This window comes from Benincasa hispida, chromosome 11 (assembly GCF_009727055.1).
Source record: "Benincasa hispida cultivar B227 chromosome 11, ASM972705v1, whole genome shotgun sequence".
Lineage (NCBI taxonomy): Eukaryota > Viridiplantae > Streptophyta > Magnoliopsida > Cucurbitales > Cucurbitaceae > Benincasa > Benincasa hispida.
Window position 1 is genome coordinate 13,899,473 of NC_052359.1, and position 72,089 is coordinate 13,971,561.

General features: G+C 31.9%; 4 protein-coding genes and 1 long non-coding RNA gene across 5 annotated transcripts; all 5 read right to left on the reverse strand.

Moving 5' to 3' along the window:
- Positions 1-23,879: 23,879 nt before the first annotated feature.
- Positions 23,880-28,099, reverse strand: LOC120090247 (uncharacterized mitochondrial protein AtMg00820-like). The gene is made up of 4 exons (XM_039047805.1): positions 26,273-28,099; positions 24,977-25,129; positions 24,507-24,567; positions 23,880-24,270 (listed from the first exon to the last, which is right to left on the reverse strand). Exons 1-4 carry the CDS (start codon positions 26,279-26,281, stop codon positions 24,266-24,268), a joined length of 228 nt encoding a protein of 75 aa, XP_038903733.1. The 5' UTR covers positions 26,282-28,099; the 3' UTR covers positions 23,880-24,265.
- Positions 28,100-28,296: 197 nt separating this feature from the next.
- On the reverse strand, positions 28,297-30,429 carry LOC120090246 (CASP-like protein 2D1). The gene is made up of 3 exons (XM_039047803.1): positions 30,062-30,429; positions 29,874-29,985; positions 28,297-28,728 (listed from the first exon to the last, which is right to left on the reverse strand). Exons 1-3 carry the CDS (start codon positions 30,220-30,222, stop codon positions 28,477-28,479), a joined length of 525 nt encoding a protein of 174 aa, XP_038903731.1. The 5' UTR covers positions 30,223-30,429; the 3' UTR covers positions 28,297-28,476.
- Positions 30,430-32,538: 2,109 nt separating this feature from the next.
- On the reverse strand, positions 32,539-36,851 carry LOC120091516 (probable beta-1,3-galactosyltransferase 3). Its single transcript, XM_039049594.1, has 11 exons — positions 36,106-36,851; positions 35,392-35,491; positions 35,181-35,245; positions 34,889-35,100; positions 34,731-34,794; positions 34,438-34,510; positions 34,183-34,303; positions 33,730-33,817; positions 33,520-33,645; positions 33,314-33,423; positions 32,539-33,050 (listed from the first exon to the last, which is right to left on the reverse strand). Exons 1-11 carry the CDS (start codon positions 36,219-36,221, stop codon positions 32,902-32,904), a joined length of 1,224 nt encoding a protein of 407 aa, XP_038905522.1. The 5' UTR covers positions 36,222-36,851; the 3' UTR covers positions 32,539-32,901.
- Positions 36,852-51,056: 14,205 nt separating this feature from the next.
- Positions 51,057-54,827, reverse strand: LOC120091168. Its single transcript, XM_039049059.1, has 3 exons — positions 54,142-54,827; positions 53,345-53,473; positions 51,057-52,933 (listed from the first exon to the last, which is right to left on the reverse strand). The coding sequence occupies exons 1-3, from the start codon at positions 54,574-54,576 to the stop codon at positions 51,374-51,376; spliced, it is 2,124 nt and encodes a 707-aa protein (XP_038904987.1). The 5' UTR covers positions 54,577-54,827; the 3' UTR covers positions 51,057-51,373.
- A 13,685-nt stretch (positions 54,828-68,512) lies between these two features.
- Positions 68,513-71,093, reverse strand: LOC120091775. Its single transcript, XR_005485828.1, has 3 exons — positions 70,906-71,093; positions 70,232-70,311; positions 68,513-70,105 (listed from the first exon to the last, which is right to left on the reverse strand). It is a non-coding gene; the product is annotated as an uncharacterized LOC120091775 (long non-coding RNA).
- Between the last annotated feature and the right edge of the window lie 996 nt (positions 71,094-72,089).

Consider the following 72,089-nt stretch of genomic DNA (forward strand, 5'->3'; position numbering starts at 1 on the left):
AAGAAATGAAAATAATGAGGTCACAAGATATAAAGCAAGACTAGTTTCATAAGGTTTTTCAAAAAAGAAAAACCTGATATTGATTTTGAGGAGACGTATTCTCTGGTGGTCGATGCAATTACATTAGGATATTTAATTGACTTGATGTGTATAAAAGTCTAGATATGCATCTTATGGATGTAGTCACAACATATTTATATGGATCTCTTGATAATGATAATTATATGAGAATCTCATAAGGATTTAAGGTACCTGAAACATATACATCAAATTTTCAGGAATAGTATTCAATAAAGTTACAGAGATCATTATTTGAAACAATTAGGATGGATGTGGTACAATCGCCTAAGTGGATATTTATTGAAAGAAAAATATCAAAATAATCAAATATGTCCGTGTGTTTTTATAAAAAAAAAAAAAAATCACAATCAAGATTTGCTATTATAACTGCATATGTTAATGACTTGAATATAATTGGAAATCCTGAAGAGCTTTCAAACGCAATAAAATATCTTCATAAAGAATTTGATATGAAAGATCTCAGAAAAACAAAATGTTGCCTTGGTTTGCAAATTGAGCATTTAACAGATGGAATATTTATTCACCAGTCAACTTCTACAAGAAAAATTTTGAAAAGAATTTATAGGACAAAACACATCCATTAAATATTCCAATGGAAGTCCGTTCATTGGATATAAAGAAAGATATATTTCGACTTCGAGAAGATAATGAAGAACTTCTTGGTCCTGAAGTACCATATCTTGGTGCAATTGGTACACTTATGTATCTTGCTAATAATAAGACCAGATATTGCATTTTCAGTAAATTTATTAGCTAGATATAGTTCTTCTCCTACAAAAAGATATTGGAATGGAATTAAGCATATACTTTGTTATCTCTGAGGAATAATCGATATGGGTTTGTTTTATTCAAATAAATCAAATTTTGATCAAGTTGGTTATGCAGATTATGGATAGTTATTTGATCCACCAAAGCTAGATCTCAAACAGATTATCTATTCACATGTGGAGGAACTGTTATATCATGGCAATCGGTGAAACAGACTACAATGGCCACTTCCTCAAATCATGCTGAAATTCTTGCAATTCACGAGGCTAGCCGAGAATGTGTATGGCTAAGGTCAATGACTCAACACATTCGTGAAACGTGTGACTTGTCTTCTAATAAAAATCTTCCAACAATATTATACGAAGACAACACAGCTTGTATAGCCCAACTCAAAGAAGGATATATTAAAGGAGATAAAACAAAGCATATTTAATCGAAACTTTTCTACGCTCATGATCTTGAAGAAAATGGCAACATCACCGTATAACAAATTTATTCAAAGGATATCCTGGTAGACTTATTTACAAAGGCATTACCATTCCCAACTTTTGAAACATTAGTGCACAATATTGGAATGCAGTGACTCAAAGATCTTAAGTGATGTTTTCATGAGGGGGAGTAAATATATTGTATTTTTTTAGGAGTATGTATTATATGAAATATGTACTCTTTTTCCTTCACTAGGATTTTTCTCATTGGGTTTTTCCTATTAAAGATTTAACGAGGCATATTTCATATATATATATATATATATATATGGACATCTAAGGGGGAGTATTATGAATATTATGATAGAAAATAGATGTCCATTGCTTAGTATCCCAAATGCTATATATATTCATGTTGTCCATGTGCTATGTAGTTATTCATGCTTAGTCTCCATGTAAGTCCACATCCTACTTGCCACTTTGTTTATAAATAGTGGCATTTGATGAATCTTAAGAATACACCTACATTGGTGAGAATTCCACTTCCACCAATTTTCATATTATCAAATTTCATGATTTTGGTTATTTTATGTGTTAGTTATTTTATTTTATAATTTTAGTTTTCCATATCCGTATTCCTGTTGAGCTCCTCAATTTTCATTACAATTAACACTTTATCTAATTTATAAAAATTGATGGTAACTAAAGTGAAATTGTAAAATAATCCTTTATTATATTAATCACTATTTAAAAAAATAATTAAAACTATAAAATTTCCTTTGGACTGCACGTGTTTCTTAACTAGTTACTTAAACACAAACAAAGTTGGTGGCTTTTGTTGCCAATATGCTTTAATTACCTACATAAAGTTTCTTTATATAAATGAAGCTTAAAGAAAGAAAGAAAAAAAAAAAAAGCAATCCAATAAACAAAACCATTATGGTACTAGAATATTCAAGTACATTGTTCTTTACCACTTTTAAATGGTGTAGCCACCGCCATATGTTTGAACTTAAAAGAAACTCCTTTTAAATTAAACATATATACATTTTTCATCTTTCTAATCAAATTGCTGCTAGCAATTTTCAGACCTATTTAAGGTACATTTAATTTCAATGTTTCAATTTCTTGTATAGATTTAGCTTTCATGCTTCTCAATTAATTTTTCTTCTAATTAGTAGCATTAATATTCAATTATACTTATATACAATTAGTTTTTATTAGTCTTATATTTTATGTTTTAGTTTCTTTACATATATATCGATGGGTAATCATCTTCATTGAAGAAAAGTAATAGTATTTTTTTTTTAGAATAGGTGATATTATTATATAACAACAAGAGGAATCCTACAGCCCGGGATCAAGGCATCAAAGCAACAAAGCACAAGTAAAGACAGGGCAACAAAACCACAAACAAAGACAACAAGATAAGACCATAACACAGTCAAAACATAAACTTATATATCCCAAACAATCAAGGAGAAAGCCAGAGAAAAGAAATCAAAACCCCACAATTAGGGACAATAGCAAAACAAAAAGCAACAAGTTCAAAAAGAAGAAAAACATCCGTAAACTCACTAGATAAGACCAAGAAGATCAACTCGCTAGGAAGTCGCTCGAACACGAATTGTAGAAACCATAAAGTGAAACAGAAAATAATAATATTTCTTATGCATATATTTCACAAGTAAATTTAGAAGGTGTTATGCAGCCATTATTGTCTAGTCAATTAATAAATTTTAAAATTGCTTATTTATAAATTATTTTTTATTGAATTTTAAGTGCAGCTCCCTGAACAAATTTTTTCCCATCTACCATAAAAATTGGGACCTCCAGTGGTTTGGCGGTTAGGGCTATTAAAAAAACTCAATAACCATAAAATCTAATCAATCAAACCCAAAAATCATTTTGGATTAGATTATGTTTAAATAAATAAAAATTTTATGTTTTTGTTGATTCATGGGTTCATCTAAATCAATCTAAACCAACTTGAACTTACATTAAATTTAAAAACAATTCTTTTTACTTATGATATAATTATATATACATACATTTGTTTCAGTTTAATTTAATTTTAAATTTTTTTGAATAATTTATTCTCCAACAACTCTTAAAAATATTTTTTGGATAATTTATTCTCCAACAACTCTTAAAAATATTGTTTCAAATTAAAAAAAAAAAAAAAAGAAAGAAAAACTCCTAAGATTAATCATTTAATACCTTGGAAAGAAAATTTGCAGAATATAAATTAAAAGTGAAATATTAATCTTACTTTAATATGTGAAAGTGATTAAATAAAATATTTACATATTGATATTTTACTTATTTTTAGAATAAAATTTAAATTGACGACACAAGTAACTAGAACCAACCCAACTCAAGTATTTCATGATTGGCCAAGTTGGGTTCATTAGTTAATCAAATCAGAGTTATTTAGGTTTGAAGAGTGTTTCGTGATTGGGTTTGGGTTCATTAGTTAACTAGAGTTATTTGGGTTTGAAGAGTTTTACCATCCGAAAAATTGGGTTAGATCTAAAGAATGTTTCCATGGATTTGAAGAATCTTACAATCCGAAAAATTGGGTTAGATCTAAAGAATGCTTCCATATAATCCAACCCAACCTTTTTCAACTTAACCTGACCCACGAATATCACCTCTCGTGGTGATGACTTGGGATGATAAAACTGGGACCTAGACATTCATCATTGTATTCTTTGCATGTTCGAATTTTCCATCCTAACATTTAACATATTTCTACTTTCAAAGCATATATGTAAAAGAATTATAAAAAGTTCAAAAGTAATATTACAATGTTGAAAAACATCTCGGTAGGTTTCTCATCAAAAGGCAAAGTTCAAAGTCATTCTTCCTAAAAATATGAAAAATATATAAAACACATCTGCATCGTACCATTCTAAATATAAAATCTTTTGTATATATATATGACCTTTTTTATTGAATTTTAAGGTGACAACCAAAACTAGGTTATAGAACATTAAATTTTTTTAAAAAAAACTAAATTGAAAAAGAAAATGATTAATGATAAATATGGTACATATTAATAGTAAAAAGAAAAGAAAAATAGAGGGATGGTTGAGGTTAATAGGGAGAGTTGTTTAGGGCTGTCTCCTACCTTTATTTCGCTGTCAGTCTCCCTCACATAAAAACAATAAAAACCTCTCTATCCTCCCTTTAACCTCCTCGCCGGCTTTCCTCAACTACCTCCGCCGCCGCCGTTTCCCCTCCACCCATCTCTCCGCCATTTCCATACCTGTTTATTGACATTATTATAATTGTTGTTGTTTTCCTTAACTTTCTTCTGGGTTTTTCTTTTTTCTTTCTTAATGGCTAAATCTTTACTTCTTGTTAGAAGGAGAGAGACAAGAGGAAAGAAATTAGCTGATGCCCCACCAAACAGAAATTACCCACAATTAGAATAATCTCTAATCTTGTTCTAATAATTATGTGTAAATAAACATAAATTTTACTATCCAATTTACCAGGCTGCTGAGGGAAGGGGGGTTTTCCCCTTTTTTTTTTTTTTTGGGGGGGGGGTGTTTTGCTATTATGACACGACACCGCCGTTGGGACGACGGGGAACGGCGGCGGAGGCGGCGGCGGCGGTGGTGGAGAAAGCGGGCTTAAGAAAGGGCCATGGACGGCGTCTGAAGATGCTATTTTAATGGAGTATGTAAGGAAAAATGGGGAAGGGAATTGGAATGCGGTTCAAAGAAATTCAGGGCTTAACCGTTGTGGGAAAAGTTGCCGGCTCCGTTGGGCTAACCATTTGCGGCCAAACTTGAAGAAAGGCGCTTTCTCCCCTGAAGAGGAAAGACTCATTCTTCAACTTCATGCTAAATATGGTAACAAATGGGCTCGCATGGCTGCTCAGGTTATCTCTTCCTTATTCCTTTCTTCTTACGTTTTTCTTTTTCCTGAATTTTCGAGATAAGAAAGATTTCATCTTGTTTTAATTTTGTGGGGTATAGTTACCCGGAAGAACAGATAACGAGATAAAGAACTATTGGAATACTAGGGTAAAGAGGCGACAACGACAAGGTTTGCCATTATATCCTCATGACATAAAGCCAATGTCAGTGCACTCGCAGCCGACGACACCAACGAGTCCTCTTCCTACGACAGGGCCAACAACCCCGACATCGACCCCAACGACACCGACCGGTGGTGGTGGCTCCTCCATCTTCCAATTCCATAGTCCAACCACAATGCACTCTCACTCTCCTTTATCTTCACCACACCAACATGAACCACACAATTTCACATCTTTCCCTCTCATTCCTCCAAATTCCTTCACATTCCATCGTCCACCGCCGATCCTCGCTGCCCCGGTCAGATTCAAGCATTTTCGAACAAACAACAACAACCACCACCACACCGCGGTTGATTTTTCTCATCATCATCCTACTCTTATGGTCCATTCTCCGCCGCCACAGCAGCAGCAGCTCTCTCGAGTGGATTCCTTCCAGTTTCCGGCCATGACTTTGGCGACTACTTCTTCTTCTTCCTCGCCCCACATTCTTCATACCGCCCACTCGGGAATGGTTATGAGTAATTGCGTAGGCGGTTTAAAACAGGACCTCCCTTCATCAACCCAGTTTCACCAAATTAATGTTCCTCATACCGGGCTGACTTTTAACGATGAGAAAATCAGCTCCGGCATGAGTTTCTCCAGCGTCGGCCTGCTGGAGGATCTCTTGGATGAANAGCTCAAGTTTTGGCTTGCGATGCTAACTCCAATAGCCCGAAACTAACTTCTCCTTCTTCTTTGGTTTCCCCCGAAGAACAGCGGCTCTTTGATGGTTTCCATAAGTTGGCCCAAGACTCCAACACTTGCTTGTTTTTGAGTAACCTCTCCAACTTTCTAATTTATCTTGAACTTTATGTTAATGAACTTCATGCTTAAATATTGTCCACATAAGATAACATGCATGCATATTTATTAGATCAATTAACTTATTATATATACTATCATAGTTTATATTATATATTTAGATTAAATTAGAAGTTTAGTCGATTCAAAGTATTTAATAGAGTTATTTAACTTTTAATTTGATAACTAATAGGTCCAAATCTGAAATTTTAAAAATATCACATAATTAATGAAACCATAAAGTTTCCATTTTCTATCTATTAGGTTCATGAAACGAACACGTAGTATCGGGAGCTAAAAGAAATCAAACTTAAACTATTGCCCTCAATTTAACTGTATTCATATAATTTCAACATTTTGTATTTTTCTAGTCCTTTCTGACTTCTCTCATTTAGTTTTTTATGCTTTCCTCTAGTCTTGATAGTACTTGAATCTGCTACATGAGCTTTTCTTCAGTTCTCTTTTATACTATTCCTTTATTATAATGAAATTACTTCGGTCCAAAATATGATAAGGATACTGAGAATGTGTCGATCTAATCGATATATTTCAGTCCACTTACTGATGTCTTTAACCATAAGTATCTTTTCCTAAAAGAAGAAGTTGTTCTTTTTACTTTTTGTGCCCTAATGACCATTATGTAAGATCATGAAAGTGTTATTAATATATTGGAAAAATAGATTATAATAATTGGCAATTAATTAATTGGCAGGCACAAAAGCAAAGGAAGAAGGAGGAGGAGGAGAAGGGCATGGGAGTTGTGGAAGTGAAGATTGGTCAAAACTACTAAATGCAGCCATGCCTTCAAACATGCAACTTCCACAATGGTACACAGACAACAAAGAAGAACAGCAACAAATTTCATCATATGGAGGACAAACAAATTCATCAATTTTACCAATTGAACATCATCATAATGACAATGTTGTTGTTGGTGGCCTTGATGTTCAACATATTGCTGCTCTTTTCCCTGTCACTTCTACTGAACCACAAGACCAATCTACAAGAACCAACAACAATACTTCTTGCCCTTGGGACAACTTGCCTGGAATTTGCTAATTAATTAATTAAACAACCCAAACTTTATATATATCAAAACACAACCAACTTCATTCATCTCTGTATTCCAATTTCAATTTGAATCAACATTTATAAATAGATAAGTTACCCTAAATAATATCTATATTTATCTATCTATATATATATTATATATATATAAAAGAAAAAAGATAAGTCTTCAAATTTTCTAAATGTGGGTTCAAAATTGATGGGGTTTTGTTATATTTAATTTTTCTTATTATTTCAGAAGATTATATATTGATTTAAAGAGGGATTCATACATTTAATTATATTTTGTAAACGTGTATATTGGCAAACTTGGTTTCCAATAATTGCCCATGTGTTTCACTATATATCTATCGTAATTATGTATTGTGATTTCTCTGCTATTTTGTATATACTAATTTTAGAGGAAAAAATGTAGGTGGGTTACAAATAATGTGAAATCTCTACACAAGCTTTTATATATATATATTGGACTTTGTAACTTTTTGGATTTGGTATACAGCAAGTAACGAGGATATTTGAATAGTGGCCAAACATTTGTGCTGTTAAATTTTTTTTTTTCAAGTGGCATAAAATTTAATGACGTAGAAAATTTGTAGTACTGCATATACTAGTAAGAAAACTACGATTATATACATTTTACGTGTATGATTTCGTACACAAACTTTCTAATGTATATGGTGATAATTATATGTTAGAATTAATATCAATTCAGAAAAATGAAAGTGGTCATAACACAAGTAATCTCTTTCTCAAATTCATCTTTCAAATTATCTCCAACCTTCAAAAGTTTTTTCCGGCAACGAAACAATCTAATTTTTAGAAAATTTAGACATTAGTTTGGAATTGGTTTTGGGTGGTTAGGGTGTGTTGAGTGGAAATATTAGTGTATACACATGGTATAACCAGAAAAAAAAATTAAAAAACATAGAAAAAAAATCTAGCTAGAAATCTAAATATAGCCAAATATTTTAACTATTTTTCGTCAAGGTTTTTCGTTTTAGATATTTGTTACCATTTCCAAGAAAAAGACCAACAAACAATTAAGAGCGTATTTAGATTGACTTTCAAAGTATTTAAATAAGTTTCTATAAGTATATAAAAAAAAAAAGTGTTTATAAACACTTATAGAAAGTCAATCTGAATAGGACCTAGGTCCAAAACCTAATTTTAATTTAAAATGAGAATCTAGAGTGCATGGCTAAATTTAGAGCCCGTTTTGATTAAGAAAAAAAGTGTTTTTTAAAAAACTCATTTTCATTTGAACACTTTTGATAAAAATTGATTAAAATAAAGTTGAAAAGCTATTTTGAGTAGTGGTCAAACCCTCCAATTTCTTCTAAAATCATTTATTTTTTTTAATTAAACACTTAAAAATATAATCGAAACACACCCTTAAACTGCATTTTTTAATAGCAATAGATTCGTCTCGACCAATTAACCTAACACTTCTTTTAATGATATTTGGAGCAATGTTGCGCCATGTAACTATAAGGGCAAAATGGTAATTTTGGCCTAGCTGTACTTACGAGTAATTTGTGAAGAGTCATCGCACTGTTGACTGATTATATCCAATTGATACAAAAATATATATGTAGTGCGAGAGTGCAGTTGTTGGGCTTTAGTTGAATGCCCGACAGTTAATGGATGTTGAATAATTTAATTAAATAAGTTTAATTAATTATTCAAGTATGATTGAAGCTTCAAGCTACAGGTCCATGAGATTCCTTATGTAGCTCAATAGAGAGTTAATGAGAATCAATTTTGGATTAATTTGAATTATTCAAATTAATTGAGGGAATTAATTATATGAGATATAATTAATTTAATTATATATTGATAAAACTACTATAATGTATTTGATACATTATAATATAAAGTTTATTTAGGAGGAAATAAATATTTGAATATGATTCAAATATTAATCATATGAATTTGATCCATATAATTTAATTTAATATAAATGGGATTTATATTAAATATTATTGATGAGAGAAGTAAAACTATAGGTTACATTGTATTATTTAATTCAATATTAAACCATATGTTATATGTTTTATGTCATGTAACCTATAGTTATACATACATATATAAAGCACAGATACAGATACGGCTACACGATACAAATACGATCGGATACGGCGATTCGTCAATTTCTAAAAAACTAAGATACGGATACGTCTAAGGATACGTCATTTTTTATATTTTTTTTAATATATATATTTCTAAAAAATGAGGATACTGATACGTTGAAGATACATTTTTTTTCTTTAAGAAAATATATGATATAGATAAATTTAGCCTACAAGTTAATAACAATAGCACAAGATAGAATACAAACGCTGAAATACAATACAAAAAAAGCAACATCTAAGATATTGAAGTACAATAGTTAATAAAATGCAATAGAAAAGTGACTCATATTACAAAGAAGAAGAAGATTAAAGGGAGAAATATGAAGATAAACGAAGAATTTCTTCATTGAATTATTGAAGATATACAAATAGTTTATATTTTGGTGGACTTTGTGGGGACTCAAATGTGAAGATGGAGATTATATGATTCTAGTCTAGGGTTTAGTCCGTTATTTTTTATTTTTTTTTTCTCTTTTAGTTTTGGATGAGTAGTGAGCTTTTTAAATAGGTTGCCTAATTTTAGATTGGGAGAAATTACATGAGTTACTTGTCTTTTTTTCCTTTAAAAAAAAGTACGCATAAAAATAGATTCATCAAATCGAGTGTCAGATACGTATCTAGAAAGTATCTGAAAATATAGATACGTCAAATCGCATGTCAGATACGTATCTGGGAAGTATCTGGAAGTATCGGTATCCGATACGTGTCTGATACTGATTCTTTGCCTCATATGAAGTATTTGTGCTTCATAGCTCTCAACTCAGTACGGGTGAGTATGATGGTTATGGGTTTTTTCTTGTAGTTCTTCCCAAATTTTGTGTAACAGATACAGTGCTCCCTATGTGTTAAAAAATGGGGAAAAAATCTCCCAAAAAGAACAAACACCCTCTCAATTCCTCTCCATCTCTTTCCCTCTCCCAAAATTCCAAGAGCCCACACAACGCCTTGGTTTTTCATCCCAGAGAATATAGAGGAAACACTTTTGGTGGTGGCCATTTAGATTTGTTCGTGATATTTTGGCAAAGGAGATACACGAGAAGAAAAGATTCTTTAAAGGTAAGGGTTTTTTTCAAACCTTAATTTAATTTTCTTTTATGGCATGCTGTAAAATTGTTGATTGTATGCATAATTTTCTGTTTATTCTGTAAAATTCTTTATTTTGTAAAAATTGGATTTTGGGACCATCGCCGCTTCCGCATTAGATCTTCACCGGTTCTTTCAATTGGTATCAGAACAGTGTTTTTTGTCCCAATTTTTTCAATTTTTTTCATAATTAATTTTAAAAAATTAGTGGATTTTGCAATCTGTATTTAATTTATGATTGATGAATGTATAGAATGAATGATTTGTGATTATGAAATGTTTTTGGGTTTGGACTCTTGTTTTACAACTTTTAATTTTTACAAATATTATTTGTAAGGGCACGTGTTTTGGGCATAATACTTGTTATAAAGTGTGTATTTATTCTGTATTGAGTCGTTCGTGGTCGTTCCGGTGGATTTCTAGAGAAAATGAGGCAAAAAACGGAGGAATTTCAAAGGAGATCGCAACTGTACAGTAGCGTCACAACATTGTGCCCTAGTGTTGCAACATCGCGATTAGGCAAACTGTGTGTTTTATCCGTAGCATTGCAACGCTAGGCCATAATATTGCAAAGCTGCGAGACGAAAAGAACAAATTGATTCATGCCTGATTCGATTCGTGGCTTGGCTGGCTCGTGTCCGGTTCGATTGGTTCAAGCGGTTCGTGGTCGGTTCGTGGTCAATTCGGGTGCTAGCGGTCTGGTTCATGCGATTCAAGACCCAATTAGCTTGTTTTGAACCGGTTGACCATTAATTATGTAATAGTTAGCTGTTTTAATTAATTAAATTAATATAATTGTTATATTAATTTAATTAATAGTTTAGGAATCCAATCTCGGTCTAATAATTGTTTTAAATTATGCATATGATGTATGATTTATTTTTAATTTTATATATGTCATAATTCCATATAGTAAAAATCTCACCATAGATTATGCATTAATCATGCATCATTTATATTATAAATGTTATAATATATAATTGCATGATTTAATTTTATAACATGCCCATGCATTATATAATATAAGTGTTACAGTATATGTTTGCATGCATTAATAACATAGTCATGCATCATTTATATTATAACACTTATAATATAAATGAAGCTAGAATTGCATTTATAACATTTATATTATAAGTGTTATAATATATAGTTGAATGTATATATAGATATATGTTATTAATTATGTCATCAATTTAATTATATAGGTATTATATGGTTAGTAATGAAATGGAATTGCATGAAGCATGACACTACTTCATATAATTTATAATTGTTATAATTTTACTAAGTGTGTCAATGAAGCAATTGTATGGTTTTAATTATTTCATTTATTTTATAAAAGTTATAATTAAATGAAGCTAGAAATTAAAATCAATAATTCAGGATTACATACAAACCTTAGGTTAAAATCATTTTTTAAAATCGTTTTAAAATATGATCCGAATAGACCTAAGATCACATTTCTAATAAGATTAGAAATTAAGTTTAATCTTTTAATCAATTTAATAGGATTAAATTGGTTCTTGCTTAAAAGATTAAATTTGTAGCAAACATATCTATAAGGGACCTTTTGTTTAAGGCTAATTCTGCCTAGGCTAGGGTATTTAAGTTGACGTAAACGTAACACCCCTACCTAGGAACTTACTTGGAAAGGTGAATTAGATAGATTTTCTACAAATATGTAATGGTTGATTGAGATTTATTAAAGTGTTTAATAAACATTAATCAAAGTTATAACCATCCAAAGAAACTTTTATTTTTGGGCAAGTTAAACAATCACTTAGTTAAAATCAGTAGCCGGATTTTCCTAAGTTAAATAACCATAGGAAAAACACTCAGTGGGAGAAAAATTGGTATATCATACTTCATTTTACATTTTCACGTTTCTCCCTAAAATTTCACACTGTGAGATCTATACTCGACCTCGAGGCACCTTTGCTTGTGTCCCCCTATGGATGGTGTTTGTATAGGTCAATAACAAGGTGAATGGAGAGAGTGTTTATAGTAAGTGGGAGCAGGACGTGTGTCAACACATCCCACAGTCTCTCTCATTAGTTTGTAGTAAAGTTTCATGCTCAGTCTCGAGGCACCTTTGCTTGTGTCCCCCTACGGATGCCATTTGCATGATTCTTTAATTCAAACTCCATAAATGGATAGGGTTTCTTTAGTTTTTGCCCCAATCGATTTTTCCCTACGGTTGGCTCATTAGGGCGGAACTTAAGAACCTAAAATGAGGGGTTACACTTACAAGAAAATGTTCAACAAGTTTAACAATTTCTGGACGAACAATGGTGATTGATAGTTATAGTAACAAGGAGTTGTTTTATCTATTTGTTGAGATAGTCTCATTTCAGTGAAGGGGAACCTAATCACTGTCCTATCTCACTGAAACATCATTGCAAAATAGATGTTATTTAGGGTGCGTTAGATTATTTTGCTAAATTTGATTGGTTTTTTCAAATGGGTTAATGCATAAAGTACTAACATAAATAAATTGTATGGTTTCATCAAATTACATTATGACTTCCATGACATTAAACTTACTTGTTGCCAACAAACTTATCGGCGAAAATTATACTACGTGGATAAACACAATCAACACATTTTGAATCATTGACTACTGACTCTTGGTCTTGAACAAAGGGCCCCACCCTTTCATTTGCTCGAGAGGGACTTGGTTTGATGATCAGATCACAAACAATTGTTCATTAGAGGATCAGTAGGACTTAAGAAACAAGAGATAATCTCGGGGGTAAAATAGTCATTTGACCCAGCCGTTGTTACGAACAACTTGTGAAGGGTTAACGTACTAATCATGGTTATATCGAGTAGACACAATATATCTTCAGTGAGGGGAGTGCAACTACTGAGCTTTAGTGGAGTGACCCGATAGTTAACAAGTGGGGGTTAATTCGGTGTAAAGAGTATTAACCAACTAATCTCAGATCGTTGGAGCCCATGATCTGTAGGTCCATTATGTCCCCTATTAGCTCACAAATGGTATAGCCTTAGATAGCATGATAAGTTAATTTGAATTGTTCAAAATTGATTTAAGGGAATTAGTAATTATATATGATATAATTATACGTTTAATTATGAAATTAAATAAAATTGGAGAATGAATTATCCATTCTATGAATGGAAATTCATGGTAGTTGAATTTATGATAAATTAATTTAATATGTGATATTAAATTAATAAAATTAATAAAATTATTTAATTAATTATTAATTTTATTAAAAAATTAATTTTTGTAAAATTAATAAAAAAAATTCAGTTTTAATTAAAGAATTAAAATTGAAAATCGGTTTTATTTTTTAAAATTAGTTTCAAAATGTAAAAACAGAAAAATAATTTGAAAAATGGAAAAAACCCAAAAGTGGGATTTTCTCACTTTGAACACCAAGCTTCTTAGTCACTCTTCCACTCTCAATTAACAGCTCAAATTCAAGGAGGAGTTGGTTCTTCTTCAGGATTTGAGATTGTATGAAGCTCCTGAATATAAACACTAAGTTTTGAATGGAATTGGGCATGCAAAACTGTTGAATTGGCTGAAATTCTCAGGTTGAAGAAGAGGTATTCAACAGTGTAAAAACCAGTGACTTTTCTCCATAATTCCCTAAATTTCAGCTTATTTTGAGTTCCACAACTCAATCTAAGGCTCATAGAGGACAGTAGGGAAATTCTAGTGATAGTTCACGACCAGAAGAAGGGAGAATTGCAACTGAATTTCGAGTTTGAAGTAGATCTTCAAAGGTAAGTTTGAAACTGTGTTGTTATTTGATGAACATGCTTACTTTTTAGTCAAAATTGATGAATTAAAATATTTTATGATCTTTTTTTCTTTCATTGTATGTTCTTCTTAACTAAAATGTACTACATAAATTGTTGATTGTCATTTTAATGAGACATATTTTCTAACATTAGGAGGAGGAATTAAGAAGTTGGAAAAAGAAACTACATGGAATGCATCGTTATTGTCTCATTTAGATCCCCATACAGATCAATATGAACTTGAAATTCAGAAAATAACTCATTTGCAAAATAGCTGAAATCAATTACCAAATGCATTTATAGATGCAAAGAAAGTAATAAGTCACATATACCAGCTGCAAATGTTACATCAAAAATTGATGTCCCAAGTTGTCGTTAATGAGTCTAGAATAAACCAGAAGCGTGGTAGACTAGTGGGATCCAAAGATAAAAATCCTCGGAAACGAAAAAAAAATTAATAGTGAAAAAGACTTGGTTGAGGATGTAAATACCCATGAAAAAATCCTCGACATGAATAGTTAGGAAGGTGAAATACCTAAAGATAATAATGAGATTTCAATAAACTATGTCATGACAGGAAAAAGATGGAATCGAACTAATGAAATTATTAACAACATTTTTGCGTATAATGTTGCTCTTGATATTATATTTAAAAATGAGGATCCTGAACCAAAATCTGTTGAAGAATGCCAACATAGAAAAGATTGGCTTCAATGGAAAAAAGTAATCGAGGCAGAATTAATCTCACTTTCAAAACGTAAGGTTTTTGGACCAGTAGTTCGAACACTAGAAGGTGTTAAACCTGTAGAATACAAATGGGTATTTGTGAGGAAAAGAAAGGAAAATAATGAGGTCACAAAATATAAACCAAGACTAGTTGCACAAGGTTTTTCACAAAGACCTGGTATTGATTTCAAGGAGACTTATTCTCCGATGGTGGATGCAATTACATTAAGATATTTAATTGGCTTAACTATGTATAAAAGTTTGGATATGTATCTTATGGATGTAGTCACAGCATATTTATATGGATCTCTTGATAATTATATTTATATGAGAATCCCATAAGTATTTAAGGTACCTGAAACATATACATCAAATTTTCGAGAATGGTATTCAATAAAGTTACAGAAATCACTATATGGATTGAAACGATCAAGACGGATGTGGTACAATCGTCCGAGTGGTTATTTATTGAAAGAAGAATATCAAAATAAGCCAATATGTTCGTGTGTTTTTATAAAGAAAATACAATCAAGATTTGCTATTATAACTGTGTATGTTGATGACTTGAATATAATTGGAACTCTTGAAAAGCTTTCAAAGGCAATAGAATATCTTAAGAAAGAATTTGAGATGAAAGATTTCGGAAAAATAAAATTTTATATCAGTTTGCAAATTGAGCATTTAGCAAATGGAATATTTATTCATCAATCAACTTATAGAAGAAAAATTTTGAAAAGATGTTATATGAACAAAGCACATCCATTTAATATTCCAATGGAAGTCTGTTCATTGGATATAAAGAAAGATATATTTCGACCTCAAGAAGATAATGAAGAACTTATTGGTCCTGAAGTACCATATCTTAGTGCTATTGGTGCACTTATGTATCTTGCTAATAATACAAGACCAGATATTGCATTTTCAGTAAATTTATTAGGTAGATATAGTTCTCCTACAAAAAGACTCAGAACTAAATCAAGCGTTACTCTGTTATCTCCTAGGAACAATCGATATGGGTTTGTTTTACTCAAATAAATCAAATTTTGATCTAGTTGGTTATGCAGATTCTGGATATTTATCTGATCCACATAAAACTAGATCTCAAACAGGTTATCTGTTCACATGTGGAGGAACTGCTATATCATGGCGATCGGTGAAGCAAACTATAACGGCCACTTCCTCAAATCATGTTAAAATTCTTGTAATTCATGAGGCTAGTCGAAAATGTGTATGGCTAAGGTCAATAGCTCAGCACATTCATGAAACGTGTGGCTTGTCTTCTAATAAAATTTTCCAACAATATCATACGAAGACAACATAGTTTGCATAGCCCAAATCAAAGGAGGATATATTAAAGGAGATAGAACACAGCATATTTCACCGAAGCTTTTCTACATTTATGATCTTGAAGAAAATGGCAACATCACTGTACAACAAATTTATTCGAAGGATAATCTAGCAGACTTATTTACAAAGGCATTACCAACCGCAACTTTTGAAAAATTGGTGCACAACATTGGAATGCGGCGACTCAGAGATCTTAAGTAATGTTTTCATGAGAGGAGTAAATATATTGTATTGGAGTATATATTACATGAAATATGTAATTTTTTTCTTTCATTAGAATTTTTTTTCATTGGGTTTTTCCTAGTAAGGTTTTAACTAGGCATATTTCATATATATATATATATATATAGGCATCTAAGGGGAGTATTATGAATATTATGATAATAAATAGATGTTCATTGCTTTGTGTCCCAAAAACCATGTGTCACCATTTATGTTGTTCATGTGTCTTGTAATTATTCATACTTCGTGTCCATTTAAGTCCACATCTTGCTTGTCATTTTGCCTATAAATTGCATTTGGTGGATCTAAAATTACACACACATTTTGGGCAAATTCCATACAAATTAAAAAGTGGAGAAATTTGAGAATTTTCTCGTTTCTTATTTTCTTATTTTGTTTTATTTTATTTATTTATATATTATGTTTTATTTATTTAATATTATATTATATTTTATTACTAATTGTATTCTCGTTGTGCTGCACAAATTCACAACAATTTACACTTACACCTTTGTATGAAATTTATAAATTTATTTCAGATTTTCAAATTTTTTTTTTAAAAAAGTCATAAGTGCAGCAGTTTTGAAAAGGATTCTCCAACTTTATGCTCGATTCTCAAAGATTTTATTCTAAAAGGATCTTGAATAAACTCTAGTTTGGAAGCTATAAAAAGGACATGAAATCAAGGACTCATGACACGAAAAATTTAACATTTTCTCTACTTAGCATATAGTTTTCTATTTTTTCCAGCTTTTGCCATTCTTTAATTTTTGTAACTCTCTCGAGTCCTTTCTACTTCTAATTTTTAATCCACTCTTATCCAACGATTTAGACGTTAAGATCCAACTATCTTCGAAAGAGGAAGTAGGGTTGATTCTTGAAAGTTGTAATAACCTCTCGGGTTGAGTTCTTTGTTTTATTTTGTATTTTTAGTTTCTATGATTTACAATTCCAACATTGTTTGATTCATTTAATTTGTATTCACTTTTTATAATTCATTATGGGTCAAGTCTCATTTATATTCAAATTTCACTTCTTTTTTTTTTATGTTTTTCATCTTATCTGTCGTTTTGATTTTATTTTCTTTTAACTTGATTTAAATTCTTCTTTGGGATTCAAATATGTAAATATCGGGAGGAGAACAAATCTTTCATGTCCAAAAAATAATTTTACTTATTTCCATAATATAATTTTTTATTATTATTAGTCTAGATTGATCATCTAAGTTAGTATATAAAAATTGAGTCCAGTAGCGAAAAGCTTAAGTAAAACTTGGTTGATCAATTTAGACTCAATTTCTCTTTCAATGGATCCTCATCTCAAACTTGCTGCTGAACTAGGAGATTTGTTGGATGACCCTTCTATTTATTGATGCCTCATTGGTCAGCTTTTGTATTTGATTATTTTGCTACCAAATATCACATTTTCAATTCACAAATTAACTTAATTTGTTACTCATCCTTAACAGCCTCATTTGAATGTTGTACATTATTTTATTGTGGTATTTGAAAGGTTCATCTGGCCTGAAGTACGCATCTTCTAAAGGACTTACAGAATTCGTTCAATGATCGAACCCTTATCTTTTGTGACAACTAGTCCACCATTCATGTAGCTAATCCTATTTTTCATCAATGGGTTCGCTTCTTAATAGATATATTAAGTTTCTTTCAGTACACTCTGATGTCTTTACAAAGGCCTTACCCTTGCCTTCTTTGTCTGCTTTGATGTCCAAGATGGCTAATCTTGAGGGAGGTGGATTAAATAATAGATTGAATTTGTTAGTTTGTTACTAAAGTCCTTGATTCTTGTACCTTATTTGGCTATTTATATGAGCCTTGATATCAATAGAAGATGCACAATATTACTCCCACTCTACTCCACTTTAATCATTCGCTTTTTTGCTTCTCTAGTTCATATTAATGGCAAATTAAAGGAAAATTTAGATAGAGAGATTGAAAATCTTAAGCTAAAGTGAGCTTAGTTTAGTGGTATTAGCATGTATTCCGATCCTAGAGGTCGGAGGTTCAATCTTATACTAAAAAATAATATATATATTGAAAATATTTAAAATGTAATTTTAACAAAAATTTATAACTTGACAGGTCATAAAATTTGTAATAGAACTAAAAAGTAAAAAGTAATGGTGGTTCTTAGTGGGGTAGAAGAGATAATTGTTATTTTGTTGATTATAATCTATGAGCCAAAGGTACAACTTCCATCATATGCGTTTAATCATGAAATTTAATTTTTTGTTAATCGGTCCAAGTAAGATAATGTTAAATTATTAAATAGAGACAGTGTAAATAGGTCACATTAATGGTAATATTAAATTTACATTAAATATAACAATATATTCTTTCCTTTGAGTTCAGATATTTAAATCGCCTATGTCACATTTGTTGGGTTAAAAAAATAACAATAATCGGCTATTGAGGAGAAAATTTCTCCCTCCGTTTTACCATTTCCATTTTTCAATTCAGTTAAATACTTTTTGTATGTTTTGCTTTTATCATTTTAATTAAGTTTCTACAATTAAATTCTTGCTAATCTTTTTTAATCTATTATTATATATATAAATAAGTTACACTATAGAAATATAGAAATATATAAATATAAATAGTTATGATGTTTTAAATTTTAAAAGTATATAACAATAGGTAATTTTTTTAATACAATAACGATGGGTAATTTGATGATTATCTGTTGATCTAAATTTCAAATTCATTATATACTCCTCCATTTTAAATTGTAAATCAATTAAAACACACACATATATACATATATATTTCTCATTTTGAGAAAATAAAAATGCTCAATTTAGGTATGGAAAGGAAATTTTGGACAATCTTGACTTTTTAATAATGCCTAAATTACTCTTAATCTTTAATTTCATTTATATTTTATTCATTACCCTTAAATTGTTCTCTTACCTAAGGACTTCTCCTAGTCTTCTAAATTTCCACTTTTCTCCCACATAATTCTCTCTAATTAATGAGATTTCTAGACTGATCCAATTGCATTAATATTGAATGACCCCTTCTATATAACTAATGAAAATTAACATTTTACTTTTGTAATAGAGCACTTAACGACTTAATACTTGGTATCGTGTTAGAAACGTCTCACTTATCAAAAACGGTCATTGTCGTAATCCAGTGTCAAAAAACCCTTTATTATGATATCGGGACGTGTAGAACTTGTGACAGATTTAAATCAAACAGAATCCAGAAAGACACTCATTTTTTTCTTACCTTTGATCGTTCTATCTGAATATTTCTTCCTCTCCAGATTCTCCAACCTTCTTCTCCCAGTTAATATTGATGAACTAAATTGTTATTTCCATGAAATTTTAGGGATAAAAATTTGTTTCCATGTTTTTTACTATTGCTTTAACATGTAGTTAACCATTTTTGTCCCTTTAACAATTTTAACCTCTATTGTAAAAAAATTTTAAAAAAATCAAAATTAAATGTTGATTTTTATTATTTAACGATTTAAACTTTATAAACTTGTGAAAAAAATTCATACTATATATTTAGCATTAATCCACGCCCAAAATACCTTGTATCAAAAACAATGCAGTCTAATAGAAAGGAAGATAACAAAATCTAGATATAAAAAACATAGAAGTGTAATTTAGGTAGATAGACATTAAAGCTATGCTCACTTTGGCAGTAGGGAACGTTTTAATAGAGAATAGAGGAATTCAAATCACATATCTTTTGATAGTTGAGATGTCAGTTGAGTTATATGCTTACTTTGACAACTACAGAGTGTTTTAATATCCGAATATTTGTGAGATTTGTGAATCTTTAGCCATAAATATACATGTATATTTTGGGCTGTCACTCCAAGTTCCCTTGCATTTGTGTTTGGCGGTTGTAAGTTTCATTATAAAATGGAAGTTTTTTTAGGTATATAATATATATACCATGCCAATCCCTGGCGAAGGGCATGATGGTGCGTGGTGGGTGGTCAAAAAGGAATGGGGTAAAGATGCATGTGGATCATGCACATGTCGTCAGAGTCATTAAAAAATAATGATAATAAAATAACTCCAATAATTAAGCCTTGTTTAGTAATCATTTTATTTTTTTTTTTATTTTTTAAAATTAAGTCTATGAATACTACTTCTACTTCCAAATTTCTCTCTTAGTTATCTATTTTCCACCAATGATTTAAAAAAACCAAACCAAATTTTAAGAACCAAAAAAAATAGTTTTCAAAAAGTTGTTTTTGTTTTTGAAATTTCAACTATTGTACTTAAGAAAAATGTAAATCATGATAAGAAACGTGGATGATATAAGCTTAATTTTTAAAAACAAAAATGGTTACCAAACGGGACCTAAATTATTATTCTTTTCACATCACCATTAAACTCATTTTTTTCCAACCATATATTGAAAGTAATTTTCGTCATCTTAGCCCAATCTAATTTTTCTCAATATTTTATTATTCAATCAAATGATACAATAAATGGTAGAAAACAAACCAATAGAGAAATTACAAGACTACCCATAATATGGAAAAGACAAGGGAAATTGTCCAAAATAATCCCTTTTAGTTTTCACATTTAAAAAATAACATGCTTTCTAAAATCTCATAGAATTGATTTTTTTTTTTTTTTTTTTTTTTGCCTTCTCGGACGAGATTGGACCCAAGATTGTCTTTGAAACGTAATGAATTCAAATTATCCAACTGTGTAAAAGGACGAAAATACCTCTGCTTTTGAAAACCCCTTTCATATACATGGAAAACCTTTAGACGATTCAACTCCTCAACTCGCCTAAGATATCTTAGCTTTCTCTATGAAAATTTCCTTCTCCACGGTTATTTGCATCCTTAAGCTTATTTATTTTAGATATATTTCCTTCTTTAAGTATATTGTTTCATTTTTAATTAGAGCTTTGCTAGGGTTTTTGAATGTATCTAAAGTATATGGATCAAGACTCCTAACCCTTTTATATACACTGAGATTTGGGTTGAAGATTATGTGTGTTGCAATATTTGTTCCTTTTTTGTGTATGTAGTCTGTTATTGATGATTTTTTGGAATTTTTCCATGCTATTTCGATTGAATTTGTTTAAATCTTCGTCGAGATTGGATGAAGTAGGCCCAAGATTGTTTGGATGTGTACCAAGATTGGGTTTAATACCTTTGAGTTTTGGGAATTTTGTATACGATCTTGGAGTAAATATAGCCTAAATTCATCCCCAAGATTTTATACAGAATGGGACCAAAACCCTAATCTCATGGCACATCAGTGTAAATGGCCCAAGTTCTTCATTATTAGGGTACGATCTCGGACGAGTTTTTCACCGAGTTCTTCAACGAGATTTAAGCCAGATTCCAGATTTATGTGTATTGTTTTGTTGTTTTGCCTACTTGATTGTTGAGTTGAATTTATGGCTTGTGGTCTATATGGCAGATGGCATTGGTGACTAAGATCTATACTTCTGACCATTTTTCAGAAAATCTAACTTGTTGTTCTCATCTGGCGAAAAAAGTCTCCAATATTAAGCAGAAGTTAACACCTAGGCAGTTATATTGTTTAGGCAACCTTTTTTTTACCACTTTTTGGATGTGAAGTTAGTTTTTAATGGGCCTCTGTGTCATTATATTCTTCTACGAGAGGTACAAGAGGATAGGGAAGACGTTATTAGTTTTAAGTTACTAGGGAAAAAGGTTTCTTTTGGTCGAGACGAATTTGATATTGTGACAAGTTTGAGATATAGTCCTAGGCAGATAGAGCTCTTAGGCTCAGGAAGTTGTATATAGGAGATAGGTCCAACATGAATGGGACTAAGTTGATAATGATTTCCCGAATTATCAATTTGAAAGCAATGAGGATGCGGTGAAGATGACTATTTTTTTATTACATCAAGTTGGTCATGATGGGAAACGAATGGAGGCAATATATGAACTGGACCATGATACTTTAGCACATTCTGTTTGTAAATCTCGAAGGGCAATTGGCCCAAAATGCCCTGAGATTTACCTTCTGTTTTCATTCTTGAGGTCCTTATTATCCCAAGTTCAGCCCGAGAGTTCAACCTTAGAACATTCTATTTGTAAATCTCAAGAGGCAGTTGGCCCGAGATGCCCTAAGATTTACATTATGTTTTTATTCTCGGTGTTAATGTGGCTCGAGATTTACCAAGAGTGACAAAAAAAAATGCACATCACATACATAAATAAATGATCCAAACCATTCATAGTCCAAACATATTTGAATATAGAAATTTACATAGTCCAAATGAAAAATAACAAAAAAAAAATTATTCTAATCGTTCTCTACAATCCGAGCTCGACATGTCTTTCGATTGTACCCAACGTTGCGACCTCGAGTACAAACACCTTATGACCAATTCAAACTCAACAGAATTTATCCCACTAATTCTATATATTTCTCATAAAAACTTCTCATATTTTATTCCGATGTCGACAATCAACCCTTTCAACTGTCCCCCATGTATTCTTTCTCATCCTCCTTCCATTCACCCCAAAATAAACAAATATACGAGGAATCCTTAAAAAAAATCATATACAAGTTCAACAAACTTAATAAATTCAATCAAAATCTCAGGGATATTGCATAATCTTGGTGAAACTATATAAATATCTCACCCAGGATTTCAAACCCTACGCTAAATCTCGATGGAATTCTACTCAATCGCGGCCAAGAATATTGAATTTCCATCGAGAATGCATAAACAGCCACAAAAACATAAGTTATTGGCCTCAACAGCATACAAATGACAACTACAACAAATTTACAAAAGACAATATCACTAGATTTACCTTGCTTTTCTTGAATATATATGCAAAAAGATGAGATCTGAAGGTTTTGAGAACTGCCAAACACTAGGAAAAATTTTGGATCATGTTTAAGAAACTTGTTAAGCAAGTCAACCATCTCTTTCCCAAAAAATGAGTTATTATAATAATTGTACTATTTTTATATTACTGAGGGCATATTCGTAAAATTTCTTTCCCATCAATCGAATTTGATATTCAAAAGTTAAAACAATTAACACAATCTCGGGCCCGATCTCGCCCGAGAAGGCCCAAGAAAAACCAATTCTACGAGATTTTAGAAAGTGTGCTATTTTTGAAATGAAGCGAGTTATTTTGGATAATTTTCCAAAAGACAAAACTACCCTTAATACTCTCCCTCAAGATGGCGAGTGAATATAAATCACACCCATCTTGAACAATAAGGAACAAAAACTTTGGATGAAAGAGCTTTGGTGAAAATGTCTGCAAGTTGCTGATAAGACCGGATAGAAAGGAGCTTCACAATTCTTTTAACATTTTCTCGAACAAAATGGTAATCTAACTCGATGTGTTTCATTCTTTCACGAAACATAGGGTTAGTAGTAATATGAAAAGCATCATGATTATTACAAAAAATGAGAGCAGTTGAAGTAAAATGAACTTATAACTCATTAAGTAATTGTGAGATCCAAATAATTTCACAAGTAGTAACAGCAAGAGCTCTGTATTTAGGTTCAGCTGAGGATCTAGACAGTCGACTACTCCTTAGCCTTCTAAGAAATAAAGGAATCACCTATGAACACACAAAAGCTTGTTGTGGACTTACGAGCATCCATACAAGATGCCCAATCAGAATCTGAGTAAACCTTAAGCTGAAAATCAATACAAGGGTGAAGAAGAATCCCCTGACCTGGAGAGCCCTTCAAATATCGAATAAGATGATGGGCGGCATCAAGATGACATTGTCAAGCTGAGAAACATATTGACTGAACTTATGAGCAACAAAAACAATATCAGGTATGGAGATAATGAGATATAAAAGTTTGTCAATCAAACAACGATAAACAGTTGGATCTTGTAACAAAGGACCATCACCAAGAGGCAAGTGCAAATTAGGATCCATGAGGCAATTTAAAGATTGACCAGCCAAAAGACCAGTGTTTTCAAGAATCTATAGAACATAATATCGTTGAGAAATAAATATACCTTGAGCAGAACGAATCAGTTCAAGTCCCAAGAAGTAACGACGATCCCTCAAAGCCTTCAACTTAAAAGCATTATTCAAATGAACTTTAATGTCATTAATAATGTCAACAGGAGCACCCATTAATATAATATCATCAAGGTAAATAAGCAGAGTCGTAAAAGAGGCACCAGTTCCTCGAAAAAAGAAAGAATAATTGGATTTTGATTGTTTAAAACCAAGAAAGAACAAGGCATTTGAGAGCTTTGTCAAACCATTAGCAAGAAGCCTATTTGAGACCATATATAGACTTATGTAACTGACAAACTAAGCGCTCCCCTTGAATTGCAACAATATTATGTTTATATCAAAGGGGCAAGTCTATATAAACCTCTTCTAGAAGATCACCATCCAAGAATGCATTATTCACATCAAGTTGTGCTAAAGGCCAAATATAAGAAACTGCAAGAGTGAGTAAGACTTTGACACTAACCATTTTGGCGATTGGTGAAAAAGTCTCAATGTAATCAAGGCCTTCTTGTTGAGTGTATCCTTTTGCAATCAAGCTAGCTTTGTAACGCTCAATGGTGCCATCAAAATGATATTTAACTTTAATATATCCACTTGTATCCAATGGAGTGTTGACCTGAGGCAGGAGGAACAACTGTCCATGTATGATTATTCTCCATAACAGTTAATTCACATTTCATAGTTTGTTGCCAATGAGGGAGGTGACAACCTGATGGAAAAACTAAGGCTCATAAGAAGCAGAAATCTATAGAACAAAATTTTGATAGTCATTAGACAAGTGAGTATAAGATAAACAACTGTGTAAAGGATACTTTGTAGAAGTGACAACACTTGAGATCATGACATCTTGGGATAGTAACATGTTAAAATAATAATCCCTAAGTAAGAGGGATGTTTTGTAATCCGAGAAGATTTTCTAACATCTACCTGTTCTATAGCCCGAGAAGATTCAAAAATAGGCAACCCAATATCATTCGACATAATACCATCAGTACTAGAGCTTACTACATCATTATCATGAACAACATCCAAGGAAGGAATAAAATGAGAATGATCATCCACTATGGTGAAAAAATATCAATGGCCATCATGAGAAAGATGTTGATAAGATCCCTATATATCACAGTGCATTAGTTCAAAAATATCAGAAGCAACAAAATATTAGAAGCAACATAATTGTGTGATACAAAAGATAGTTTCTTTTGTTTGGTTAAAGGGTACAAAACAAGGAGAATAAAAATTCTTGGGATCAATATGAATCACATCCTTAAGAGCGGTCATATGTTTAACAGAAGGATTGCCAAGATGACAATTTCAAGTATCAAAAGTAACAACAGGACAAGTAACATACGAAATAGAATCAACATCTACTAACGGAAGTTGGAATGTCCAAAAAATACAATCCATGAGCAACATTAGCCCTGCTAATCATTGTCGAAGAAGATTTGTCCTGAATTACACAAAAATCACCAACAAACTTGGCTGTAAGACGTAGCTAATGGGTTAAAGCACCGATGGATATTGAAGGTAAAAGTGGGAATGTATAAAACATTAATCAGTATAATGTGTTCATTGAGACATATATCACCTACAAATTCAATATTAACTCAAGAACAATTAGGCAATGAAACAGACATCTCTAAAATAGCCGTTAAATCATGGAAATATTTGTGAGATCGAAAAATATGGCTTGAGACATCCAAGTCTAAAATTCAATTGTCAGTCATAGATTGAAAAAAAGAAATAGACAAGCATATACCTGCAACATGAAGAGTGCTCTGACTAGTTTCTGAGGAGGCTGCTTTAGTCAAACGAGTCTATAACATAGCTAAGAGGTTTTGACACTGCTCAGTACTGAAAGAAGTCATAGGATCAACTGAAACAGAAGAACAAATTATGGTTGCTGATGAAATGGAGGATTTTGTCGCTTTAGAAGATGATGAAGGAGTAGAATGTTGATTACTACATTCACGATAACCAAACGGATATCATGGGGTTTATAACGCTTGTCTGTGATATGCCTTGGAATGTTACAATATGTGCATATTGAACTATCTTGACGTCTATTATGTCTAGTGGAGTTTTGTGGCTTCGAATACTGAGTATTTGGGGAAGATGATGTATTCTTAACAACAAAGGCCGCAGGAATTTGAGACATATGGAAGGAGATAGAAACAGAGCGTTGTTCAACTTCTTGAGTAACAAACAACTTGAGCAAAAAAGTCATTCAATCCCATGAGGAAGCACATCACTTATTTAGTTTGATAAAAATCAGTCAGATTTTTCACTCCTCCACAAGTGTGCCACAGGTGCACAAGGGGTGATAAGAGGCCAATTCATGCCATAAGGTCTTCAACCAAGTGAAACAAGTCTTTGTAGATTGTTGGTCCTGTGTCAAATCGGAGAGATCTCGACATAATTGAAAAATTCCTGGTCGTTTCTTCCTCTGGTAACGTTCTTAAAGTTCCTCCTAAATGTCTTTGGCATTGTTAAAATACAAAAGACTTGCATATATTTCTTTAAAAATCGAATTGAGAATCCACGCTATAACAACATGGTTCCATATAATCCAAGAATGATATTGAGAAGAATCGTGATCTAGTTTGGAAATAGTTCCATCAACGAAGCCAATTTTGTTCTTCACTGTGGAGCAATAATCATTGATCGACTCCACGAAACATAGTTGTTGTCAGTGAGTAGATCTGAAACCAAAATGAAACTTGTGTTGTTTGTGTGGTGAAGGTGGTAGGGATCCAAATAATTGTTGATAGTCGGTTGAGAAGGGGCAGATGCGAACGAAATCGGATTCAATAGTTCGTCGTCTGCCATTAACCATATGGCAAAACAGCCTCACCTGAAGAAAAAAAACTTTGCCTGAAGCGAAAAAAAAAAAAAGAAAGAAAGAAAGAAAAGAAAAGAAAAGAAAACAAAGAATGTAAGATTGAACACAAAACGACCGAGGTTGACTTTGCTAGAACAACGGTGTTCGCGAGAGAGTCGACGTGAATCGAGGGATGAAACAGCGTTAGAAACTGAAGCTAACGCTGATACCAACAAGTTTCAGGCTAAAATGCTTCGAGTTCTGTGAAGAATGCGATCTGAAGAAGTTCTGCAGAAGTCGAAGTAGAGACGAAGGAATTCCTGTCAGCGGCAGAGACTACAGTAAAGACGTCGACAACAGTGGCGATGGAAACGGAAGCAGCGTGGCGACGACAGGATTAGACAGAGCCACACTTTAATACCATTTTAGCCAATCTGATTTTCCTCAATATTTTATTATTCAATCGATTGATACAATAAATGGTAGAAAACAAACCAATAGGGAAATTACAAGACTACCCTTAACATGAAAAAGACAAGACTACCCTTTTAAGCCAGAGATTAAGGTCACTTTTCTTCGAGAAAAAACGAAATAAAACCATGATAATTTGAAAAATGAACTCATTTGATTATATTTGGTGTTGTTTTTATTTAGTTGTGTTTCATACCCCTACTGACATCTAGGGCCTACTTCCAAATCTATAATAAAAAAAATGTAAATGAATTGACAAAGAAAGGGTGTTCATCCCAATTATATTTGGAAATTATGCCGATACTGTTGCCGTTATTATTATTTTTACAACATGAGAATTATGAATTTGTCACATCTACTGCTATCATTGTCCTTTAAGGTTAAAGAGTAATAGTGACGGTATTAGTAAATATGACAGTTTCATAATTCTAAATAAACGTGATCAAAAGAAATTCAATTACATTTGTGATTGTGGCCCATTACAATTGATCTATCACCATTCCAATAATACCAAATTTTATTAGGGATTGATAAATGTGACCTAAATGGTAAAATTTGAATAGTAAAGAGAAAATTAAATAACAACACAACAACAAAAATACATTGGTAAATCCTATAAAGTCCATAGAAGGCCCTCAAATACAGGAAAATTATTGGGGAAATGAAGGCATCTAATTGGTTTGTTGAGAAGAAATTAGAGGAGGATGAAAGACACTAAAAGCTCTAAAAGCAGAGATGATAGCCAGGATAAAGAAGCAAGCAAATCCTAAAGCTTGAAAAATGAGAGCCATTTTCATGTTGTTGCAGAACTTGCCATATGAGCTACATGCTTCACTCCATGAAACTTCTCTATCTCCATTGTAAGCTAAGTATAATATCTCCCCTACCGCCGCACCCGATGTCACCATCAAATAAGCCACAATCTAAACCACCACGATGCATTTTAAGCAACATTCATCTTTTTTAGCTTAGTAAATCACAAGCAAATAAGTTTAAAATATTTTTAAAAAGGAAAGGTGAATGAACGTGACGATCAAAGCTATAAAGATTGACGTAAATGGATATACAATTACCGTTGAGAGTCGCACAATAAATTTTTTGGACCTATGAATGGATATACGATTAACAAAACATTATTTGAATTATTGTTGAGAATTGGTAGGATAGAAAAACAATTTATCTTCTTTTAATATGGTGTAAGAACTTATGAATGGTTTTACAGTAAAGAAAAAAGTTTTAAAATGAATTGAATTATTTGTTGAGAATCACATTGAAAAAAAATAAAAAAAACAATCCGATACATAACTACTAGGAAGAACCCTATCTTCTTTTACTTTTAATATAGTAAAGAAGAAGAAAAAAATGAATTGAATTGAATTATTAAAAAATATATATATTATTTAGCTGAATTATTGTTGAGAATCTCAAGTGGTAAATAATTTAATATATGATTATTAAGAACATGAACAATACTTAGGTGTAGCGATAATATGCTCTCTATCTTTATAGCAACATAAAAAAGATAATTTTTTAATTTATTTAAAAAAGAGACTTATCATGTGACACTTTTTAATTGAGTGTAATGGTAGGTGTAGCTTGTGCTACACCTAAATTTTTTCTCTAAGAATACTATTTTTTTAATAATAATTGAACACTATTTTATCATGCGATTCGATATCCAACCTATAACTTATGAAAAGAAAAATAATGTTAATCATTATTGAATTAGGTTCATTTTGGCATCAAACTAAACTTAACTCAGGGTCCGAAGTTGAATACCCGGCCCATGAAGCTGTACTTAAAAAAAAAAAAAAAAAGGTTCACTTTACAAAGAACGCTACTTCTCTTAAACCTATGAATGGATGTACGAAAAGTAAAATCTTAATTGAATTAATTGTTGAGAATCAGACGTGAGAAGATAGGAAACGAGCAATTCTATCTTCTTTGAATGGAAAAAGTAAATAAATATTTCGAAAAAAAAAAAAAAAAAAAAAGTGACCTGCAAGAGATACCATTCAATTGAGATGTAAGACATGTTCTAGTAATTATTGAAAGGAAATTCAAAAACCTGATCGGAAACGAAGAAGACCCAAGCCTTTACTAAGAACCACCGGAAGCAAGAAACAACGGCAGCGAGAAAAGCGTAGGTGGCGGCGATGGCGGATATGCAAACCAAGTACCTGAAACAGACAAGAAATTAAACGAAGAAACAACAACCCCATTAAGAAGATTTGAAGAAATTTCTTGGTTAATTACTTGAGGCCACTCAGATTATGAAACTCTAAGTTGCCATAATCTGGGTTATCTTGTCGGTTGGTGACAGTGAGCCACAGAGCTGCGATGCTCAAAGGAACAGAGCATAGTCTCAAAGAGAAATCAACAAGTTTGATGGGTGAAGAATTGTTGGGTTCTGCCATTTCTAGTGATCTGCTGAAAATTTTTAAGCTAAATTTTGATGGTTTTGTTGAAGAAGGGGATGAGAAAGTGGGGAGATGAAGCCAAGTGTGAAATGAAAGTTGAGAAATTATTATTTTTCAACTTTTTTTATTTCCTTTTATGGAGTGAGGAGTGGATTAGTGGATTAGTGGAGTAGTGGGCTCTTCTTTTTCTTTTGCCTTTTTCTGTATTGGAATGATAGATTTGTGTTTGGTTTTGGGATTATCTTTGAATGAAATGGGGTGTTGGTGTTGTCTTTTGATGAGGCTTCAACTTCAAGCCAACCTCTTTTTTCTTTTATTTTTAGAAATGAGTTACAAGTCGGGAAAATTATTTCAAATGTTAAAACTATTGAAAATATTTATAAAATATAACAAAATTTTAGAACTATCAATGATAGACGCTGATAGATACAGATAGAAGTTTATCAATATCTATCAACGTCTATCATGGATAATTCTAAAATTTTGTTATATCTCGTAAATATTTTGGTTTATTTTTCTATATTTAAAAACATACCTAATTATAATTTTTTTTATGTGTTTTCTATTGTGTTTCACACGATTTTTGTTTATTAATTTTATGTTTTTTTTTTTAAGTTTGATGTGTAGGTGTTAGAGCTTATGTCTAGTGGACTTTTAAGCAAATTCATAAAGCATCGTGTCAAATATATAATTAATAAGTCTAGAAGGCCATATAAAATGAGTTTAGGTGTAGCTTGCTCCTCCTTCCTCTACACACCAAAAATTAATTTTTTTTAAATAAATGAGTTGCCACATGGCATTGTTTAATTCGATGCGGCCTAGATACACAAGTTTTGTCCTATATAAATATGATTGTGAATTAGGGGGAAAAAGAGGCTTAAAGATTTATAGAACACACTAGGATAAATAATTTTAGTATGTTTGGAGAGAATATGTCAAATTTCACGCTAGATAAACTATAAGAACTTCAATGTTTAGCGCAATCAAGACCATAATCTTCTAGAGCATCCACACAATTGAAACCCTAGATTGAATTAAAAAATGCTTGACCTGCAACAAGCTAGTAGAGCTCTATCAAATCAAGTGGATTCGGATGGAGAGTAACATATCTAGTCAACTAAATTAATAGGAGTGGTATAATTTTGTTAGAAACTAAGTGTGTTCCACAAAATGATTTGTGGTTGTGCTTTATCTAGTTTTGTTCGGGACCTTGATAAGTGCAAGTTCTCATAGGCAAATGGATGAGGAGAGGTTCAAGGTGGTGTTTTGTTTAAGTGGGAGCAGATTGTTAAGTGTAAATGAAATTCTTAGATTATTTAAGGAAGGGAAAGATTCATGATATATAAGTAAAGACAATTATCTTCATTAGTACAAAACCTTTTAGAAATTTTAAAAACAAGGTTATGAGAGTTTACGCTGAAAGTAGACAATATCTTATCACAGGTGAAGGTTCTGCTGCCCTCTATCAACTATGAATCTAGTTTTAGTACTCAAGAAGTCAATAGTTTGTATTGGGCTATTTGAGATTAAAAGATTAGGTTATGGTACTTGGAAGCAACTTATTATTAAAATTTGTATGTATTTTTTAGAAGTTTTTTTTTTTTGTCACAAATCATTTGGTAGAGTTGTTAAAATATCAACAATATCTATTTGTAATTTTATAATGTCTTCCTATTTGATTGATTATTACTTCTTTTTCATTGATAACTTGGAAAGGAATAAACCCATAATTATATTATTAAGAGAAAAAAAAACAATTTAGGCAATAATTAAAAGTCAATGTCTAAGTCAATAGTACATGACATATAAAGAGATGTATTAGTTTGTTCAATGTCCTCAAAATGACAAAGGGGTTAGTAGAAATTTAGAATTTCCCCAAAAAAGAACAAGAAATAGCAATTTCATCAAATGTTAAATAGAAATTTTGATTTTGGAAGTTTATTTCCCTCATCCTAAAACAAAAGTTTTTCTTGACATGCATCTAATTATTTAAAATATTTTCCATCAAGTTCATTTAATAATTCAATTACTTCTATACAACTCACATGCACCTTATCTCCCTCTTTCTCCATTGAAAATGATAAGAGAATAATAAAGATATTTTATTAAAGTAAATAGACTAAATTGTTGATTATTTTAGTCTTGTAATTTTGTTTTTAAACTTTAAATCAACAATCAATTAATTTAATTTGTGATATTTTTGTGTCATCACTCTAAACATGCTTTCAATCATTCGAAATGAATTTATAATCTTTTAAACTAAGTTTCACGACTAAAATTTGGAATTGAGATACCAAAATTGGAATAGGTATGTATAAAAGCTTGAAAAGCAATATAGAATTTACACCCTAAAATAAAGTAGAAAAATTACAATAGCTGAAGTAAATATACTATAAAATGGTTCATGTGAAAAAAAATAGCAGCACTTCTTATGGAGATTGATTAGCCACATAGATTAAGGCATCAGAAAAGCCTCTCCCCCCTATGAGCTGAAAGAATGGTATTTTACAATTACTATCTATTTACTCTCATATTAAAAAAAAATCCCAACAAAATTTTCTTAAATTCAACTTAATCCATCTTTAAATCCACACTTTGTTTATATTTCTCTTGAGAACCCCATGAAATTATCTTCGTGTTTCCTTCTAAGCTTGTTCAAAAAAGTTACGTTGCTTATCAGAAAACTGCACTCAGCAAGGCATTCTCCCCCTCACCGCAGCGGCGGTGAACCTCCTTCATTCGCTCTGCTGATTTGCATATCCCACTGCAACTCCAGTCGAACGACGCGATGCAAATGTTTCCTGCTTGAGCCTTCCACTCACAATCTGTTTTAAACAACTGACATCATAAAAATTCCACGACAATTCCCGGAATAGAGATTATCACATCGACGTTATGTCAAGCCATACAGAAGGGAAGCATGTGACAACTAAATGAACTAAAGAACTCGCTTTTCTGATGCAAATGAACAAGTCCCAAGCCTGTGATGCTCAACGATGTAAAAATATAGTAGACCCTTCATCTCTCTGTTCCTAAGAGCGAAAAAAAACCGAAAACTAAATAACGGAAGGAAAGTAATGAATTGTACCAGGTGGGGTGCCACAACATAATCTCCGGTCATCAATATGCTCCACGTCCAATCCAATAAACCAAGAACCCAACGAAACATCCTCGTTCGCGTACTTGTGAAGTATATGCCTATACAATGATTGTTCTGAGATCCGGCTCTTTTATCTAATTCATAACATGAAGAGAAAAATGGAGCATCTGTCTTTGTAAAACAAGAAAACATACTGGTTGATTGATATGTAAGTTGCTAAATCCTTTGAAATGGCATAAAGTTGCCCTGTCGCATGACGGAAGTACTTGTTTCCTTCCTCTCCAAATTTCCAGTACTCGGGTTCGTGGTATCTGACTCCTCTGATGATGATATAAACCAGGATGAGGCATTTAATTGACACAAAATAGCAACTTACATTGGAAACCTCAGAACAATCAACTTACTTTTGTGCGAGCACAGGACCAGATTTCATGCATCCCATGTACACCCGGGACTTTGACCGATGTCTAGCTAAAGTTGATCCAAGTGTTGCTGCAGACAAATGTAAAAAATTGAGTGAGGAAAAGGGAGATGAATAGATACACTTGATCTTGGGTATATGAACATAAATCTCATAAAGATGGCAATCGTAGCAAAATCTTGTTTTCTTTCTGATCAAAACCAAGCTTCAGTTTTATTACAACTTCATGAAGGGAAACACTTGCCACAGACCACCAATAATTGTCATCTTTAGAAAGTACATTTGAAAAGTATATACAAACAAACTCATAGTTTTTGTTGGTTCTTTCTTTCCAGGTCTTTTATGGGTTGGGTATGGCCGGGTGGGTAGTGAATTAGAAAGGAAAAGGAACAAAAGACGCCGTAAGCTTCAATGTATATCTACATCTGCATATTACCTATGTTGACATGCACATCATCGTCAACCTTGACATAAAAATCAGCGTCCCACAATGCAACAGCCGTAGCAAAGTAAGCTTTCGTCTTGGCTGACAATTCAAGGTAACCTTCGACGTGATCCTTCCCCAAAAATAACAAATAAAACATGTCAGCTTCCATTCCTCAAACAAAATATCACAAAACAGGATTTTATTTATAGCCAATATATACGAAGAAGTAAAATGAAGGCACTATAAGAATGAGGAAGCCAGTACCAGCCTCATAAAATCACCGTGCCTTTTGTCCTCGGCTTCAATAGCTCTATCGAGAATACCACCCGGTGTAGTACTATCAACAAACAAAAAAAATGGCATGTGTTTTGTAATCCTAATCTATGCTTTAAAATTACTTTTAAAATTGTGACTAATTTGATTATAAGTTTCCCAGCATTAGAAAATAAGTCAATCAACTTCAGCCCAACCGCCATTTTCTTTCTCAATAAGATCAAGTTACCAAAAGGTAAAGATTTCACTCTAAATAACTTCAAATTTTTATAGAGTCTAAGCACCTGTGACCAATTACAAAGCGGACAACGATGCCTTTTTCTTCTTCAAGCATTTTTCTTTTATCACCTATTTGTAAACAGAACCAAAGTGAAAAAAATTTAGAACATAGATCAAGGATCAAAGGAAAAGATCTGAAAATGTAGGTGATAGATAGCCAAACCTTGAGGCATCCAAGTAGCACGAACGGAGTCCCGACGCTTCCGACTACTAAATGCAGTATTGATACCTACGACCATTACATATTTCCTTTTATGAACTGATTCAGAAAGTTTAACATTTTCCATCAATGGAGAACCGTTAAGAATAGAATCCTGTGCAGCTCTTGCAGCAGCTAATTCCATCTCCAAACTTGAAATTGTTTTATCCAAAGTCCTGCATTTCGTACCAGTAACAAATTAGCTGATTTTCAACTAAAACCAATAACCAAGTGACAAGTTACGATATTAGCTTACTGTATAGCGTTATGAGTCTTGGAAACTTCTCCCAGAATGTCTTTCGACTCATTGTTTCCATCTTTCTGAAGAAGGAAGCTAACTTATCAAACAGCAGTAAACTAAGAGGACTTTTCATAATGCTAAAAGAACAGTTATCAAAAAACTTTTCTTTGCCCTATTCTAAAAAGGTTAAAAATGTATTAATCCAATTTAGGTGACGATAACTCACAGTTGATGAGTTACAACCCTCAGATACCATCTTTAACCTCTCTTCTTCAGACTCTGTTGAACCTCCTGGCATATTTTCAACTTCAGGCACAGCCCACATTCTGTGTCCCCAAAATAAATCTAATTAGTTTCCACAATATTTTCCTTTAGAAATCTTCAATCCAAAATACAACTTGCTCTGTATATAAAATAGACGAACGGCTAAATCTCAGTAGATCGTAGCTATAAAGCCAATCTACCCTAAACCGATTTCGGTCCACAATCTACAAACAAATGATTCTATCCATCACTCAGCAAGAGTTACATTACAAGACAGCCCCGGCGACCACCACCACGAGAGCTTCGCCGTGGTTTGGGCAGTCCAATACATACACAAACATAATTGAATAAAAATAGAAAGGAAAAACAGATAAAATGATTCATGCCCATTGTAAAAAGTAAGGTCTAAAACATCAGCACAGATTCAACAACATTAATTCCAGTAATGATTTTAAAACAATAAAGCAAATGGAAAAGGGGGAAAAGACCAGCAGATCCAATTACAAAAGCAATCATTGCCATCCAGTTACTTTTCAGATCATCACAGAAAAAACACTCTTTTTTCCTTTTCAAGATGTCTCAGTACAAAAGAAATAAAAACCACTCCACCCCATCAAACAAAATGAATTAAACAAGAACAAGAATCAAGTGGCAATGGAATTGAGAGAAATGAGACCTATCAGAGAAGAGCATTCCAGCACAAAAGCATCCAATACAAAACAGAAAAGTCCATTTACGAGAAACAGAGCTCCTCGTACTTGGCTCAAATCCTCCTCTGCTCTTCCACGACATAATCTTCTTCTTTTTCTTCCCCCTTTCTTCTTCTTCTTCTTCAAACCACAGAGAGCTAAAATCAAGCCACCATTACCAAAACCCAAATCAACCCAGCAGTCCAAATCCAAGTCAAATTACAAAACAACCAAATCCACTGAGGAAATCGAAACCCAAATAGCAGAATTCCCAAAGGCAAAACTCAAAAGTAACCTAAAAAGCGAGATGAGAAAGAGGGTCGTGTTGAAAAAACTTGTATCTCATCAGAAAAACCTGAATGGGAAATGGGTTTGAACTTTAGAGAAGAAGTGGATCTTGAATAGCTAGTAGTGGTTAGAGCGTCGGTGGAGAGCTCGCTCAAAAGTGACTGATTGAGGTTTGAGAAGACCCTACAGCGTACTACTACAGCTCCATTTGGAATTTTTTTACCCTTTTTCTTTGTTTTGGGGTTGTTGGATTACTTGAGAAATCTTAAGAAAATGGGTAAAAACATATAATCAAAGAATGGAAATCTCTTTTGCTATCAATCAAGTTTGGTACTTGAATATAAAGGGAAGAAATTGGATTTAAGAAAAAGGGGTTTAATTTTTAGGACAGATATGGAAGTAATTGTAGGACAGGAAAGAGTAGGATTCTTCCTTTGTTGTTTTTTTATTGTTCATCTTTTTCTACCTGTTGTCGCTCCAACTCAATGCTGTGTTCTTTGAATATCGCATTACCGACAGTCTTGCACATGGAGCACGTGCAAACACAATACATGATGATAGTTTTTTCTTTTTTCTTTTTTCTTTTCTTTTGAAAGGATGATGATTAATTCTGATATAGATAATAAATAGAGAAAAATATATTTTTGTACCTAGGGTTTTTTATCTAGTTTCTATTTAGTTCCTAAATTTCAAAATGTTACACATTTAGTATTTAAGTTTTGAGTTTGATTTTAATTTAGTCCATATGTTTCAAAGTGCTATAATTTTATGCTTGACATTTGAATTTTGCTTCAATTTAGCCCCTATATCTTGAGGTGTACACTTTTAACCTCAATTTTTCATTAAATATCCACTTTCCATCTTTTTGAGTTAATTTCTGTTAATAAATTAAAAATCTTAAAAGAATTATAATTAATTAAGTTTTACTATTTTTATCACTTTATAAATTAATTTCAATTTTTCATTTCTAATTATTTTTAATTAATTAATAGAAATTGACGTCAATGATTGAAAGTAAGTATTTAATGAAAATTTGAGGTTAAAAATGTAAAGTCTTGAAATTCATGAACCAAATTGAAACAAAATTGAAATCTCAATGGTAAAATTATAATATTTTGAAACTTATGGATTAAATTGAAACAAAATTCAAAACATAAGAATTAAATGGGTAACATTTTAAAACCTATGGATCAAATAGAAACTAAAATCAAAACCTAGAGACCAAAAAGATATTATTTTCTAATAAATATCTTGATTCCAAACATTTAAAACAATTAATATATGTGTTTAGATACGTATAATAATTAATGGTTGAAAGTAAAATATTTGTGTTTAAATTGATATATGTAAGAACTAAATCAAATAGTTATTTAATGTAAGAGAAGAATTAATGATTATTTAATCTATTGTTAAATTGATTATTATTTAATTACTTAAAATAAAAATTAATAAATATTTATAGGGTAATTATTTTAAATGGTAAAACTACTGAAAATATTTTAATTACAGCAAAATGTCACTATCTATCAATGAAATATCGTGATAGACATCTATCACTGACACTGATAGATGTGTGGTATATCGGGATCTATCACTGATAGATAGTGAAATTGTGTTTTATTTGTAAATAAGTTGACTCATTTTTCTTTATTTGAAAATAGTCTTATTTTTTACTAAACATTAATAAACATAGTTAAATAAATATAAATTAATTAGAATATGAATAATTAATAATAATTTTTTATATTAAATAGTTAAGATAATATAAATTGTTAATCGTAAATGGTATTAGTTGAAATTTATTAAATATAAATAATGTATTTATATTTAATAATTAATTAAAATTAAGAGTAACACTTCATTGATATTAATTAATTAAGTAAGTTATATTTTTACCATTTGTCTCCCAAATATAAAAGTTTCACATGTATGGAAAGTATTAGAAAGCATATGCCATATGAGATTCAACGTTTTTGGATAATAATATCTTGTATTTTAAAGTGAAATATTGTTAAACAAACAAAGATATTAAATGTTAATTTGAAATTTTATGGCAAAACATGATAACCAAACAGGTTCTTAGGATCCTAAGGGGTTAAAATTAAAATATTTCAAATAATTTTTTTTTGTTTTGATTTTAATTTTAAAAAAAAAATAGTTCAACAATGTGATAGAGATCTGGTTATGTCTTATCTATTGAGTCACGTTTAAAATAAATTTATAAATGATAATTTTAGTATGAAATTCCATAGGGAAGAGTAAGTCCTATTAAATTAGGGTATACAAGTTTTTTTTTGGTTATATTGGATAAATATGGAGTTCCAATTCAAAACTAAATGACAATGAGAAGAGTAATTTATGTATCTTATAAAAAATTTGAGGTCTCTATCTTTCTAATGTGGGATACTCAACATTTTTTTATTAAATCTTCATTTATGCTTCATAAGTTCTAATCATATCAAATAAACACGAAAACAATCCAAACATGGCTCAATAGATAAGATACCCATTACTTTCCTAAGGTCAATGATTTGGTTATCGTCCCCATTGTTGTTGAACTAAATAAATGATAAAAAAAAAAAATCACATCATATCCTTAATTTTTGAAAGTGATATCAATTAAAACTTTAAAATAGGTAAAGGAAGAATAACTTCATTGGCATGTAGTATGTGTTAGCTATCAATTATAAATTGGCATGAGATTCTAACTAAATTTGAAGACCAAAAACTCATAAATCCCAAATAATGTTGTATCTATTATGAATATTATAATAGAAAATAGATGTCCATTACTTAGTGTTCCAAAGGTCATGTGTTACTATTCATGTTGTCCATGTGCCTTGTAGTTATTCATATTTGGTGTTCGTGTAAGTCTATATCCTACTTATCATTTTGTCTATAAATAGTGGCATTTGGTGGATCTTAAAAATCACACATATATTGGTGAGAATTCCACATCCACTAATTTTCGTATTATCTAATTTCATGATTTTGGTTATTTTATCTTTTAGTTATTTTATTTTATAATTTTAGTTTTTATTTATTTATTATTATTATATAAAAATATTATTATATTATATTTTTCATATCCGTATTCTCGTTGTGCTCCTCAATTTCATAACATGTTATTAGCACGAGCTCCTGTCGTTTTCCCCGCCAAAGATAGGTCTTAAAGATATGTCGAGATTTCCTTCTTCGTTATAATTAATAAATTTAATATTATTTTGCATATTCAATATCTATTAAATTTCTAACATGAGTAGAATATTTTATGATAGTGCTGCTATGACAAAACTCATAAAATTAGAATTTGCTGCCCTTGATATTAATAGCAAATATTATTTGTTATGGGTACTTGATGCTGAAATCCACCTGGATATTATGAATCTTGGGGAGACTATTAAAGAAGAAAATACGACATCCAGTCAGGACAAAGCAAAAGCTATGATTTTCCTTCGTCGTCATATCCACGAAGGATTGAAAATGGAGTATCTTACAATAAAAGATCCTTGTATCTTGTGGAAAAATTTGAAAGAGATGTATGATCATCAAAACACAGTTATTCTTCCTAAAGTTCATTATGAGTGGATGCACTTGAGGCTACAATATTTCAAATCAGTAAGTAATTACAACTCCCATTATTTAAAATCAGTTCAAAATTGTTGTTATGCGGAGAGAAAATTATTGATATCGATATGTTAGAGAAAACATTTTCTATATTTCATGTCTCAAATATGGTCCTACAACAGCAATATCGAGAGAAAGGTTTTAAACAGTATTTTGAATTAGTTTCATGTCTTCTAGTGACCAAACAAAATAACAACTTATTGATGAAAAATCATAAAACTCGACCAACCAAAATAATACCATTCCCTGAAGTGAATGCTGTGAATTTTAATAATAATCGTGGTCGAGATCATGGTCGCGGTCGAGGTCGTGACCGTGGTAGAGGAAGAAATAATTATTATTTTCATGGTGATCATTCTAGTCATTTAAATTTCAAAAGAACCACATAAAATGATGATCACAAAGGAAAAGCTCCACAAGATAAAAGTTCAAAGAGTGTTGAAAATAAATGTTTCCGATGCGAAATAACTAGGCATTGATCACGTACCTGTTGTATGTCAAAACATTTAGTTGACCTTTAACAAGTCTCCCTGAAGGAAAAAGAGAAAAACGTGGAAGCAAATTTTGCATACCAGGATAATGAAAAATTGACCCATTTCATGTGACAAATTTGGATGTGGTAGACCTCTTTGAATCTCCTAAAGAGAAGATTGGCGTAGTTGATGGAACATCAAGTGTTTCTTTTGATTTTGAGAATATTTATACTTAATGTTATTGTTTTCTTTTATCTATCTTCATGTTTTTTTTAGTAACTTAGTATATTTTAAGTGTTGTTTTTCTTATTGTAATTATTTTCTTTTAATGAAGAAACATTGATCATTTTCATATGTTGGGTGTTTCAAAAAGAGCAAAGAAGATCTATGTCTGACAGACAGTGCAACTACACACATAATACTTACAAATAAAAATATTTTTCCAAATTGACAATGCTGAAAGCAAAAGTAAATACAATATCAGGTTCTGCAAACTTGATCGAAGGTTTTGGAAAAGCAAATACTAGAGGAACAAAATTTACAATTGACATTGCATTGTTCTCTAGTCAATCAAAGAGAAATCTTCTAAGTTTTAAAGATATACATTGCAATGATTATCATATTGAGACTGATAGTAAGAATAATGTGGAATATCTATATATCATATCCACTGTCTCAAATAAAAAATATATATTGGAAGAGTTGCCTGCTTTATCTTTTGGATTGTATTATACTCATATACGAGTAATTGAAACATATGCAACAATGAACCTGAAGTTCATGATGAAGGAAATCAAACACGAGGATTTCCATGATTAGCGGAAAGATCATTCCAAATTACAATCATATATGAACTTTACAATTACAATCTCAAATAGAAACATACGGTTATGCATTTAAATACAGAAATTACAGCATGTTCTATAAATTATCAAGGAAAAGAGTAACGCACTTTTGTCTACTCATCACAATGCTCCTTGATCATGAACGCTCGATCACAGCAATACCCGAACGCTCGTCCAACACGACTGCTACACTACACGATCATCGCGCACTCGAATATGGCGATTGTCTCGATCACAAACACCTCAACAACATGAACGGCCTCCACAGAACCTCGATAGTGTCAAGTTGAGTATGACACCACCAAGAAGGCTACCTTGGTATTCTTGGTGCGAGAATCCAGAGGGTGGGCTCTGTATGGACTTGGTTTGAGGCAGAAAGCAAGAGGAAACACAATCGCGTAAATGATTGAACAAGTGAGAGATGGAAAGAACCTATCGTATAGGTCAATGCCCAATCGTTTAAGAAAAGCTAAGCGATCGTCTAACAAAAGCTATGTGATCGTTTAGCTCATCGCTTAGCTGAGTGTCTATCGCCTACAAACACTCCACGATCATTTAGCTAACTCCAAGTTGTCGCTTAGTAAATCCACTTTACTTGACAATTTCCATGAGAATATTTTCGAGAGAGGAAATCTCAAATCAACAATTTTCAACCTTACTAAAATTAGGAAAACATTTTTTCTTTTATCTCACGGTTACCATGAAACCACCAATTGTTGGGGTTGATGCCCTAAAGTCTCGTGTCCTGTAGTTTGTAAATAGTTCGTACGAATGCTTGTGTTGTATAATATATGATATTTACTTCACATCTTGTATTTTGCTCAGTTGCTTGTTTTATTTGCTTTACCACAAACCAATAAACTTCAAATCCCTAGTTATTTGTATGTAACTCAAGTATGTATGTGGTGACATACAATTGGATCATGTCTTGAGTGATAACCAAAATGGTCTATAATATATGGATAAAGAAGAGAAACCTTATCCTGGTAACGCTACGGATGCGGCCTACTCTGTGGAATGGCCACAAGTGTTGTGACTTGTCACAGATGGTCTGATCCTGATCATTCGTGTGGGGGACATGCGAACGGGGGCGTCCTATACAAAGAGTTTGTATAAGACCTAACCACGAAGTGTTAACGTTTCGTTATATAACACCTTTCATGACAGAGACTTCACTTCACTAGGATGACCATAGATAACATGACTTCAATCCTGAGTGAGTTAGGAACTCCTCCCATTGAGAGTGATCCTTTGATTTGTATGGGTGCGAGTGGCCAGGTCGCCGATTCAAACCTACCATTTTGGGGATTCGTCTGATTTGGGAGTTGAGAACTCAACTACACAAGATGGAATTTACTCCTTCCTCGAGGCAGGGGATAAGTAAGATAGATAGCTCCCTTAAGGGCTAATTCTAGGGCTTGTGAACGTGGCGTGGCGCAACACACCTTTTCTTGGTTCGAGAGGTATTCACACATAGTTGGACTATGTTGTATTGTTCATTAGAGGAATCAGTGGTACTTAAGGATTGTGATGTAACAACAGATGCAAAACGGTAATTTGGTCCAGCTGCACTTACGAGCATCTGTGAAGGGTCATCATACTCATGATTAGTTATATTTAAGGACGCAAAAATATATATGTGGTAAAAAAGTTCAACTGTTGATCTTTGGTGGAATATTCTTACAGTTAACGGATGGTGGATTCTCATGGCTAAAGAGTTTTAGTCAGCTATTCACGGACTGTTGGAGCTTCGAGCTACATGTCCATTAGGCCCCTGAGTAGCTTGGATAAAGTCGAGAATCAGTGTTTGGGTTAATTTGAAATGTTCAAATTGACAAGATGAAGTTCGATTATATATGATATAATTGGACTGGTTAATTATATATGATATAATTGGCCTAAATGAAGATGTTATGAGATACATTATTTTGAAGGAAATTAGATATAAATATGATTTATATCAAGTAGAGGAGAAATTACTATAGTAGATATGTGATATCAAACTATAGGTTAAAAATATAATATGATTATATTTATTAATATTTTAATTAGTTAATTATATGATAATTAACCCAAAATCACGTTCGAACGTGCATTAGTAGGAACTGCGTCGGCTATTATAACCAATTAATTAAAATGAAATTTGTTTCATTTTGAATCGTTAAGTGGTTCGGAAAGAGATCGAAGGAGCGTGTTGGTGTGAAAACGTAATCGATCGTTTAAAATTGAGAACCTATACGATAGTCGCTCAGCGCCTAAACATCGTCTACCTAGCACCTAAACGATCAAACACTAAGTCCTAAACAATCAGTTAGCTTTCCTAAACGATCGTATAATGTGTTGTATTTGCTAAATGATCGCCTACTATTTTCTAAATGATCGTTCAATAAAATCTACACGATCGTGTAGTTTCTCCTAAACGATAAGCACCTTGCTATACGATAGCTTCTTATTCCCTCCCACTTGCTTATCGCTTATACGATCTGTCCTCCTTCCTCTACCAAACTCACCAAAGACCACGCTTTGAGTTCTCACTCCGAGAATACCTGGGGCTCTTTTCTGGTGGTGTCGTCCTCATTGCGTTCGTGAGTTTGCGGTTGTTCGTGCTGCTGCAGTCGACGCATCTGTTGGGCGTTGGTTGATCGGGTAGAGGTTTCCACTGTGCTGAGTTCCAAAGTTTGAAGACCGTCTTCAACTAGTATGGTAACTCTCTCCCTTGTAATTTCTTGTTCAAAGCATGCCAACAATTACTGTTTGTTTGCATAACTGTGCATTTGAATGTATTTGATGTATTTCGGTCACTATGAAATTGGAGCGACCCGAACGCGCTCATGGAACTCTTCGGTAAGAGATCCTTCACCAATAACCTCTCACTCAATTGGTTATTAGAGAAAAAGAGTTAATTATCCAATAATTTAATATTATTATAAATATAAATGATAACTAACTTACTATACTATATTTATAACCTATAGTTTTAATATTTCATCTCATGAAATATATAAACCATAGCTCTTTTTCTATTTCATGGTACTTAATGTAAATCTCATTTATATTAATCCTCCACTAGATGTATCTCATACATCATACCGATTATATCATATATAATCGAATTACCTCTTGTCAATTTGAATATTTCAAATCAACATCAAGAACTGATCCTCAACTGAATCCATTAAGCTACCAAGGGGACCTTATGGACCTGTAGCTCGAAGCTCCAACGGTACGTGAATAAATGACTAAACTCTTTAGTCACAAAATCTACCATCCGTTAACTGTCAGGTACTCTACTAAAGACCGACAGTTGAACTCTCCTTAGCACAGATATATTATGTGTCCATCTTAACCAATCAACAGTGCGACAATCCTTCACAGATTGCTCGTCAGTATAGCTCGACCAATAACCATTATGCCCCTGTAGTTACATCTAACTTCTTTAGAACCACTGATCCCTTTAATGAACATAAGTCATAGTACTACTATGACTGAGTTATCTTTTCCAAAGAGAAGTTGTGGCCACTATATTCAAGCCCTGAAATCAACCCTTAAGGGAGCAATCTCTCTACTTACCCCTGCTTCGAGGAAAGAGTGAATTCCATCTTATGTATTGAGTTCCCAGTTCCTAAATCAGACAAGTTCCCAAAAAGATAGACATGTTGAGTTGGCAATCTGGCCACTCTCACCCATACTAATCAAAGGATCGCCCTTAAAGGCAGGAGTTCCCAAAACACTCAGGATTAAGGTCATGTCACCTATGATCGTTTAGGTGAGATGTAAGTCTCTAGTATCAACGACGTTATATACAGAGTCTAGTTATCTCGTGGTCTGATCTTATACAAACTCTTTGTATAGGACACTTTTGTCACACGTCTCCACATGAATGGTCAGGATCTACCATCTGTAGTAGTTTACAACACTTGCAAACCTCTACAAAGTGGGTCGTATCCGTAGTGTCACAAGGATCAGGCATCTCACCTTAATCCTTATACTACCGGCCTATTTTGGTTATCACTTAAGGCATGATCCACTTGTATATCACATATATATATGCTTAAGTTTACATAAGATAACCATGGAGCTTTGTTTATTGGATATGAGTAAATGCAAGAATGAAATAACAGTTATTTTATTCATAAAACAATGTGTATCATTACAAACAACGAGACTACAGGAGAATTAGGACACGAATCCCAACACATGAATCCATACATATTTACAATTTGGCATGACCAATTGGGTCATCTAGGATCTATAATGATGAGGAGAGTTATTAAGAATTCAAATGGACACCCATTGAAGAACCAGAAGATTCTTCAATCTAATGAATTATCATGTGATGTATGCTCTCAAGGAAAATTGATAATTAGACCTCACCAGCTAAAGTGGGGATTGAATCACCTACATATTTAGAACGAATTCATGGTGATATATGTGGACCCATTAACCCATCAAGTGGACCATTTAGATATTTTATGGTATTAATAGATGTATCCAGCAAATGGTCACACGTGTGCTTATAATCAAGTCGAAATCTTGCAGTTGCAAGATTACTTACTCAAATATTTAAGTTAAGAGCATAATTTCCTGATTATACAATTAAGACCATTCGTCTTGATAAATATACATTGTTCAAAATAGGAAAGAGAAAATGGTTTTAAATGAGGCACACGTTTTTAAGAAAAATATATGAAATCATAATATTTTTCAAATACCCACGACTTTCCATATTCTTCGATTTCTCTCTCAAAACTCTCTATTTCAGCTCATTTTGGCCAAATCCCTCTATCTTAGATCTTCGATTTTTTCGGGCCAACCTTCTCAGATCCTCACCGACGACCACACTGCCAAGCAGAGACAACAAACACGCTAGTGCCAAGAAAGTGGATGACAAACGACGCGCAAGAGGAGGATGACAAACAATACGCGAGGGGAGGACAATGAACAACGGACAGTGAGCGACTTAAATTGACAACAAATGGCGGCACGAAGCGGCCAACGGTTTGTATGGCAGTACGACTCAAACGACAAACAGTGGCCTGATTCGGACGACTCAGATTTTCAACAAATGGCAGTGTGAGAGGAGAACGACAGCTAGCATGGCGGATGGTCGAGCCAAGGATGACTGGCACGACAGCAGACGGTCAAATCAAGGAGCACGAACGACAACAAAGACTTTAAGAGGAAGAGGACATAAAGATGGGGAGGGTTATGCACACAATCCGAAGATAACTTTTTCTCTTTTATTTTTTTCTAAACCTTAAACATACATAAATACGTACATACATACATATATAACTCTCATTTTAAGGTTTTAACCTATCGTTCTCCATCTTCTAGTCCTCTCTGTCTCTACCATTCCCTTCTTTCTGCAGAACTTCAACTTTTGTTTGTCGTTCCAACTTCCCACCGTTTGTCCGCTCTATTCGTTCGTTGTTCGTTCGATGCGTTAGCCTTTGTCTTTGTTCTAGACCTCTGATGCGTCAACTGAAGTTCTCAACCTTTGCCTACACTCTATCGTTCCCGTGTGTATGCCACTGGTCCATCGTTCGTCTACCGTTTTGACTTCCCATGTGTTTGTCATTCGTCCGCCGTTCATCTGTTAAAGTTCAAGTGTGTCAGCCTTCATCTTCGTTCCAGACCTCCGGTACATCAGTTGAAGTTCTCAACCTTTGCCTGCACTCTGTCGTTCCCATGTGTCTGCCATTGGTCTATCGTCTCGACTTCCCATGTGTTTGTCATTCGTCTGTCGTTCATCTGCTATCATTCAAGGTTTGTGATTTCAAATATCAAACCACCATTTGTCTGCCTTCCTCTCTGACATTTTTTTTAAAATTTCAGATCTCCCATTCTTGCTTCTCAAATTTTAGATTTCCAACGATCGGTTTCGAGGTTTGTACAAATGTAAATTCAATTGTTGTAGTTCTATAATGGATTTGTGGAACTTTTTTTTTTTAGTTTTTATGCAGGTGGCTATTTTATGTGTTTGGTTCGTTGGTGGTTTATTCATTACATTACTTTGTGGATTTTTCTAGTACTTGTGTTGGTGGCTATTTAAGATTTTTGTACTTGCTTTATTGATTGGAGATATGCACTGAATAATATAAAGGATCTTAGATTTGTTTTTCTAGTTGGTGATGGTTCTATTTTGAGTCTTTGACTATAGTTTCTTTATTTTTATAGACTATGGACAACAGTAGTGGACATCTTAGTAAAACTAGTCCTAGTCCCAATCCTAAGCCCTAGTCCTATTCTTCCTCCTTCCATTAATAACACAATTGAAATTGGGAATTCAAGTAAACCACCACTACCTACTAAGAAGAGACCTAGATCTACTAAAACAACCTCCACTATATGGGATCACTTCACAAAGTTGGCAAAGAATAGTACTAGGTGCACGTGCAATTATTGTGGCAAAAAGTATTGTTGCGATACTACTTCTTGTAGGACTAGCATATTATGGAAACACTTAAAACATCAGTGTAAGAAGTATCCATATAAAGAAAAAGAAAAAGACAAACTATTTTGACTCTTCAACCTTCTAATGATGAAAAATGTGGTGGTAATTTTGTGACTACATTTTTTAGTCAACAAGCATGAAAAAGAAGCATGTGCTAAGATGCTATTTGTTGATGAATTGTCATTCAAATTTATAGAGAATGGGGGTTTAGACATTTTTGCAGTGTATCTTGTCCTAAGTTTGACCCTCCTTCAAGAGTAACAATTGCTAAAGAGATCCATCAACTTTATCTTGAGGAAAAAAAAAGTTGAAAACATTTAATTCTCAAAGGGTTTGTCTTAGAACTGACATATGAACTTCGTTGCAAAATGTTAACTACATGATACTCACTGCACATATCATTGAATGAGTTTTGTATAAAGTTTTTTTGAACTTTTGTCAAGTTGCTAACCATAAGGGTAAGACGATTGGCAAGGTCATTGAGTGTTATTTGTTGTAATGGGAGATTGTTAAAGTCTTTTCCATAAAACTGTTGATAATGCAAGTTCAAATGATGGGGCTCTTTCATATATTAAGAAAAGACTTAGAAGCTGGAAAACCCTAGTCTTGGAAGGTGAATCAATACACTTTAGATGTTGTGCTCACATAATTAACTTGATTGTGAATGATGGATTGAAAGAAATGCATGACTTCATCGCTAGTATTTGTAATGCTGTAAGGTATGTTAGATCCTCTTCTAAGAAATTGACAAAAGTTTAAAGCTTGTGTAGAGCAAGAGAAAATAGAATGCAAAGCTCATATTTGTTTGGATGTGGAAATAAGATGGAATTTTACTTATCTTATGTTTGAGCATGCACTCAAATTTGATAAAACTTTTCAAATATTAGAGGAAGAGGAGTTGGATTATCAGGACTATTTTGCTGAAGATGATCATGGAAAGAAGAGGCGACCAACCAAGTAATTCGAAAAATGATGAAATGTTTGTCATGTTTTTTAAGGTGTTTTATGATGTCACTACGAAGATAAGCGGCTCTTTATATGTGATTGATAATTCTTACTTTCATGAGATGTGGGGTATTAATGAGCTTTTAATTTATTGGAGCAACGAACATAACTCTATTTTGCATATTATGGCTGTAAATATGAAGGCAAAGTATCACAAGTATGGGATTCATTTGACAAAATTAATAAGCTTATGTTTCTAGTTGTGGTGCTTAACCCTCAATACAAATTGGATTATGTAAGCTTTTGCTTTGAAAGTGTTTATGATGATGCTATGGCTAAAGCTCTTGCTGATGGGATTGAAGCTTATTTGATGTGTTTGTATAATTTTCAAAATGACAAGTTGATGGCTTTGGTGATGATTTGAGTGTCCAAAGTTATGTTTATAAACAAGTTGAATCAAGTGATAGTTCAAGACTATTGAGTTCGAGAATTATCGTTGAAACTGACTCAAATGGTCTTGTATTATCACGATACAAGAGAAAAAGAGAAGAAAAATATACTTTAGAGTTGAGGAATGATGTGGATCGATATTTGGCTTACCTTTGTGAAGAACTAAGTGATCATTTTGATGTTTTGAGTTGGTTTAAACTAAATGGCTATAAATACCAAGTTTTATCAAAAATTGTTCATGATGTTTTTGTTGTTCCAGTGTCCATTGTGGCTTCTGAATCAGCACTTAGTACAGGAGGGTGGATTATTGATTCTTTTAGAAGTTCATTGTCACCTAAAAGAGTGGAAGCTTTGATTTGTACACAAAATTGGATTCGTGGAAAAACATCCTTATTAGATCTTCCTCCACGGCTTGAAGAAATGGAGATTTGTTAAAATTAAAAAAAAAAAAAAAAATTAAGAGTGGTGAATGATGTCTCTAACTTAATTGTTGTTCGTTTGTTGCAATTTACTATGTATTTTTATATGACATTGTATACCTTTATATTGTTTTTCTAGATAATGTCAAGTCCTCCATCACAACACAAAAATGAAACGCCATGGGTTGACAATTTTCATGATAAGTTGAATACTTATATGATATATCTTTTCATTTTTTATTGTTGGTTTATTTTATCTACTTACTTAGAATGTTTTTAAATTTTCAGGATTAAGTTGAATGCTCGGATGCTAATAATTGTGGGTTTAGAAGTTTGATTCATAGTTTAGTCGTTAACTGTCGTTATGTAATTCTATAGTATTAGGAACTATGTTATTATATATTGTATTCTATTAATGTTGTATTTTATGTTTGTGATTGACTATGATTCATGGATATAGATTCATGGATATCGATATGTTGTTATGTATTGTAATCTATTAATGTTGTACTTTATGTTTGTGAGTGACTATGATTCATGGATATAGATATGTTGTACTTTATGTTTTAGAAGTTTGATTCATGGATATGTTTGTGACTATGGATTCATAGATATGCCAATTAATGTTTAAAAACTATTTTATGTTTGTATTTATTTTGGATCAATGTTTTTATAACGATTGGATTGTTGTAATGTTTCTAGATCTACCAAAAATAGGGAGGAAAAAAAGAACACAACCTGACAACCCGACAACCCAACCCAACTAATTGGGTTGGGTATCCTATTCAGGTTGCTCAGGTAGCCAACCCGACCAATCCGAACTTTTAAGTTGGTCCAAAAAATACCCTTAACCCAATCCCCCAACCCGTGTATATCCCTAGTTTTTGCTAACCATTTATTTTCAAAAGTGGGTTTTTTTCAAGCTTGACAATGAATTTCACATGTGGAAGGTCTCCCCCCACACTTATAACTTTCAAAACCATGAAACCAACTAAATTAAAATAGCGTCAAGGTAACCATAGCTCAACTGGCATACAAGCGTGTTGGTAACCACGAGGTTGGTTTGTAGTTCGAATCCCCCTACGCTAATTATGCTGAAAAGAGAGACCAAAAAAAGAAATACTAATTTGGTAATTTACCCAAAATTGTAACTTACTTAAAACTATGGCGTTCAAGGAAATTGGCAAGCACCACATCCCTCTCCAGTCTCCATCAAAGATGGCTGTCTCCAGTTGGTGTTGACAGTGTACCTACCTCCTAATTAATCCAATCATCACCCCAACCAAAATTCCAAAAAAGACTGTTACCTCCACATTTGGCAATTATCATAAAACCTATGACCTTACCCAGAAACTACAAATCATTCTATTTCTACAAATCATTCTGTTTCCTCTATCTTAACCAAAAACAAAAACCTTTTGAAAAAAAAAACCAAAAAAAAAAAAAAAGAATTAGAAGGGGCATTTTACATTGCAAAATTATAAATTACAAAGATGGGAATGAACATATCAATTATCTTGGTCACCTACATGAATTCAACCTTTTCTCCCTCATGAGGGCCCCATGGCTTCTAAGAGATACTAAGAATACATTACATCCTAATGGCTTGAATTGATGTTAACAGAACAGAAAAATGGATCATCCAGTTGGCTTAGCATTTTTTACCTTCGCGACAGAATCCGTTGGTATCGCTAGGAACCGAGCCTGATGAATGGTATCTAAGCCAGTTGAAAGCTTCCTTTGAAAAACATCTAGATCTTCTGCTTCAGGACCTGGCGCAACTGGACCTTATGGCTTTCCATCCTTGCTTCCAGGAGCTTTGCCTTTAAACTACCCTTGATTGTGTTGCGAGGGATGCATCCTTTCTTCCCTCGCGTTGTGTGACCGTTGTCCGAGTCAGGAGAGCTCCACTGTCCTGCTAATTCTGGAGGACTAATACCGCTTCTCACCGAGCCACCATCTGCAGATAAGATACTTGCACTTGATAATCTTCCATTTGAGAGCCTGGCATTTATGCCATCAAGTGAGATTAGTTTGTATCCTTCATTGTTTGAGCAGGATTTCCAAAGTCGTGCAATGGATGATATCTTCTTTAATTGCTTTGATGGAACAGAGCAGACTTCGCTGATTTCAGTAAGGGGTGAGTCTCCACCTCCATTTCCTTCCCATTCTGTCCCGCTCACCGAAGCATTACTCTCTCGATGATTCTTTTTGACAGATGCAATACTCTCTTCTGGGGAATTGCTTGAGCCCTGATCCTCTAGATGACTCACAGTTTCCCATCCACTCTCATCTTCTTCTATATCACCATTATGAGCAATAAAGGAATTCGTATGTCTCTGGATGCCAATCCTATCAGTCACATTAGCTTCAAGACTCACAGTTTGGACTTTAGAAGCATGATTAGGTGGGCTGTATGCAACGCACTGTCCGATTTCCCTCTCATTTGATTCTCCGAAATTGACATCTTCAAACACAGAGAAGATATCATCTGGGTTTGAAGGTTCATAAACAAATTCTGAGACATCTTGAATATTCACAGTAGCAGCAGCTTCTCTAAGTAGTAAAGCTTTTTTCATCTCTGATACATCTGAGGTTTCACTTCTCAACCTTAAGAAATCTTCAAGGTCAGCTACTAGATTACGCATCTGTGAGTATTTCTCTTCAAGTGCGACCTTGGCATCAACCAGCTTCATTTGAACGCGTTCCTCACGCCAGACCTCAGCCATCTGTAACATTCTCCGTTCTTCGTCTACTTCATCTCTCACTTTCATGGATTCTCTCTTCAAAGCTTCTATTCTTGCTTTGTCTTCACCAATTTCCTTTGCAAGTTCATCACATACTTCCTCAACCAAGGATCTTTCCTTCCTTTCCTTTTCACAGTCTTGCATAAACCGCTTTATGGATAGTTTAGCATCGGCCAACTCATTTACCAATTTAAAATTGATCATTTCCACCCTTTGTCGGGTTTTCTTTTCTCTGTTCAACTCAGCCTTTATATCATCAATAAATGCCCTTACTTTCTCATGCTCTCTGCTCCGCCATAAGGCTTTTTCTTCACCGACTTTCCTCAAGAAATATTCAAGCTTCTTTTTTGAAGCAGTACGCTCAGCTTGAAGTTCCTCAATCCGCAGGTGGGCCTGCTCTAGCTCAGCTTCAAGCGCAGAAAGGGCCGAAACAGCACCTTGTTGATCAAGAAGTCTCATTTGGTTATAAATCTGACGTGCTTCAACTGGTGTTTTCAAGCATGCAGGTTCCCACTTTGTTGCCCCCTCCATTGCTGAGTTTGCATATTGAAATGAGGGCTCAAACTGACAGCGCAAACCAACAATTTACAGAACAGGGTCATAAAATCACTAAGTGAATATAAATAAGAAATCAAAAGAGAATGTAGAACATACCATATATTAAATGTAGAACAAACTATCTATTATCTAATTTATTGTGACAAGAACACCTTACATATTATTAGTTACTAATCAATTCTATTCAACCTTAACTAAAATTTAAAGAATGTATTGCAAATAAAATAGAAGGAAATGATTTATTATAAAGTAGGAAGTTATCTAGTTGGAAAAGATATCAGATAACCAGTTTGTTATCTGATTCTGAAAATAACAGGCAATATATGGTACAAAGTTAAACTGACAGATATATCTATATCTCATGTTATCGGAAAATCAAATATTTCTATTAAACTGGTGTATAAGAAAGAGTCAAACCTTGCACAACAGTCCATTTCTTGAACCGGATACAGAACGCGGACTTTGTAATAGATCATTCATTTCAGAATTAAATGCTATCTTATCATCAGGATGGAAAGCTGGAGCGCCAGAATGACCAGTGGAAGGCTGAAACGAAAAGTTTCAAGATAAAATAAATGAATAAAGCTGAGGCCTAAATCTCAAGAACTGAATCAAAATATTTGCTCTGTTCAACTACAAGGTCAACCAGGACCACGTATCCAACCATTTGCAGCAAATAATAAATATTGATCCTAGGCAACACAACTGAATCATCTATGCATGCACTCCCAGTTTCAGGTATGGTGATTAAGCTGTTAATTCCTAGACTTGACATTGTTTCAAGCAATTCAAAGCAAAGCTTAAACAAACAGAATCATAGAAGAAGATATGATGACATCTATAACATCAATATTTTTCTTACAAGTAAAATGCAGCACATTTAATTGACATAATGAATTATCCAAAATAAGAAGGATGAGAGTCAATTCCTTGTACATCTGCATACTTCTTTACATAATCAAAATCAATATTTTTGTCGTTACAATTACTATTGATGACACACATTTAAATGCAAAATTTCACTGTAATAGATCAGACCAAAAAGCAAAGCTCAAACAAACAGAACCAGTGAGGATCAAAATCATATTGCATTATAAACCATCGAACTTCTATTTGCAACATCTTCAACTCCAGAGATTGAATCAAAATTTCCAATACAGAACCTAAACGAACAACTGAGATCTTCTAAACCCAGAAAAGACAGCAAAAGTTACCTGAAACCCTAGAAGATCCTCCGTCCTCCGGTGGCCGCCATTCCTCCCTCCACTAGCGACCGCCTCCTGCAGTTGCAATCTCCAGATTCCAGCCGCGAGCTTCCTAGCCGAAACAACGACTTTCCTTCCTTTACTTCCTCGAAACCGAGCTCTCTGGCTACTTTCCAGAGGCAACTTCTTCTCATCATCCTCTTGCTGAACTCCATTAGCTCCACTCCCAGGGTCGTCTATCTTCCACTTAAGCAAGGGCGTCTCAGGACGGCTCCGCTTCCCAACCGGAGCAACAACTCTTCTGACGCGAGCTGGACTTCGGATTCTCCGTCGTGTGGCCCGACTGGAACCAGGCCTGTAGTGAAGATCCAAATCTGGGAGTTGGTTTAGTGTAGGCGGGAATGGCGCCGGAAGCTGCGGCTTCTTCGCGGATACCTTAGTCATCTCCGGCGAGAGACTGCCATTGAACAAGATGGTGAGATTGGCGGTGGATTTGAGGAAGAAAAATGGTGGGTTGAGGTTGAGATTGAGGTAGTGGTCTGACTATGGAGGTTTGAGGGATGAAAGATTGTGAGAGAGAAGAAGAAAAAAAAAAAGGTCTGAGAGGATTTAGTTTGAAGATGGCGATGGAGAAAACGACAGCAATTAGATATACGTTCGTACCGTATTATACGGTGTGAGCAGCTCATTGTATACGCATCTCTTTTCTTCTGTATAATTGCCAGTCCCTCCCCACCGCCGCTGCATGCCTTAAGCTTAAAATATCAACTCCTTCCCTTTTTTTTTCCTTTTTTTTTTTCCTTTTTTTTTCTTTTTTAAATTAATACTCTACCCCTACCCACCTTCTCCCTCTCTTTTGACTTTTTCAAATTTTCAAATTTGGTTTTTTTAATATTCACGAGTATTCGACCCAGCTTTCATGAACATATCGAATAATATTATGTGATTACTGTATAAAATATAAATACATGTTTGAAAGTAATTTTGAATTATTAATATCATATTCAAAATTGTTTTTGAACATATTTTAATTTCATGAAATTCGTGTTCGAAGGTGTAAGACAAGACATTAAAGTCACATTTATCAATTCGTAACGAAAATTAGGTCACATTTATACCGATTAAATAGTAATCCATCAATGGTCATGTAAAAAGTGGACTCTAATTGATTACGTTTGTTGTTGATTACCTACTTCCATAATGATGTGGGGTCTACCTTGAAATTTGTTATCAAATCGTGTAATCTGTTTGAGGAATAAAAGGTGTTCAATTTGCCGTTGAAAATTACGTGGGACCCACTACCTTTACTATTACCGTTACAGATATTGTTAGTGTAATAATATGAAAATTTTTAATTAACTACATTTATTGTTACCTTTACTAGTACCATTACTGTTAATTGTTATTGTTATCATTACTGTTACCTTTAAGATCAAATGGTAATAGTAACAGTAAAATGTGACAGATTCATAATTTTAGGTAAATACGATTAAAAGCAATCCAATTGTGTTTGCGATTCAAGTCTATTACGATTCATCCATCAATAAAACTCATTACGATTACACTAAGGCCACGTTTATAAACAGTACTAAAAATTTGTGTAATTGGAATGAACCACAATCGCAAAACGTAATTGAATTGCTTTTGATCACGTTTACTTAAAATTATGAATCTGTCACATTTACTGTTATTGTTATCATTTGACCCTACTTGTAAGGATAACTGTAATGGTAATAGCAACTGTAAATGTGACAGGTTCATAATTCTCATATTGTAACAGTAACAGTATTTGTAATGGTAACATTAATGACTAGTGGGTACATGTAATTTTCAAATGCAATCAGATTGAGCACCCCTCATCCTTCAAATAGATTACTCATTTTGATTATAGATGAGGAGGTGCATCCTACAGTTCATTACGATTACAAAACACAGGTAAACAATAACAACAGTAATCAAATGGAGTCCACTTTTCAAATTACCATTGATGGATTACGTTTCACCTAGGGTAAAATGTTATACAAAAATTACTTTTGGTATGTTTGGGAGTAATTTTGAGATGGTCAAAATCATTTTTTTTTCTTGCCAAAATCACTTTTCTTTAGAATGATGGTGATTGACATGAGCTAAAAATGATTTTAGAAGATTCTAAAATAATTTCAAATTGATTTTGGAGGAATTAGTTGATAGGTGATTTTTATTAAGTGATTACCGGCAATTAATCCCAAAATAGTTACCTAATTCAATTTTTGTTTAAATATTATTGGTTAGCTATTTGTGAAATTATTTTTTAAATTTTAAATACTAGAAGAAACAGACATTATTTGTCATTAAATTGTTTATAAAACAAACAATTATATGCATTTTGAATTTTTCTTTCAATATCTATTATAAACATTCATCTTACTCAAAATATCAACCATGCATATAAGAATTTAACAATAAAATAAATGAAAATAAATATTTACCATAATTATTTAGTTAAATAATAATTTCTCAAATAGAAAATATAAATTTGAGTAATTGGATAATTTTAAATTCACTTTTAGAACTAAACATAATAATTCAAAATCACTTTTAAATATTTGAAAATCACTTTAAAAAGTTTGGAACCAAATATAAATTTGATTGTTTAAAAATCAATTATATAAAATCAATTGTATGTAAATCTTTTTTTTTTTGAAATTGCTACTCTAATTGTCATCTCCAAATGCACCCTTAAACAACTCATCTTCATTAGAATCATTTTTCTAAAATCACTTCCAGACATGTCTTAATTCTGTTGCATTTTGTTGTTATGAATTTGCTCGTATTATTATAGTCTTTGTGCGACTTCATTTATTATCTTTGTAGCTTTTGAACTTATGTAGATAATCAAAGTTGAAAGTAATAATGATCTAATTAAGATATAAATTTTGTATTTGTTGGCAATTCAATATAGTTATTAGTATTTTGAAAGTTTCACTTTAGTTGATAATTTTAAATTTATCAAATTGACCATTTTCTTATGCTAACATGCCAACACATTTTGCTTCCTCTTTTTTTTTTGGTAACATTGGAAGAAAACCATGCATAAACATTCAAATAAAACATATACTATGTAGGACAATTGCCAACTTTTATAATTTCTAAAATTATAATGACTAAGTTGAGATGATCAAAAGTTAATTATAGGGATTAGAGTAGCAATTTCATCTAAAGCACCATACTTGTTATACATTTGCAAATCAACATTAAAGTTCTAAAAAAATCCATTCATCCTAAATAATAACCATAAAAGTATATGTGTGAAATTAATCAACATCATTTCGGTTGTTTTTTTTAATACGACATGGGGTGAGAGTTTAGAACCACATGACTTTGGTTATTGAAAGATATTTAATTTATGTCATACAACTTACTTTCACTTTGATTCTCAATTTTCGTATTAAAAAACAACATTAATACTTGACGTTTAAATTATTATTGTTTAATAAAAAAAAAATCAATGAAATGACTTTTGAAGAAAAGTGGTCAATTAAATAGTTAGTTCTTTATATGAATCTCATTTAAATGCTTAATTCCTCTCGAAATATTCTGAAACCTTTTAAATCAAATAAACTAAAATGACATATATTAAAGTATTTAATTATGTATACATAGGAGAGTTAAAAAAAAAAATGCTAAAACTCATATCAAATTATTCCTACAAGATCATTATACTTATGTATGAAAAATTTTAAGTGACTCAAACATAAACATATCTTTATACGTATATGTGTGTATATATATATGTATTTCTGTCCCCATCTATGTTTAGTTATTAAGCATTTTTTTCTTCCATTTCTCATCCTTTAGGAGACAGGTACCATCGAGCTATGATCCCACAAAGAAAATTGACATATCTATTTATCAAGATAGATATATATTAACCTTTAACTTTATAGTTCAAATATATATTTCAATTTTTCATATTAATTATCGTTGAATTAAACTCACGTTAACAAAATTATTATTGTTGTTTTAAAGAGAATGGCAAACTTCCTCATTAATTGGTATACCTTTTTAGAAAGTGATAAATATTCTCTAAAATCATGACAATTCCTCGAGAATAAATCATGGAGACAATAATAATACATAATATTTAATGCATGATTCAAATTGCTATATGTCATGATAAAAAATAAAAAGGAAAAAGCTTACTCTTATTAATTACAGAACTTTCCAATAAATGGACTGAAGACCAAAAATTAATAATTTCATAGCTGTAGTAAATAAATAAATGAGAAGTGTAGGATACAAATATTTATGAGGAGCCTTCAATTTGAGGATATAATGATTTCTTTTTTCTTTTTTCTTTTTTCACTCAAGTCATTTTCAATTTATTCAATATCCAAATTAAAAAAACAAAGATTTTCTTCGGTAACCATTAAAGAGGCAACGAGAAAATTTGAGTGTTTAATTCCACCCAATTAAATCTTCTATTAATATCATACATTAATTAAGTTGGGGAAATTATTAAAAACAAATTAATCCATTTAACCTAAACACAGAATTTCGATTTTTAGGTTCCTCCGGTGATCATTTCAATTTTTTTATTTTTATTTTTGAAATTTAAACTTATTTTCTCCTAATTTTTGCATCTTTCTCATGTACATTGAATTCTTAGTCAAATTCTAAAAACAAAAATAAATTTTTAAAAATTACTTTTTTAGGCTCCGTTTGGTAACCATTTTCTTTTTTGTTTTTGGTTTTTGAAAATTAAGCATATTTCCTCCCTATTTCCTATAATAATTTGCATCTTTCTTAAGTATCATGGTTGAATTCTTAACTAAATTTCAAAAATAAAAACAAGTTTTTAAAAGCTACTTTTTTTTTTTTACTTTCCAAAATTTTGTTTACTTTTTTTAAGTTAATGGTAAAAAGTAGATAAAAGAAAAATATATATAATTTTCAAAAACAAAAATCAAATAATTACCAAATGGGATCTTAGTTTTCAAAATTTTGCTTGATTTTTTAAATCATTGGTAAAAAGTAGATAACAAATGAAGAAATTTGGAGGTGGAAGTAACGCTTATATGCTTAATTTTTAAAAACAAAAAACAAAAAAAAACCAAATGGTCTCAAACAAGGCCTTAAACTTTCAAGCACTTTGATTTGGTCCTTGATTTTTCATAAAAAAGTCATATCAAGTATTTTTATCAAGGAAAAAAAAAACACTTTTTTGTCCTAAGTTTTAAATCTAGATTTCATTTAAAGTTTACATCCACACGCTATAAGTTAGTCATGAGCATAATACAACCATAATTGACATCTACTACTTTTCTTGAGGCAAGAGGTTCAAATCCTCATATTGCACTCATACTTAAAAAAAGTGGATGTTTGCACGAAGTTTTTGGAGAAACATTTTTCATGGAATTGAACTTGAGTTTTTGTTGATTTTATGTGGACGTGGTTAGATCTTTAGTATGTGATCCATTGATTTTCTCTGTTGAATGTGTACACTTGATTCGAGGAAGTAAAGCGTGTGGATGCCCTTGAAGTTGAAGTTTTGAAAAACTGTTTGTATTTTCACAGGACTTTAGTCTTCAAGTTTTCAATAACTTTAAGGAGTATTCTAATTGTTGGAGAATTCTCTCTAGATTTTCTAGAGTTTCAAATTTCTAAACCTTTCAAATGAAGGAGAATTCCTTCATTTATAGAATTCTAAAGTAAGTTTTGTGGGTTTGAACTTGGTTGATCCATGAACTTGCCTTTTGGGCCCAATTAAATGGATCTTGGGCTTGTTTGGCCTTTGGGCCAAATTAAACCTATTTTTTAGCTTAATTGAACTTTGACCAAATTAGTTTATTCCATCCAAAAATCATGACGAAAACACATGGCATCATCAAGATCTAACAACTCTTGTCTTCAATTTCAACTCTGAACACATGTTGCCTTTTGATTTTAATTTGTTCCAAATGTGATAATTTATAATTTTGTCATTAATTTGAGAAATAATATGACAACTTGTGATTGATCCAAAATTTTTTCATTCAATCGTAAGCAATGCCTTTCGCAAAACAAATTTAAAATTTTGTTATTTGAAAATTTAAGAGTTTATCCCTAATGTAATAGTAGTTTAAACTTAGGTTAAACTATACATTTTAGTATTTACTCATAAAAAATTTTAGATTAAATTACATGTTTAGTTTTAAACTTTTAAATTTATGTTTATTTGATTATGAATGTTCAAAAGTATTTAATAGGTCAGTAGATTTTCAATTTTGTATCCAATAGGTCTTTGAACCTTAAATATATCTAATAAATCTGAGCTTTCAATTTTATCTATAATAAGTGGTCCCTAACATATTTGAAATTTTAAAAACTAATTGAACTATTAAATATACATTTTAATTTTATGTTTAATAAAATTATAAACATTCAATTCAAATCTCGTAAATTCGTAAATGTTAAAAAAAAAACTATTAAATAGGTCAAGGACATATGAGAGAGACAATTTATTGAGAATAAAATAAAAGTTTAAGAGCCTCTTAGCACATTTTATAAAGTTCAAGGACCTACTAGCTAGATACAAATTTGAAAGTTGGAAGGATGAGGTAGACACATACCTCAAAGTTAAAAGATTAAACTTTTAATAATTTAACATAAAATAATTGTTAAATTACAACATATATTCATTCTAATATCTTATATTATTGTATATATACACCAAATTCTAATTGTGGTATATATTTAATCCTCGAAAACTTTAGATCTGTTGTAAACTTGAGGAGCACAACAGAAACACAAATATCAATAAAATATAATATTAAAATAAATACAATACAATATAATATAATAATAAAATATAATAAAATGAATAAATATTAAAATAAATAAAACAACAAAAGATGAATTTCTCCACTTTCTCCAATCTTTTTGGATTGATCACCAATATGCACGTGTCTTCTAAAACTCACAAAATGCCACTATTTATAGCAAATTAGCAAGTAGAAGGTGAATTATATGGAGACTAATAGTGTGTAATCTTGAGACATATGAACAACACATGGGGTAATGGATAAGTGATCATGACCAACTGACACTAATAATGGGTATCTACATTACATCTAATTTAACATATTTATAATACTCTCCCTTAGATGCTCATTATATATGCAATATATCTCGTTAAAGTCTTACTTAGGAAAAAAACCCACTGGGAAAAAATCCTAGTGAAGGAAAAATAATACATATTTCATATAATTTGATACTCTTAAAAAGAATACAGTATATTTACTCCTCCTCATGGAAATATCACTTGAGGTCTCTAAGTCACTACTTCCAATGTTGTGCACCAATTTTTCAAAGGTTGTGGTTGGTAATGATTTTATAAACAAGTATGCCAGGTTATCCTTTTGAGATTCTCATATAAATATCCTCAAGAGATCCATATAAATATGTTGTGACTACATCCATAAGATGCATGTTCAGATTTCCATACACAGTCAGACCAATTAAATATATTAGTGTAATTGCATTTACCATTGGAGAATATGTCTCACATAATCAATACCAAGTTTTTGTAAAATACCTTCTGCAACTAGTCTTGCTTTATATCTTGTGACCTCATTATTTTTGTTTCTTTTCCTCACAAATACTCATTTGTATCCCATAGATTTGACACCTTCTGGTATTTGGATTATTGGTCCAAAAACGACGTTTTGAAAGTGAGTCCATGAAACTTTACTTATATAAAGGAAACCTTCTCTTGGTCAACTCCATACATCTTAATTTGGTTGTATCAAAATATGCGTCCATGAAACTCATCATCTCATGGCCGGTTGTTGCATCTACTATGGGAAGAAGGAAAATATCCTTTGGGAAAGCTTTGTTAAGATCAATAAAGTCAATGCACATTCACCACTTATCATTTGTCTTCTTTACCAATACAACACTAAACAGGCACTGGGGGTAATGAACCTCTCGAAGGAATTTGGCTTTCAATAAATCATCTAACTGGCTTGCTACGATCTCGTTTTATTCATGGTTAAATATTAGGTTAACTCTCGACAAAATGGGTTAGAGCATGCATTTAGGATGCCTTATTCATCGAATTTAGAGTCTCGACTTCAGCCTCATCCATGGTTGAGGCCAAAGTTGAGGAGGTTGGTTTGGGCTTTTTACCCAAGCTATCCTTTTCTCAAGGCCCAAATTGGTCGCAGTATGCTCTATTCATCAAACGAGGAGGGTCGAACTCGACCTCGGTCTCATCCTTGTTTCTATGTTTTGTTGTTTGCATATGAGTGTTTTCAAAAAGCCAAAATTTTGAAAGCTAAAAGAAAAAACTAAAAACTAAAAACAAAAAAACTATTATTATTTTAGTTCAACATGAAGTGGAGAGATTTGAACCTCAAATCTTTTGCTCGAGTGTACACTCTACTTTGGACATAACCTTCGTGACTTTGCTTTTGGTTTCAAACAAAAGGCCTCAAAAGACCTCATACCAATGGAGATAGTTGTCCTCCCTTATAAACCCATGATCATCCCCTTATTTAATCAATGTGGGATTTTGGTTGCATTCCCAACAATCCTATCCTCGAACAAAGGACCACATAGCCTCTCCTCAAATAGTTCCCCATCCGTCTAACTCTTATCTAGGTTTTCTCTCTTCATCGGAGTACCCCGCCTATCCAATAGAGTTCAACCACGAATCACACCATGACTACTTTCAAGGCTCCACTACACATCTTTGTTCAACACCTGGGGATTCTACCAAGCATGGTTAAGTCAGAGGCATGACTCTGATGCCACTTGATAGAGACGACAATCCTCCAATGTCCTAACAAGTGGTATCACAGTGTCAGGTTCATAGTTTCTTGAATCTCTGAGTATGCTCTGTGGTTACAACTTTGTCTGAGCTTCCATATCCGAAAAGAATTCTTGAAATGGGCTGCGGTGTTTGTGAATAGTATAGGTTGTTTACTATTTGCTGATTTACTAGGAGTGAAGCAGATGTGTTAAGCTTTACGAGTTCAATAAAATTTGATGTAGAGAAATTTGATGGAATGATCAACTTCAGCTTGTGGAAAGTGCAAGTCAAGGATGTGTTGATACAATTTGGACTATATAAGTGCAAGTTAAGCGGTGATGGTATCCTAATGCAGTTCCGAAGTGATTCCAACAGAGGTTTAAAAGGAAAGTCTTCGAGTAGAAATTAAACTGATGGGGATGCGGATAATTTGAGCACATGAAAAACATAGCAGGTTCGTCAAAGGTTTCTGATCGGATGCTGACGATGTCTTTCATGTTAGGGGAGACGGTGACTTCCTTTGAAGAAGACAAAAATCATCCTTGTGGTATGTCCACTTTACCATGATAGAAGATGTGATGTTAATAGTTCCACAAGTTTGCACACGAACATTAGCTTGACAATTATGCAAGGCGTGTGGTGGAACTTGTGTCAATGGCTGTAAGACTTCTAGGTGAGCCAAGTAGGTGGAAGTTGCACTATAAATATCAGCAAGGTTTATCGACATGTGATGAAAAAGGAAAATCTTGGGAGGTGGTATTCCAATTGGTCTATTTTCCATGGTGGAATAGGTTATAGTTCTCTAACTTGAGAATTATGATTCCTAACACTATGCTTACTTTAACACCATATTATGTTATTTTAGCCTACTTAGTATACTACGTAAATATTTTAATAATATGTTTTGAATAGCTTTAGAAAAAATAGTTTTAAACAAGATCAATTTTCTTTAAACACCTTTGAAACAATTAATAGTTCAAATCTCGTTTATTCACCTAAATTCTTGAATAACTTTGGATAATCTAAGATAATCTTACTAAAATAAAACACAAATTAAAAAAATTGGATTAATTTGCAAGCTAATTTTGAGGTTACTAAAAAAACATGTCTTAGCTAATAGTGTGATTTTGATGTTGACTTAAAAGATGAAAAGTCTTCAAACAATTAGATTTAATAAAGAGAGAAGAATTGGTGAATCAATTGATTTCAAACCTTCATTTCCAACAGGAGAATGAAGAAATGATCATCAAACGCTATGCCCTATTGACATTGTCATGATGATCCACCAACACCCAACCAAACTCCTCCACCATACATACCAGTCTATACATAAACCTTACAAGAAGCTTGAGTAACATACCTAAGCAATATTTTAAAGCATGTTTAAGTAAGATTCTAAACAGCTTTGATTCTTTAAGGATTCTTTAGAACTTAATTAAATGAGTTTGAAATGTAACGTAACCTAAAATTTATATTTGGATAGAACATTTTGAATCTGATTTGTAATTTCAAATTCATTTCGTTTCTATAGTTTTCAATCCAACCATCTTTTTCATAATTTTTACACTTCACGATCCCATTTCTAATCCGTCTTCAATTACTCAAGTACTTCAATACCTCTTTGAATACATTTCAGCGTTTGTTTGTTGAAATTTAAAGCCCGGGTGATGTATCCTCATCCAAACCTTAGAAATATGAATATATTTAATTTAAGTCCTGTTTGGTAATCATTTTGTTTTTTGTTTTTGAAAATTAAGGCTATTTTATCTACATTTCTTACTATGATTTGCATCTTTCTTAATACAATGGTTGAATTCTTAGTCAAATTTAAAAAACAAAGACAACTTTTTGAAAGCTATTTTTTTTGTTCTCAAAATTTGGCTTGATTTTTTAAACCATTCGTAAAAAATAGATAACAAAAGAAAGAAATTTAGAGATGGAAGTAGTATTTATAGACTTAATTTAAAAATAAAATAAAATAAAATAAAATAATAATCCAGCATGATCTTAGTCATTCACATCTGGCAATTTATTTAATCCCATTAATATATAATCTTAGTCATTCAGATCTGCCAATTTATTTAATCCCATTATTATATAATCTACGTTTCAGAATAAATCAAATATAAAATTAAAGCGAACGCAAAAGGGAATCCATGGAATGAAATGCCACGTGTCTTTTATATGCTCTTCCACGTGGCATCTTTTAGACCTCAGACCGGTTCTTGGCCTTCTTGCTCCGATGGCAATTTGCACGTATCTAAAGATTTTTTTTTTTTCTCAAATAAATTATTTTGCTCATATATTTCAACCTTTAAACCCTATTTTGTTTTAACTGCTTTGTTTACATTTTTGTCCCTCAACTTTTTAATATTTTATTTCAGTTTGTTTGTATTTGATTTGTGAACTTTATGGGCAGATCTGACATAGCCCAACCTTGTAACTTTAATACACAATATTTTAGGTTACAATACACTTGCTCTCTAAACTTTATTTAAGTCAATATTTAGTTATTTTGTTTTCAAATTGTTAACACTAAATCTCATTAACACTATGACTTATAATTTATAAAGAATTTTGATCTAAATTACTCATCTCAACGATATTTTGACAATAAAAAATATAGGAATTAAATTGTTACTTATTAAAATTCATTAACTGAGGTCCTGTTTGGTAACCTTTTGAATTTTTTTTTTAAAAAATCAAACCTATAAACACTACTTCTCCTCTAAATTTATTCCTTTGTTATCTACTTTTACCTATGGTTTAAAAAGCCAAACTAAAATTTGAAAATTAAAAAAATAACTTTTAAAAAGTTGTTTTTGAAATTTGAAACTTGGCTAAGAGTTCAACCATTCTACTTAAGAAAAATGCAAATTATTATAAGAAATGAGGAGAAAATAGGAATTATCAAAAACTAAAAAGGAAAAACTAAATGTTTATCAAACGGGTCCTAAACTGTTATAATTTTAAAAGTAAAAGAATTAAAAGACATGTTTGGATTGACTTTCTAAGTGTTTAAAACATTTTATTTTTCACTTAAAAGAGTTTTTAAATACTTAGAAAATCAATAAAAAAAAAACTCTAAATTGTTACAAATTAGTACTCAATGATTAGTCCCGTTTGATATTTTTTTTCCCCGAAAAGTAAGCCTACGAACACTATTTCTATCTCCAAATTTCTCCATTTGTTATCTACTTTTCACTGATGGTTTAAAAACAAAACCAAAATTTGAGAAATAAAAAAGTAGTTTTTATTTTTAGAATTAGACTAAGAATTCAACCGCTGTACTTAAGTAAGATGCAAATTATTGTAAGAAATGTGAATGAAATAGCCTTAATTTAAAAAAAAAAAAAACTAAATAGTTACTAAACGGAACTTAAATTGTTACTTGAAAGTTGAAGGACCAAAAGTTGGTTTTAAACTACTTGAAATTTTGAAATTTTTCTAACAATTATATCCTTGAACTTTGAAATTGTTCCAAAAATATATATTTTTAAATTCAAATAATGGATGAAAATTGATATGGCAACTTATGTAAAAAAATTGGAAGGGGTACGTAATATATTATTTACCACTATATAAAAGATTAAGATGGTTGTATTTCATCACATAGATATCATAAAATCATTTCATAATCCATTTTTACATATCAACTATCACACCAATTTAAATGAATAATGTTGTAAGTGATGTTAAGAATAATGACTTTCAGTTTTTATACAATAGTCATCGTGCATATCAATTTTCACCTTATTTTAACGAAAAAGTTTTTCCAATATATTTGAAACAATTTTCAAAGTTCAATGTTGAAACTGAAATTTTAAGTTTAAGAGAATAATTGAAACATATCTCACAATGTTATTTTAGAATTTAACAAAAAATTTAGACATATTAAATAATAATAATTTAAATTTCATATATATTATTTTTTTGTGAAAATTATCTTGTCCAATGTTTTGAAGAATAAATTCATTTGATCCTTAATATTTTAGATTCGCCATTTTAATCTATGAGTTTTCAAAAAATACATGTAAAAAAGTCCCAAAATATGTCTGAAAAGGTTCGGGTTAATTGGATCAGAGGGGTAATTTTTGAAAAAAAATAGGGAAATGGGGTTATTTAGAAATAAATAAGAAAATGGTGTTTTTTTAAAATTTTTAAAATTTTCTATCTATTTACCTTTTTTTTGTTATCTCTGTTTCATTTTTTCCTTTTAAACTATATATTTTTTTTAGTATTGAGATTGTCAAATGTTATTTTTTTTGGTTATAAAATATAATTTATTTCTAGATTTTTAGTTTTATTTCTATTTGATAGGCTTTAAAATGTTATATTTTTAATCAATTAATTTTGAGCAAGTTTTTTTTTTTTTTTTTAATTTAGCATAATGATTTTACAATATTACAATTTTATCTTAAGATTTGAATTTTGTTTCAATTTGGTCTATAGAATTTTACACTTTAACCTCGATATATCATCATATATACACTACTAAGTAATATAATTAAAATTTAAAAAGTTACAATTTCACCATTGAGTTCTCTTTTTTTGAGGCAATATAAGTAAGATTTAATTTTTGTTTTAATTTTTAGTTGATAGGTTTCAAGATTTACGCTTTTAACTTCAATTAATTTTGATAAAATATATTTTTTATTTTTAAATTTTGAGCCTAATTTCTATTTGATATGTAGGTTTTAAAGTGTCTTATTTTTAATCAATTAATTTTGAAAGTTGTATTTCAACTTAGTCTCGAGGTTTTATAGTGTTACAATTTTATTTTGAGATATGAATTTTATTTCAATTTGATATCTAGATTTCAAGATTCACACTTTAACTTGGATTAGTTCACTAAATACTTAGTTTCAGCCTTTGACATTAATGTCAATTAATTAATTTAAAATAATTCTATATGAAATGAAATTTTAAATTTATCTTTAGTAGTGATGAAAAATATAACTTAATTAATTATATTTATTTTCAATTAACTATTAAATTTTAATTATATTACTTAGTAGTGTATATATGATGATATGTTGAGGTTAAAGTGCAAATCTTGATTCCTATAGACCAAATTGAAACAAAATTCAAATCTCAAGATAAAATTGTAACATTGTAAAACCTTTATAATAAATTGAAATAGAACTTACACAAAATTAATGGATTAAAAATATAACATTTAAAATCTAAAGGCTGATTTCGGTAAACTCATCCTTCATTGTGAGATTTTTCTCGGTGATGACAATGACGTCAATTTGAGAGAAATTGAAGTTATTAAAAAAAAAAAAAGATAGTTTAAAAGGAAAAAATGAAATAGAGATGGAAAAAAAAACATAAATAAATAGATAGAAAGTTAAGAAAAAAGTGGGTGCATCTCTCCATAAAAAAAAATCAACAACACCATTTTCCTAATTTATTTCTAAACAACCCCCTTTCTCTTATTTTTTTTCAAAAATTACCCCTCTTATCCAATTAACCCGAAAGGTCTATTTACAAAATAATAAAAATAATACATTTTAACTAGGGGTTATTAACGAAGTCGGGGCGGGATGGGGGACTCCCCAACCCCATTCTCGAGGAGGGTATTTTCTCTCCCTTGCTCTCTTGGTGGAATGGGGACGGATACGGGAATTCCCCACGGAGAAAATCGGTCCCCCTAGGGACCCATCCCCGTTTTTATATATATATATATATTAAAAAAATAAAAAAGTTAATCGAGGACAGGGTTGGGGACGAAAAATGGGATGGGGATATCCTCCCTGTTCCCACCCCGTCCTCAATCGGGGATCCTATTATAATCTTTGGTTTGACCTCCATTTCCATTCCAGTTGGGGTGGGTCAACCCCGCAAGAATTTTTGTCAAACCCTAATTTTAACAAAAATTTGGCTAAATGGTTGAGGTGACAAGTTAACCTTGAAAAAGAATTATATTTTTAATCTTTCCCTCTCCTCTTGTCTCTCCCCTCCCTCTTTCTCTCATTTTTCTGCCAACAATTCACCTTCTCAAGACCGACTTCTACATGATCGTGGCTTTTAGCTTGAACTGTCAAAGTACTCTAAGCAATTTCCATTTTCTAATGTAAGAACCTAGTTGATTTTTATGTACCCTTCAAACTGATTCGAGAAACTTAATATCATTTTATTTTTCTCTTATATATAGAAATATACAAATTTTTTTAGTCTTTATAAAATTATTTTATGAAAATTAATTTAATGATTTTTAGGTGAATAATGTTATACAGATTTATAAAAATTTTATATTTAGTATTACTTAATCTAGATATCATATATTTATGTATTTAAAAATTATATTTATACAAGGGTTAAATTATAATTTGGTCCCTAGATTTTGAAAGTGGTTACTAATTAACTCTTGAACTTTCAATTTTTGACTCTAATGCCTAAAAATGTCTAATAAATCTATAAATTTTTATTTTATATCTAATCGATTAAAGAAATATTAAAAGTATTTAAAAATTAATTGTATTATAAGATAAGAAAAAATTAGTTTGTGTCTAACTGAACCTTGAAGTATAAATTTTGTAGTTGATAAATAAATTAATTTTAAAAAGATGTCTAATAGAGCCTATCAAACACAGTTAAATTTTAAATTTAGCGTCAAAAATCACATTTTACTTTTAACATTTTCAAATATGTAAGAGATATATTGAATACATAATTGATATTTTATGAATTTATTAAATACAAAATCGAGAATTTATGGACCTATTAAACATCTTTAAAGTTTATAGGAATTATATATAAACATAATTGTTGTGAAGCTGAATAAAAAACTCCAACTCCAAACTCAAAACTCCAACCCTTGGTAAAACAAATAAAACAGAAAATGGTTACAACTAATTACTCAACTATTTTTTTTTATTTTAGTTATCTGTAATAAAAGGCAAAACGCAAGAAGAAATACATATATATAATTTCTTGCTATGTAGGATGAAAAATATTGTAAAAGTTCAGAGAGATAGAGTTGGAGAGGGAGCTGTTAAAGAACTTATCTTAGTTCTGATGGTTGTAATCTTGAAGTCCTTGAATGAAGCTTGAAAATCGTTTGAAGAGTGGATGCAGGTGAAAACACCGAGTCACTATACATCTCTGTGTTCATCTTTCTTTTCTCCTTTCATTACTCGAATTGTATATGCTTGATTTTCTAACGTTTTGAATTCAAAATCTTCACTCGATTTCCTTTGGCAAGGGAAAAAAAAAAGACAGTAATAAGAGAAAGAGAGAGATTAGAGTTTTGTTTTAACTTTTCTTAATGTTTTCAATCGAAATGAAAAGCAGAAGAGATAAGGAAAGAAGAGTGCTTACCACCTATTGAAGCGACGTGGAAATATGAAGTCCACACACATGACATCTACTTCTTTTTTGTTTTCTTGGATAAGCTCAACCTGAAAGAAAGTTTTGGGTCTTGTGAGTGTTGATCTCAGTGTCTAATATCAAGTGGTATCAGAGAGTAGGTTTGTTTTTTGAAGTTCTTGAAATGGCTACTGCCAAGTTTGAAATTGAAAAATTTAATGGCACGAGAGATTTTGCTTTATGGAGAAAGAGAATCAAGGCTTTCTTGAGTTCATAAAAGGCCTTGAAGGCTTTAGAAGATCCAAGGAATCCGCTTGCTATGATTAGTGCTGAAGAAAGACAAAACATGGAGGAAATTGCTTATGGAACTCTAATTCTCAGCATAACAGGCAATGTTTTGAGACAAGTGATCATGAGAACACAAATGAAGTTTGGGAGAAATTAAAGGCTCTTTATGACAAGAAAGACTTGCCCAACAAGTTGTACATTCGAGAAAGACTTTTTTCTTTCAAAATGAACCATTCCAAATCCTCGAATAAGAATTTGGATGAAATTCAAGAGGCTAACTAATGAGTTTAATCAATCCGGTGAGAAGCTTAGGGTAGAAAATGAAGTTCCTATCCTGATCAACTCACTTCATGATACCTTTAAAAAGGTAAAATCAATCTTGAAGTATGGGAGAGAACCTGTGACAGTAGATGCTATCCTTACAGCCTTAAGAAGCGAAGAATTGGAGTTGCAATTAAAAGGAAAGAATGCTGGAGGAGCTGAATCCCTTTACTTTAAGAGAAAAAACCATTCAAAGAAGAATCACTTCAACAAAAATCAGAGAATGTACAAAGAGAGGCCAACTTTGAAGTGCCTTATTTGTCACAAGGAATGACATTTCAAAAGAAACTACCCTAAGAGGGGAAAACACTAAAGAAAAGACGTAGAAGATTTAAACCTTATGATAGAGAAGACTCAAACAGAAATAGAGATTTCAGAAGAGATGAGCCAAGGAAATTAAGGGAACATGGGAGATTTCAAAGACCTGTTGGTGAAGAAGCTTATGAGTATACTGAGGTGCATGCTGCTACAAATAAAAAGGCCACGGATTTTGAAACTGAGGAGGGAAACTGGGTCTTAGACTTAGGATATACCTACCATATGACTTCCAAGAAGAGTTGGTTTGTTGATTACAAATCAAAGGAAGGGGACTCAGTTTTCATGGATAATAACAATGAGTATGAGATCATTGGAAGAGGCCCAGTGTTACTGAAAGTTTCTGACAACAAGGAAGTCCTTTTGAGAGATGTTAGACATGTGCCAAAACTCAAATGAAATTTTATTTCCTTGGGAATGCTTAATGGTCAGAGTTGTACCTTTACTGGTGAGAAAGGTGTTTTGGAAATAGAAAAATAGGGGAGGATAGTTCTTGTTGGGAAGAAAATATGTTGTGAAGAAGGTCAATCAACCTAATACTTTGTTGTCAGAAACAAAGAAGAACACTGAACTTGAGCTATGGCATAAAAGGCTTTCACACATTAGTGAAAGAGGCTTGAATAACTCATGAAGCAAGGCTTAATTTAGACCAGAGGCACTAAAGGACTCGACTTTTGTGAACATTGTGTGTATGGAAAATCCAAAAGAATGAAGTTCACAAAAGGAGTTCACACTACCAATGCCATCCTTGATTATATCCATGGAGACCTATGAGGCCCTGCTAAAACCCCTACATGGGGAGGATCCAAGTATTTTATATCCCTTATAGATGATTATTCAAGCAAGGTGTAGACTTATCTACTTAAATCTAAAGACTAAAATTTTGAATGCTTTAAAATCTGGAAGACTAGAGTTGAGACTCAAACTAAAAGAAGAACTAAATTTC

What these genes read in the sequence shown, in the direction of transcription:
- LOC120090246 (XM_039047803.1), bottom strand. Translation starts at nt 30,222, where the DNA reads ATGGCAGAACCCAACAATTCTTCACCCATCAAACTTGTTGATTTCTCT. An exon ending in CATAATCTGAGTGGCCTCAA is followed by an intron (nt 29,986 to 30,061) that starts GTAATTAACCAA and finishes TGTCTGTTTCAG; the next exon opens with GTACTTGGTTTGCATATCCG. An exon ending in TCTTCTTCGTTTCCGATCAG is followed by an intron (nt 28,729 to 29,873) that starts GTTTTTGAATTT and finishes GTGGTGGTTTAG; the next exon opens with ATTGTGGCTTATTTGATGGT.
- LOC120091168 (XM_039049059.1), bottom strand. Translation starts at nt 54,576, where the DNA reads ATGACTAAGGTATCCGCGAAGAAGCCGCAGCTTCCGGCGCCATTCCCG. An exon ending in AGGATCTTCTAGGGTTTCAG is followed by an intron (nt 53,474 to 54,141) that starts GTAACTTTTGCT and finishes TTTTCGTTTCAG; the next exon opens with CCTTCCACTGGTCATTCTGG. An exon ending in GAAATGGACTGTTGTGCAAG is followed by an intron (nt 52,934 to 53,344) that starts GTTTGACTCTTT and finishes TTGCGCTGTCAG; the next exon opens with TTTGAGCCCTCATTTCAATA.
- LOC120091516 (XM_039049594.1), bottom strand. Translation starts at nt 36,221, where the DNA reads ATGTCGTGGAAGAGCAGAGGAGGATTTGAGCCAAGTACGAGGAGCTCT. An exon ending in AGGGTTGTAACTCATCAACT is followed by an intron (nt 35,246 to 35,391) that starts GTGAGTTATCGT and finishes TTCCTTCTTCAG; the next exon opens with AAAGATGGAAACAATGAGTC. An exon ending in AAGACTCATAACGCTATACA is followed by an intron (nt 35,101 to 35,180) that starts GTAAGCTAATAT and finishes TACGAAATGCAG; the next exon opens with GACTTTGGATAAAACAATTT.
- LOC120090247 (XM_039047805.1), bottom strand. An exon ending in TTTCACCAATCGCCAAAATG is followed by an intron (nt 24,568 to 24,976) that starts GTTAGTGTCAAA and finishes AATGCTTTTAAG; the next exon opens with TTGAAGGCTTTGAGGGATCG.